The sequence below is a fragment of the Narcine bancroftii genome, chromosome 3 (assembly GCF_036971445.1).
Source record: "Narcine bancroftii isolate sNarBan1 chromosome 3, sNarBan1.hap1, whole genome shotgun sequence".
Classification (NCBI taxonomy): Eukaryota; Metazoa; Chordata; class Chondrichthyes; order Torpediniformes; family Narcinidae; genus Narcine; species Narcine bancroftii.
In genome coordinates this window covers 329,036,765-329,097,712 of record NC_091471.1, presented here as the reverse complement: position 1 = coordinate 329,097,712, position 60,948 = coordinate 329,036,765, and the positions used below count along the sequence as shown (strand labels likewise).

Below are 60,948 nucleotides of genomic sequence, written 5' to 3'. Positions count from 1 at the left end.
GAAGCTCCCTCCACACCATCCCATCACACACTCCCAGGGTCAAACACAGTGTTAAGCTCCCTCCTCACCATCCCATCACACACATCCCGGGGTCAGACACAGTGTGAAGCTCCCTCCACACCGTCCCATCACACACTCCCGGGGTCAGACACAGTGTGAAGCTCCCTCCACACCGTCCCATCACACACTCCCAGGGTCAAACACAGAGTGAAGCTCCCTCCTCACCGTCCCATCACACACACCCTGGGGTCAGACACAGTGTGAAGCTCTCTTCACACCGTCCAATCACACACTCCCGGGGTCAGACACAGTGTGAAGCTCCCTCCGCAGCGTCCCATCACAAACTCCCAGGGTCAGACACAGAGTGAAGTTCCATCCGAACCGTCCCATCACACACTCCTGGGGATGGACTCAGAGTGAAGCTCCCTCTGCACCATCGCATCCCATCCCATCACACACACCCAGTTCAGGAAACTATGTTGATTTAGTGTAGTTCACTAGTGAAATAAACATCTCCTCACTTGTCAGGAAGACAGAACAGTGACTGCACTTCCTGAGAAGCGGCAAGGCTACCGGCACCATCAAGTCATCCTTCTGAAGAAGCTCTATTGAGAGCATCCTGGCCGGCTGCATTACAGTGTGGAACAGTCGCTGCAGAGAAATGGATTGGATGTCAATCCACAGGAACATAAAAGCGGTAGAGATCACTAGAGTCTCCCTCCTGTGATCTACTGGGACCGTTGTCCGAAGAGGGAGCACAAAAGCGTTGAGGACCCCTTTCACCCCCACACACAGTGTCTTTCAGCTGCACCCGTCGGGGAAGAGATACAGGAGGATCAGAGCCAGAACCATCAGGCTGAGGAACAGCTTCTTCCCATGGGCTGAACAACCAAAGGAACTGCTCACATTGAACCTCCAAGACTCTCATATTCATAGACCATAAAACACTACACCATAGTACAGGCCCTTCGACTCTCGATGTTTTGCCGACCCATATATTCCTTTAAAAATTACTAAACTCTCCCTACCACGTAACCCTCTATTTTTCTTATCCATGGACCTGTCTGAGTGTCTCTTAAATGCTTCTAATGTTCCAGCCTCCACCAGGCCCCCACAACTCTCTGTGTTAAAAGAAAACACCCCTAAACTTCCCTCCCTTCACTTAGTACAGACGTCCTCTGGTGTTTGCTGATACCGTCCTGGGAAACAGGAGCTGGCCATCCACCCTGTCTATGCCTCTCAGAATCTTGTCGAGCTCTATTAAGTCTCCTCTTGTCATTCTTCACTCCAGAGAGAAAAGTCCCAGCTCTGCTAACTTTGTCAAACCAACATCCTGGTGAATCTCCTCTGCCCCCTCTTCACAGTTTCCTCATCCTTCCTGAAATTAGGTGATCAGAACTGAACACAGCCCTCCAAGTAGGATCTCACCAGACATTTGTAGAGTTGCAACATGACCTCTCAACTCCTGAACTCAATCCCCCTACTAATGAAGCCCAGCGTCCCATAGGCCTTCTTAACTATCCTATCACCCTGTGCAGATGTATGGATTTGGAACCCAAGGTCCCTCTGATCATCCACACATTAAGTAACCGACCATTAACCCTGTACTCAGACTTCTGGTTAGTCCTTCCAAAATGCATCACCTCACACTGATCCAGATTGAACTCCATCTCCCACTTCTCTGGTCGACTCTGCATCCTGTCTAGATCCTCTTGTAACCTTCAACAACCTTCACCTCCATCCACAACTCCTCTAACCTTCGTATCATCTACAATCTAACTGACCCGTCCTTCTGCCTCTTCATTCAGGTCATTTATAAAAATCAGAGAGCAGGGGGTCCCAGAACAGATCCCTGCGGAACTCCCACGTCACCAACCTCCAGGCAGAATACTTCCCTTCCACTACTACTCCCTGCTTTCTTCCTACAAGCCAATTTTTTTATCCACTCAGCCAAGGATCCACAGAACGTCTCTCCCATGGAGGGACCTTGTCAAATTCCTTGTTGAAGTCCATGTAAACAACATCTACTGCCCGATCCTCATCAATTCCTTTTGTAACTTCCTCAGAAAAACTCAAATAGGCTCGTGAGTAATGACCTTCCCTCATCAAAGCCAAACTGACTCTCCTTGAGTAGACTGGACTTCTCCAAATGCTCATAGATCCTGTCCTTAAGAATCCTCTCCATTAGTTTACACACCACTGACATCAGACTCACTGGTCTATAATTCCCAGGATTCTCCCTATTACCTTTTTTTTAAATAAGGGAACTACATTTACCATTCTCCAATTCTCCGACACCTTCCCTGTGGCCAAAGAGGATTCAAAGATCATCCAACTATAGTTTACTTGTATTGATGAATACTGGTCCTGCGCATGTATTGTTTGTCTATATGCTATGTCTGGGTGTGTGTCTGCCTGTTATGCGCCGAGGACCAGAGAACACTGTTTTATCAGGTTGTACTCGTATAATCAAAGAGCAATAAATTTGATTTGAATGTTGAGGCTGTGAACTTATTTTGGGAACATGGATAGGTGAGTGCCCACAGCTTTCCCTGCACTGTGGAGAGGGGTACGGCACTTTAACATTGTAAAGCCAAGAGCTGGCTGTAGAATTTAAGTTCTTGGGAGTCACTATCTCGGAGGATCTTTCCTGCACCCAACACACTAACGGCATTGTGAAGAAAGCCCATCAGCGCCTCTACTTCCTCAGGGATTTACAGAGGTTCAGTACATCAGAAACCCTGGCAAATTTCTTCAGAGGTGCGGTGGAAAGTGTGCTGACCAGTGGCATCACGGTCCAGTACGGGGGCACCAATACCTTTTGAGTGCGAAGCCGTGCAAAAGGTAGTGGACACAGCCCAGGACATCAAGGGCAAAACCCTCCCCTGTTGAGAACATCTATGGAGAACGCTGCCGTCGGGGAGCAGCAGCGATCATCAAGGATCCCCACCACCCAGCACACGCTCTGTTCTCACTGCTGCTGTCAGGAAAGAGGTCTAGGGGCCACAAGACTCGCACCACCGGGTTTAGGAACAGCTGCTACCCCTCCACAGTCAGACTCCTCAACGACAAACTCATTTAATGACGTACACTTTACTGATTTTAACTCTCTCTGTATCATAGTTTGTTCACATTTCTATATCTGTTTACACGTGTACGTTGTGTACAATTTTTTTGCACTGCCAATTAGTGATAATTCTGCCGCGGCTGCAGGGAAACTAATCTCGGGGCTGTATGTGATGTTGTCCATGTACTCTGACAATAAATTTGATCAGAAGGAAGAACTTTGTGGGGCAAGTGGTGGATGTCGGAGACAGGGCTGGGGTTCGATGCTATCACTTGCCCAGAGTTGTTTGTGGCTCAATGGAGCCACCGTCAGCAGACATTGAAATTGCAGCCCAGTGAGACAGGGCAATCTGCCCACAGAGCAAGGGGTGGGGACAAGAAGGGAGGGAAAGGAGCAAGGGGGGGTGAGATGGGGTCGAGGGGAAGGGGAGGGAGATTGAGGGGGAAAGGAGAGAGAGTGAAGGGCGAGGGGGGGAATGAGGAAAACCAAGGGATGGTGGAGAGAGGAATTGAATGGTCAGACAGTGCTCAAGACCAGCGTGGATGGAGGGATGAGGGAAATGAGTAGGGATGTGGGGGATTGGTCCGAACAAATGCAGGGTCTGGGGGGAGAATGAGGGACACAGGCATCGAGGAGGTGGCGGTTTAGTGATGGGGCCCCCCCCCACTGGAGATCTACCCCATCTGCCTCGCTCTCTCTCAACCTCCCCCTTGACTCTCCCCCTCACATCTTGCTCTCCCTTGATCCCACCGAAAAAGGCAAGGGCTGCAGGAGGACTTCGCTACCTGAAGTTGCTCTGGACTCCCACCGTGGAGAAACAACCTTTCTATATCTACTCTGTCCACACCTTTCAACATTCAAAATGTTTCAATGAGATTCCACCCCCCCTCCACCAGTCTTTTAAATTCCAACGAGTGCAGGCCAAGAGCCATCCAATGCTCCCCGTAGGATAACCCTTTCCTTCCTGGAATGAACTTCCTCTGAACCCTCTCCAATTTATCCACATTAACGAGGAGTCCAAAACCACTCACAATACTCCATATGAGGTCTCACCAGGGCCTTATACAGCCTCAACGTCACATCCCTGCTCTTGAAATGAATGCACTTGCCTTCTTACCCCCGACTCCACCTGCAAGTTGACCTTCAGGCCGTCCTGCACAAGGGCTTCCAGATTCCTTGGTGTTTGGGGGTTTTCAATTTTCTCCCCAACTAGAAAACAGTCTGCCTACGTGACCGTACAACTTTCCAATGTTGTATCTCAGTTGCCACTTCTCTGCCCGTGGTCCTGATATATTCAAGCCCATCTGCAGCCTCTGTGTTTTCTAGACATGACCGCCTCCTCCACCCTTCGTATCGTCTGCAAACTTGGCCACGGAGCCATTCATTCCACAATTCAAGTCAAAAAGAATATAAAAAGGGGCCCAACACTGACCCACCACCAGCCATCTCAAATTAGACTCAATTTTTCTGCCAATCAGCCAAAGCTCTACCTGCTGCCTCCTGGGGAAATTCAGGACAGGCCATAAACCGTGTCAGAGGTTTGGATCTGGACTTGAGGTTGCCGACGGATCAAACAGGAGTCTGTGCAGTTGTGGGAGCGCTGGAGGTGAATCCACAGACTCTGAAGATACAGACTCTTCTGCTCCTCGGCTCTGTCGGATCTCTCAGCAGGCCACCCCATTTCAGTTCCCTGCCCCTTCCCTTGCTGACATGTCTGCCCGTGGTCTCGCAGGCTGCCAGACTGAGACCACCCGCAAATCAGAGGAACACCTCATCTTCCATCTGGGCCCCCTCCATTAATGTCGACCTCTCCAGTTTCCATTACACCACCCCATCTTCGGCCCCCTGGCTCCTTTCCCCCAGCTCTCTCTCTCGGAGCCAAAATCAATTCTCAACTCATCACGTGACCTATTGTCTGTTGGTCTGAACTCTCTCCTCCCATTCTCCCCTCGGTCCTTCCGCCTGCTTTTTGCTTTTGGAAGGCCTCAGGCCTGAAACATCGGTGATCTATCTCTACCTCCTACGGACGCTGCGAGACCAGCTGAGGCCCCCCAGCGGTTTATGGTGTGATTCCTCTCTCTCTCACCATAAGGGGCGCCTGTAAGGCATACAGAGGACAATTTTGTGTAACAACGAAGTCAAGTTTATTGTCATCGATTGTACAAGTACAACCTAACAAAATAGCATTCTCCGGTCCTCAGTGCAAAACACCCAGAGATAACACACACATACTGACAAATACAGATGCAGGGCAGGTATTAATATTAATATTGTTTCATTAGTATGAATTAAAATTAGACACTAAAGGCAACTTTACCAAAACATCCAAACTCCTATATTCAATACTTTGATTCATAAAACACAGTCCAGGCCCTTCGACCCTCGCTATTGTGCTAACCCATATAAAAGTACTAAACCCTCCCTACCACGTAACCCTCTATAATTTCTTCCATCCACGTGTCTTTCCGAGAATCTCTTAAACACCCCCTAATGTTCCAGCCTCCACCACCACCCCTGGCGAGGCATTCCAGACCCCCACAACTCTCTGTGTTAAAAAAAAACCTACCCCTAAACTTCCCTCCCTTCACTTTGTTCAGCCCTTCACTTTGTACAGAAGTCCTCTGGTGTCTGGGAAACAGGCGCTGGCTGTCCACCCTGTCTCTGCCTCTCAGAATCTCGTCGACCTCTGTCAAATCTCCTCTCATCCTTCTACACTCCAAAGAGAAAAGTCCAAGCTCTGCCAACCTTGCCACCTGAGACTCTTTTCCCAATCCAGGCAATGTCCTGGTGAATCTCCTCTGCACCCTCTCCGTAGCTTCTTCATCCTTCCTGTAATGAGTTGACCAGAACTGGACAGACTAATTCCTGATAAAAAGTCCTTATCTGTTTAATCTCTCCCGGTAACTTAACTCCTGAAGACCTGGCAACATCCTAGTAAATCTTCTCTGCACTCTTTCAATCTTATTGATATCCTTACTGTGACCAATACTGCACACAATATTCCAAATTTGGCCTTACCAATGTCTTAAACAACTTCAACATACATCCCCAACTCCTGTACTCAATATAAAGGCTAAGATGACAAATGCTCTCTTTACAATTCTGTCCACCTGTGACGCCTCCTTCAGTTTGTTCACATTTCTTTATCTGTTTACGCATGTATGTTAAGTAGTCTTTCTTTGCACGGCCAAAAAGTGGTAATTCTGCCACGCCCGCAGGAGAAAGAATCTCAAGGTTGTATGTGATGTCGTGTATGTACTCTGAATGCCCCTAATGCACACTGCAGACCCCGCCTTCAGCTCCTGGACCCCAATCCCAGCTCACGGAGCACAGATCGTGCTTCCTGAACCACTCCCTAAAGACAATCCTCTACCTCCCTATATTGGGCCCCATTATAACCAGGAGGAAACCACTGCTGGTCCTCTCAGCCCCACCTCCTTGGCCGAGGGGCGGATCTGCCACTATTCACCCCACTGCTGTCTCCAGTTTCCCTCTGAGACCCCCAGCACCTCACTTCTTTCCCCAATGCCCCTCTCCCGCCTCTACTGCTCCACATCAACTCCCCAGTGCCTCTCTTCTCCCCCCCCAACGGCCCACTTCCGCTTGTAGTGCCCCGCTTCCGCCCCCAGTTCCGCCCCAATGCTCCCTGACGTCACCTGTCTCGCTTTCACTACGAGCGTTCCCCAGCATAGTTTAAAGAAGAATAAGTTCCTAACTCCACCTCCTAACGGATTCCCGATGTCCGGCTGGTAGGCCCGCTATCCATCCTGTCCCACCGCCGGCCGACCGGAAGTAGACTCGCTGCCACGCTTTCCCGACCGGAAGTGGACCATCTCCTTCACGCATTCGACCCACACCAGGTCAGCGGCCGTGTTATTTTAAGAACGGAGTCCGGGAGTGGTTGGGGAAGGGCAAGGGATGGGGAAGTTTGAAAAAAAAATCAAAGCAGAGCGAGTGCGTCGTGGTGGGGGCGGGACCGGAAGTGGGCCCGGGGCTTTAAAAGCTGCGGCACGGCGCACGCGCGCTCTCTTTGGCTGCACGGTGCGAGGTGGGTGAGGAGCTCGAGGCCGGGCGGGGAGGTTGGTGGGTGCGTGCGAGGCCCAGGGCACCCGGCGGCTCGCGGGGCGGCGTCTCTACGGATACAGCAGGGATGGCGCGAGATTGGTTCCCTCTGTGGCAACGGCGCATGGTAGTAGCCTGGACATCCGGCGGCTCGCGCGGGGTGGGGGGATTAAAAGGGAGCGCGCGGGACTGGTTCCCACCCCCTCGCGCAGTTGCTGGGAGAGGAAATCACGAGGCACGGGGTAGTATCCATGGCGACCGAGACACCAGGAGGGAGGGGTATCCGCCCCGACGGGTCGGGGTTTCCTACGTCACTAACGTCCCTCTTCTCCCCGCAGCGCGAGGCAACGATGGGACGCCGACCCGCGCGCTGGTGAGTGGGGGAGGGGTCAGGAGGCGAGGGGCGGGCGGACGGGGGCCACCCTGAGATGGGGAGGGTGCGGGTCAGATAGGTAACACCCCAGGGTGAGGTGAGCCCTGGTTGAGAAGAATGGGGGGGGGGGGGGGCTTGCATAAGGGCTTTCCCCCACGTGGGGGAACGTGAGAGGCCAGGGCCTGTCTGGTTGGGAGATGATCTCTGGGTGAGAGTGCACCATTCCGCCACCTTCATGACAATCTGACCTCTGAACTGTTATGTTGTCCTTATTGTGGAGAGTCTAGTGGGGGAAGGGAAGGGTCTGGTGAATGTATAATGTTCTAGATTCCAGGTTTGGCAAATGGTGCAGAGAATGCGGAGAGGGATATAGATAGGTTCAGTGAGTGGGCAAGGATCCAGCAGATGGAGAACAACGTTGGTAAATGTGAGGTGATCTATTTTGGAAGGAAGAATGGAAGATCGGATTAGTTTTTAAACGGCAAACAATTACAGCCTGCTGCAGTGCGGAAGGATGTGTGATGAATCACAAAAAGCAAATGGAACGTTGGCCTTCATTGCCAGAGGGATTGAATTTAGCAGCAGGGAGGTCCTGCTGCAACTGTACAAGGTCCTGGTGAGGCTGCATCTGGAGAACTGGGTGCAGTGCTGGTCTCCTGACTTGAGAAAAGTTTGCGCTGGCTTTGGAGGTGGTGCAGAGGAGCTTCACCAGGTTGATTCCAGAGATGAGGGGGTTGGCCTACGAGGAGAGATTGAGGTATCTGGGACTGGACTTGCTGGAATTTAGATGAATGAGAGGCGATCTGATAGGAACGTATAAAATGATGAAAGGCGTGGATCGGATAGAGGTGGGCAAGTTATTCCCATTGGTGGGGGAACCTGAACGACGGGACATTGCCTTAAGAGTCAGGGGAGTAGATTTAGGACAGTGGTGCTTTACCCAGAGGGTGAGGAATCTGGAATTCGCTGCCCATTGAAGCAGTAGACGGGACCTCAGTAAATATATTAAAGATGAGGTTGGGTAGAATTTTACATTGTATGGGAATTAAGGGATATGGTCGGTGGAGATGATCATCAGATCAGCCATTGAATTCCAGAGCAGGCTCGACGGGTGGGAGGTCACCTCTGAGTGAGGGGGAGGAGAGAAAGGGGCCTCTCCCATGCGTCAGCAATGGGTTGGATGGGCTGTGTGATTTCAGGAGATGGTCAGGTGCTGACACCTTTGATTTCAGTTACAGATACTGCAAGAACAAACCGTACCCTAAGTCTCGTTTCTGCCGGGGTGTTCCCGGTACGTGTTCCTTAGTCCGGGATATGGACGGGGGTTGATTGGATCAGAGAGGTGGGGTCCACTCGTGCAATGTGTCCTTGAGGGGAGGGGGCTGAGGCAGCTCATGGAATTCTACATCACAGAAACAGTGCTCAAAACAGAACACTAGTCTCTCGTAAATGGCCACAAATGCCCTCTCACCTCCATTTGGGTCCCCCATATAGTGAATCAATCCTTAAGTTGTGTGTCTGCGGGAGTCATTCGGTGTTCCCGTTATGGCCTCTACATCGAAGAGACTGGGCACAGACTGGGGAGATCGCTTCGCTGAGCAGCATCAGTGACAGGAATCTCCCAGTGGCCGACCCCTTCAATTCCGTGCCCCATTCCCAGTGAGACAGCCCGTAAATTGGAGGAGCAACACAATTTTCTGTCAGGGCGCACTTTGACGTCTCCAGTTCCTGCTAGCCCACTCCCCGTTCTCCCTCACTTCCTTGTCCCCTCTGTTTCCTGACCTCCAGCTCTCCACACTCTCCCCTCTCTATTCACAGAGCTGTCCCCTGTTTGCTGTTGTGCCCTCCCTCACTTCCTTATCCACCGATTACCTCCTGCCTGGGGGTCTGTGCTCTCCCTGTCCCTATCCTCCATTTTGTTCGGGCACCTGCTGACAATTTGCTTATCCTTTGCTGTTTGACCAGCTGAGTTTCTCCAGTATTGTGTTAAACCACTTAATACTTATCCATGCACCTGTCTGAATGCTTTTTAAACTGGACATTTGTCCCTATCTCTACCACTTCCCATGGCAAATTATTCAACACACCACTAGCCTGGTCCCTCTGACCTGTTCATGTACCTGTCCCAAAGTGTCAAAACTGAGCCCACATTCACCGCTTCAGCTCGTTCCACACCCTCACTGCTCTCTGCGTGAAGAAGTTCCCTCCAAACCTTTCCCATTTCACCCTTGACCCATATCCTGGTTTCGATCTCACCGACCCTCAGTGAACAAACCCAACCTACATTTACTCTTCTACTCATAATTTTAAACACCTCGATCAAATCTCCCTTCATGCTTCTACACTCCAGGGAATAAAGTCCGCACCTGTTTAACCTTTCCCTGTAACTCAGTTTCTGAAGCCTAGTAAATCTTCCCTGTACCAATTCTCTAAATTTGGCCTCACCAATGTCTTATTCAACTTTATCATAATGTTCCAACTCCTGGACTCAATACTTTGATTTACGAAAGCCAATGTGCCAAAAGCTGTCAACCCTATAATGTTGATATAACCATATACAGCACAGAACAGGCCAGTTTGGCCCTACTAGTCCATCCCAGAACAAATCCCCACCCTCCTAGTCCCACTGACCAGCACCTGGTCCATACCCCTCCAATCCACTCCCCTCCATGTAATTATCCCGTCTTTCCTTAAATGTAAATAACGTCCTTGCTTCAACAACCTCTGCCGGAAGCTTATTTCACATCCCAAAAGAAATTTCCCCACATGTTCCCCTTATAATTTTCCCCCTGCAATCTCAAACCATGGCTCTGGTTTGAATATACCCCACTCTTAATTGAAAAAGCCTATCCGCGTTGAGACTCTCTGTCCCTTTTAAAATCTTGAACACCTCCATCAAATCCCCCCTCAATCTTCTACGCTCCAGAGAAAAAAGCCCCAGGCTGCTCAACCTTTCTCTAACTCAAACCCTGACATCCTGTCAACATTCTCGTGAACCTTCTCTGCACTCTCTCTATTTTGTTTATATCCTTCCTATAATTCGGTGACCAAAACTGCACACAATATTCCAAACTTGGCCTCACCAGCGCTTTGTACAATTTCATCATAACATCCCAACTCTTGAATTCAATACTCCAATTTATGAAGGCCAACATTCTAAATGCTTTCTTCACCACTCTATCTACCTGGGTATCAACTTTGAGGGTACTATTTACCATAACTCTTAAATCCCTTTGTTGCTCTGCACTCCTCAATTGTCTACCATTCAATGTATATGACCTATTTAGATTTGCCTTTCCAAAATGCAAGACTTCACACTTATCCGTATTAAATTCCATCAGCCATTTCTCAGCCCACTCCTCTAGCTTTCATATATCTCTTTTTAAGCTACGGTAATCTTCCTCACTATCCACGATACCACCAATTTTTGTATCATCTGCAAACTTACTTATCCAATTTACCACCCCATCTTTCAGATCGTTAATATATATAACAAACAATAGTGGACCCAGGACTGATCTCTGAGGAACTCCACGAGTCACCGGCCTCCAATGTGACAAAACAATTTTCTACCAGTACTCTCTGACACCTCCCATCCAACCATTGATTAATCCATTTCACTACCTCCTTATTTATACCTAATGCCTCCACCTTTTTTCCTAACCTGTGGAGAACTTTGTCAAAAGCTTTACTAAAGTCTAAATAGACAACATCCACAGCCTTCCCTTCATCAATCTTTTTTGTAACACCCTCGAAAAACTCTATGGTTTGATAAGCATGATCTACCCTGACAAAACCATGCTGACTACTTCCTATCAATCCCTGTTCTTCCAAATATTTGTAAATGTCATCCCTCAGAACACTTTCCATCAACTTACACACCACAGACGTCAGACTCACAGGTCTATAATTTCCTGGTTTACATTTGGTCCCTTTCTTAAACAGCGGAACAACATGAGGCACCCTCCAATCCTCTGGCACTAACAGCCTCTTAAACATCGCTCTTGTACCTCATTCCACCGTGACCCCTGCTAGTCCATTCACTGCTACTCTCGGGAAGGAGGTAACCTTTCCCTGTAGTTCATTTCCTGAAGTTCCTTGTAAATCTGCAGCACAATACTCCAGATTTGGCCTCACCAGTGTTTTGTACAAATTCATTCCGATAGTGAACCAGCACTGGTCCCTGTGGCACACCACTGGTCGCAGGCCTCCCATCTAAACATCAACCCCCCCCCCCCCCGTCTTTTTATTTTAACCTTCAAGACACTTCCAACTGGCCAAATCCTGAATTCAAGCATTTTCACTCGGAATGCTACAGGTCAGAAACTGGCCCTTCTCGTCTGTGCCAAGGTACTATTCTCACACGTCACATTGACCTTCCCCCAGTCCATGTCCTTCCTTACCCGTCTGTTGTGTTGGGGAGAGTATCCGGTTTGATGGGTTCATGTAACTTCTATGAACACATGGGAAACCGAGGGGAATGTTAAATGGAAAACAATTACGAATTCACCTTGAACATCAGTCAGACTCCACCAATGGTAAACCTATTCTTGACTCCACTCACCCAGGACTTGACCATGCGCTCAGTTCCATGATCATCAGGTGCAGCTCTATGAAAAGTATCGCAGTGCTGGCGGCTCATTGTAATGCACCTTGCAGCGATGTCCACGTTGACAACCTGGTGTGAAGCGGTGCCTGGGTCTAGGACCACGATGCAGAGAGAAAGTGTTGTGCATTCTTGTTAGATACAGGGCTAACCTGTGTGTCTAGCCAATAATGACCCGTGGTGATTCAAATTAGGATAGCCAAGGGCAAGGTGTGCACTAATGGGTGTGCAGAGTCCAACCTTGATTGACAGGTTATGTGACCTCCGAATAAGTTTCAGACAGGGAGAACACGTGACTCTGCAATCCACATCTTACAGAGAGGCCACATTTTCACCCGCAATACCGTCCCATCCATGTACCTGTCCAAATTCCTCATGTCAGAATTGTGCCCGCATTCACCATTGTGGATGTTTTAAGATGAGCCGAGTATTTCGAGCATTTTTCTCTGTGTGCTTTCACAACAATCGCAGTCTCTGGAGACTTCCATGTTTCACTCCTGCAAGGTTTTTTTCATCTCTTTCCTTTGCTCAGATCCCAAGATCAGAATCTTTGACCTGGGCCGCAAGAAGGCGAAGGTCGACGAGTTCCCACTATGTGGCCACATGGTGTCTGACGAGTATGAGCAGCTGTCCTCTGAAGGTGGGTGTTCGTTGGGTGTGTTATTCCCCCCAACCTGTCTCGGTGTCCTGGGAAGAAATGGGGGTCATTCAAGCAACAGGCTGGTGCCCATAAGCAGGACAAGGAGGCACAACTTAAGGATTGAAGAGCTTCAGCTTAGAACAGAGATGTGGAGGAATTTTTTCAGTCAGAGGGCAGTGAATTTGTTGCCACAGGCAGTTGTGGAGGCCGGATCATTAGGTGTACTTAAGGGAGAGGTTCTTGATCAGCCAGGGCATCAAAGGTTATGAGGAGAAGGCTGGGCAGTGGGACTGACTGGGAGAATGGATCAGCTCATGGTTGAACGGCAGGGCAGATACGTTGGGCTGAATGGACTTGGACAAGCCAATGTTGGGTCTGGTTAATGGAAGGTTAAACCAAGGTAGGACATAAATGGTAAATGGTTGGGCACTGACTGGAAGATGAGGGATCTGGGTATACAGATACATAATTCTCTGAAAGTGGCGTCACAGGTGGGCGGGGTCATAAAGAGAGCTTTTGGCACATTGACCTTCATCGTCCTGTGTCGAGAGATGCTGGGCAATTTGGGTTCGTGCTTCACGAAGTTTAGAAGAGCAGAGGGCATTGAGGAGTGGTAGAACAGGGATCTTGGCCAACTGGAAAAATAGGTGGGAAAATGGCTGATGTAATTTAATGCAGACAAGAGTGAGATGTGGCACTTTGGAAGGACAAACCAAGAAAGAACGTACATGGTAAACGGTCGGGCACGGAAGAGAACACAGGGATCTGGGAATACAGATACATGATTCCCTGAAAGTGGCAAAAATCACAGGTGGACAGAGTCATAAAGAGAACTTTTGGCACATAGGCCTTCATAAATCAAAGTATTGAGTCCAGGAGTTGGGATGTGATGATATGAAGTTGTACAATACCTTGTTGGGGCCAAATTTGGAGAATTGTATGCAGTTTTGGTCACTGAACTACTGGAAATCTATCAGTAAGATGGAAAGAGGGCAGAGAAGATTTACTAGGATGTTGCCTGGACTTTAGGAACCGAGTTAAAGGTTAACTAGGTTAGGACTTTATTCCCTGGAGTGTAGAAGAATGAGGAGAGATTTAATAAAGGTGTTTAAAATTATGAGGGGGGATGAGATTAAATGTAGGTCGGCTTTTTCCACCAAGGGTCAATGAGGACATGGGTCAAGGGTGTAATGGGAAAGGTTTAGGGGGAACTTCTTCACACAGAGAGTGGAGGGAGTGTGGAATGAGTTGAGATGGTGAATATGGGCTCGATTTGAACATTTAAGAAGAATTTGGACAGGTCCATGGATAGGAGGGGTACGGACACGTGCAGGTCAGTGAGACTAGGAAGAAGAAATAGTTTGGCAGACTCAAAGGGCCTGTTTCCATGTCATAGTGTTCTATGGTTCTGCTCCAAGAGCCTCTGGGTAGGGGAGATGTCTCCTAGCACAGATTGGCGGAGACCCTGCAGGGGAACATGTGGCAAAGATCATCCTGTGGCTTGAACCTGATTGCCTCCTGCTCCCCCAGCATGGCTGCTCACTATTTCTCCCCCATCTCCCCCCCCCCCCCCCCAGCTCTGGAGGCTGCCCGCATCTGCGCCAACAAGTATATGGTGAAGACTTGCGGCAAGGATGGCTTTCACATCCGCATGCGGCTACATCCCTTCCACGTGATCCGCATCAACAAGATGTTGTCCTGTGCTGGGGCTGACAGGTGAGGCCCCCTTCCATCCATCTTGCCCTGTACTGGACATCCCCTCCCCTCCTGGATACACCTCCCATCCCAGACACTTTCCATCCCCTCCATCCTGCCCTGTCCCAGACACGCCCTCCCCTCCTGGACACACCTGTCCCGGACACTCTCCTCCATCCCGCCCTGACCTGGACACCCCCTTCCCTCCTGGACACTCTCCCCTCCATCACTGCCCTGTCCTGGACAACCCCTCCCCTCCCCTCCTGGACACTCTTCCTGTACCAGACTCTTCCCTCCATCCCTACTCTGTCTCTGACACACATCTCGCCCCCTCCTGTTCACGCCACTTGTCCTTTATTCCTGTCCCTTCCTTTGCCCTCCTGTACCCTTCCCCTCACTCCTTCCCCGAATTGTCCACTCTCTTCTGTCTTCCCCTTCCCCCGCAGTCAATTAAGCCGACCGGTGTCCGTGTAGTCGGGCGACGGTGTGCAATGGCTGCGGACATTAACGTTCTCTGGTGTGTTCGCGCCCAGCTGTCCCATGCTGGGTGTCCTAAGGGACCTCTGAGACACGTCGGCAGGGGTTGGGGGGGATATGCACGTAGTGGTGGGGCTCAGATGGGGGTGCATGCCTTGTGTTGGCTGGAACCAACAGTCTGCTGATTGTCTCCTCTTCACCACTCCCACTCTTCCCATCTCTCCCTCCTTTCCCCCCTCCAGACTCCAGACCGGGATGCGGGGTGCCTTTGGCAAACCACAGGGAACTGTGGCCCGGGTGAACATTGGCCAGGTCATTATGTCTGTGCGCACTAAGATGCAGAACAAGGAGCATGTGATTGAGGCTCTCCGCCGGGCCAAGTTCAAGTTCCCAGGCAGGCAGAAGGTGAGCGGAGCCCTGTGCCGGGGGACACGGGGGTGAGATTGCTGTATCCTTAACCCTAATGTGACCCTTTCTAACCCTCACCTCCCATTTTTGCTCCCCAGATTCACATCTCCAAGAAGTGGGGCTTCACCAAGTTCAATGCAGAAGATTTTGACAACATGGTGGCGGAGAAGAGGCTGGTTCCAGACGGCAGTGGGGTCAAATACATCCCCAACAGAGGACCTCTCAGCGTGTGGCGGGCACTGCACACCGTGTGAGACTGCCCAATAAACTCTGCCTGAATTCCTACTCCTCGACGTGTCTGACTTCCGGGGGCGAGGGGCTTTGATGCAAGGCCACACAACGCGTCTGGTCATGGTGAAAAACTGAGTCTTCTGAGTGGGGGCTTCACTCTGTCTGAAGCTGGGAATGTGTGATGGGACGCACGGTGCGAAGGGAGTGTCACTCTGACCTCAAGTGTGTGACGGGATGGTGTGGAGAGTATTAATCTGTGTGACGGGACGCACGGTGTGAAGGGATGGTGTGGAGAGAGCGTTAATCTGTGTGACCCCTGGGAGTGTGTGATGGGAGCTTCCCTGTGTCTGACAGGATGGTGTGGAGGGAGCTTCGCTCTGTGTCTAAACCCCAGGAATGTGTGACAGGCTAGAGCAGGCTGCCTGCTTCAATTTCACTCAGTTGCATGTTTAGAACCCTCCAGACTGATTCACATTCGAGCACTTTCACTTTTATTGATTCACAAACACAAAAATAAATCAACCTGCAAAACCAGTAAAAGGATGTAATCCTCACAATGCACTGCACAAGGCTGAGCTTGGTCGAACACTCACCCACCCGCAGGAGCTCCCCGACCCAATGAAGGACTTCCCTAAACACTCCAATTTTGTGTTTAAAAAATATATACATATCCATTAAATAACACCAGAGCGAAGGTCATGGTGCGGGGAAGTGGGTGGTGCGTATCACTTCCACTCCTACAGACATCTGGAATGTGAATGGTCCTCAGCAAGCAATCTGCATCAACCCTCGCTTCACTCGGTCTGAGGGACGGAGATGGAAGGGCCCTTGGGGTCATCGAAGCGATCCATGGTCTTCAGCCCAGTCACCATGTGTAGACCATAGGTGAGGATGAGGACCATGAGGAGGCTTGTGATGAGCCCCATCCAGATGGCAGGCGTGAAGAATCCAGCGCAGTCGCTGGCATATGAGAAATTCATGCCCTGAACGCTGAAGCCCTGGATCTGCAAGGGGAGATGGGAGAATGTCAGGTTGCAGCAGGTTATAGGCAGTTTATATCCCATCCCTGGGAGTGGGTTAGAGCCAGAGTCTCAGACTTGGAGCGAGAAGGTGGGGATTTGCCCTGCCTGTTCCTTACCTGGAAGTCCTGGAAGTGCAGCAACCAGTCCTGGGAGGAGGGGGAGGAGGGTTGGAGCACAGTGCCAGACCGAGGCAGGCTGGAGACAGAGTTGCAGCGGTAGGAGTAGGCGACCGGCGCGTACACCTCACTGACGTTGAACGTGACCTGGTCTGTGTCCACACTGATGTCAACCTGGTCCAGTGTGAACCAGGGCTTCCCTGACACTTTGTACGACTGATTGCTCATTTTAAACCTGTGGATGGAGGAGGGTGGGGGGTGCAAAGTCAGCACAATGCAGGGGGAAAATGTGGAAGGTTTAATGAGCAAATCCGTTCTCCCACACCCCGTAACCCTTGATTGCACCTGGCTCATAAAGAATCTGCCTTCAATGACCCAACCTCCACATCTGCCCATGGGCACAGATTCTACCCCCCTCTGGTTGAGAAAATTCCTCCGTGTCTCTGTTCTAACACCCTGAAGTTGTCCCAGACACTCCCATCGCGGGGGTGCCTTTCAAAATGTTTTAACAAGGCCCACCCTTCCTCCCCACCCACAACCATTCTCCGAAGTTCCCAGGTGCAGGCTAAGAGCCATCAAACAGTTCCCTGTTCGTTACTTGCTGGCGGGGGAAGGACGTTTTCCGTGACCCACTCACGTGATCTTCACCAATCCCAGTCCTTCCACGCTGCCATAATCCAGAACGAGGCTGCAGAGAACGGGGAGTGGGGGGGGGGGCAGAAACAGAATTAGACATCCTTCCTTCCCCTCCCTCCATCCCCTTCCCTCCATACCCGTACCCCATCCCGCCTCCAGCCACCACCCCCTTCCCTCACCCACCCTTCCCCAGCACTTACTTGGCGGAGTGGCTGTCACAGGTTGACCTCTCAGCGGAAACGGTGGCGCCCTCACCAAATGTGCGGTTGGTTAGCTCAGCATGGACCTTGCCCCGGCCCACCAGCACCCGGGCGGCCCACAGGAGAATGCAGGGTGAGCCACTCACGTTGAACGCCAGCGGGGGGTGCACCATCCTCCCCTCATCCTTTGCCGCCAGTAATTGGCGGCCCGCTCTGGCCAGGGGCCCCGCCATCTCCCTGACCACCTGCGGGCAAGAGGGAGAGGACAGTCACACAGGCCCCTCGGCCTAAAATGGGCCCAATTTATATTGTGGCCTTCCTGTATAAACTTCGGTTAAAGTCAATCTCGTCTAAACATCAAACCACCACCACCCCCCCCCCCCCCCCCCATTTTGTTACACGTGGTAACAAATTCCACAGATACTCCCCACTCCGGCCGATGAAATTCCTCCACGTCTCTGTTCGAAGCGGACGCCCTGCAGTCCCAGTCTCTCCTACCGCAGGGGTAACCACCTTTCTACGTCTATCTGTGCCTTTCGAAATGTTTCAATGAGGGACCCCTCCCCCCCCACACTCTCCAAAATTCTAACAAGTTCAGGCCAAGAGCCGTCAAACGTTGCCAGAACCCTTTCATTCCCGGAGTGAACCTCATCTGAACCCTCTCCAACGTCAATGAAGAGTCCAAAACTGCTCACGATGCTCCACGTGAGGTCAGAGTGTAAAGGCGGATATTCTCTGCCCTACCGTCGGGAAACTTGCCTGTATGAATGCGGTCTGACCGGCTCCAAGGTGCCGAGTTGAATCCCTCTCGGGTTATCCACTGCCCAGCTTGAGTACTGCCGCTGCCCCTCTCTGTCACCCACTCACCCCTCTCCCTCCATGACTCCTTCAGGGCAGGGGAGGCTGATGGGCTGTCACGACAGGGGCGGCCTGTGATAGCTATGGCCTCCGGCAACTCACTAGGCCGCTTGTCGGCACCAGAGGCTCAATACATGGCAGAGCGGCTCCAGCTTCGTGGGGGATTATGAGTAATTAAGTCAGCCATTGCTCGGCAAGTATGTCTGGTGTCATGACACCAGTAGCCAGCTGCCTCTAGGCTGAAAGGGGACATCAGAACAGGCTTTTTTTTGGGTCTGCAGCAGATGCCAACTATGAAAAGGCTCCTCCACCTTCCTTTGCATCACATGCAAACCACAAATCTGTTCATTCCGTCACCCAAATCACTGGTAAACGACAAAAAGAACCTCCACAGTGCAGACCCCTGTGGAACGCCACTAACAACTGGCAGCCAACGGTCCCCAAGGTCTCCTCCAATTTCCACCGCCACCCTCCTGGCTCTCCAGCCTGATCTGCGGATTCCGGAACTGTGCCTGGAAATGTCTGCGGAGGTGGGAAAATCAAAGTCCTTTCAGTGTTCAAAACAAGATTAGGACAGCACAGTTCAGGCCCTTCGGCCCTTGACATTGTGCCCATCCATATATTCCTACTAGACCCTCCTTACCCCATAACCCTCTATTTTTCTTCCATTGATGGGCCTGTCAAAGTTTCTTAAACACCCCTATCACCACCATCCCCAGGCAAGGCATTCAAGGCTTCCACAACTCTTTAAAAACTTACCCCTGACATCTCCCCTAAACTTCCTTCCCTTCACTTTGTACAGATGTCTTCTGGTGTCTGGGAAAACGCACTGACCGTCCACCCTATTACAACTCTCAAAATCTTCCCGACCTCTATTAAGTCTCCTCTTATCCAAAGAGAAAAGGTTCCACCTACTAACTTTGCCTCATGAGAATTGTTTCCCAAACATCCTGGTCAATCTCCTCTGCCCCCTCTCCGTAGCTTCCCCATCCTTCCTGTAGTGGGCTCACCAGAGATTTGTAGAGCTGCCACACAACCTCTTGACTCCTGAACTCAATCCCCCAACTAATGAAGCCCAGCGTCCCAAAGACCTTAACTATCGTATGCGTTGCGACCTTGAGAGATGGACCACAAGGTCTCTGTTTATCCACACTGTTAAGTATCTGACCATTAACTCTGTACTCAGCCTTCTGGTTTGACTTACTGGTGAGATTTCCCCTAGTCGTTCTCCTAAATTCCAACAGGTACAGTCCAAGAGCTATCAAACGCGAGAACCCTTTCATTCCTGAGAGCACATCCTTTCGGTGGCCGGTCCCTGCCATCTAACGTTCCGGACACCGGGACCCTGCTGCGCCACTTACCCGAGACGGACGAGAGGCTGTGAGGATGGCGGTGAATGGTACCCCATCTCCCCTCAGCACAGCCAGCACCTTCCCAAGGACGTCATCTGCAGGGGACAGCAGAGAACAATGTTACTTGCTGCTGGACGGGGGGAAGGGGGGGGGCGGGGAACACCCCTCTTCAGGCAGAACAATTGTTCCACTGCCAATAGCATCAACACACAAGGGGTGGGAATGGGGAAAGGTAGTGAGCATCACTAGGGTAGGGGCTAGCAAATGGTAGATGGAGCAAATGGCCTTTAACAGTGGACAACATTGATTTATTTCCGCAGATCATGGAAATTACCGTAAAGTTTTCTGATCATGTATCAGTTTTGAAGATGTAACCAATTTTGTAATTTCCTGTCATATTTGAAGTCTATTGGCCACAAAGCAAGCTGCTTTGGTCAGTCCAAACACACCCTGGACATGCACTCAGTGCAGGTTTGAAGATCTGCTAGTAATGCCAGAGAAAATAGCCTGGCCAATTTTCTTGGCCACCACAGAGCCCCGAATGACATCCAGCTGATTGGCAACGTGCTTCAAGGCGACAGAACCGTAAAGTCGACACGTCGTTGACAATTTGTTTTTTGTGCTCGCATACAGGCTCCTTCCTGGTTGATCATGACGCGGTCCGTGACAGACGCAATGAACAGTTTCACTGGGACATGGCCACTGTGGAAAAGTGGCATTGGACAGCAACTAGAATCAGTCAATGCCGGCCGACTTGTCGGACACTGACCCAAGAGGCATCAGATGCCGAGTCCAAACTAAAACTAGTGGCAAAACATTTTTAGATCAGCTGCATTATGCTAAATTCAATAAAAGTTAGTTCAATGTTTCTCCAACTTCTGACGTCATAAGACTTTTCAGCACAGAAACAGGCCCATTTGGCTCTTCTAGTCTGAGCCGAACCATTTTTTTTTTGCCTAGTCTCATTGACCTGTACCCAGTTCATACCCCTCCCATCCACCTACCTGTCCAAATTTCTCTTAAATGTTAAAAATGACCCTGCATTCACCCCCTCCACTCTCTGTGTGAAGAAGTTCCTCCTAAACCTTTCCCCTTTTACCCTTGTGACAGAATATAGATATGTTTTTGAGAGATAAATTGGGGCAGGTATTAGTGTAGGTCACATACAAACATTTTAAAACAGATCTTATTTAAAATACTGGAGCTCTGCTAATGCTAGACATGTCAGGGCCTCAGAGTTTTTCCAAAAGCCTTGGAGAATGCCCAAGAGACTTCACTAATGGATTGTTGTTTACAAAAAGGGAACAGATGAAAGAACTTGTTGGAGCCACATTCTGTCTGCAGGGGGACATGCTGTTCTAAGAGGGTCATGTGGTTTTGCAAGCAGAGAGAGTCAAACAGGCTTTCTCTGTGAGAGTGAATGAGTGAGTGAGTGACAGACACACACAAAGAGATCACCTCTATAGTGTTAGTCAGCAAAAGCATCTGGGACTGGAACAGGACAAGCTGGCAAGCTTGTGGAAATCCCATTTGGAAGATGGGTTGTGAGTTCAACCTGGTCAAAGCCCTTGTGGTTCATGCAAGAGGAGAGAACTGGCTGTCTAATGTTTCACTTGGAATACGAGAAACAAAAACGAACTCTGCGGTGACCTGAAATAAGTTATCATCTGGAGAACTCTGAGGGGGCAATTTCGTCAGCAAGACACTGAAGTGGCTGATTATAAAGGAATCATTTGTGGGTGTCCAGCGAACAACAAATCTCTCTCTGAAAACTGACAAGAACCTTCCTGAGTGGTAACCATTTACCTTTCAAGTACCAAAGCCAGGTGAACTTTATAAATGTTAAATTCTGTGCACAGTATAAGAATTGCCTGCAACCAGTGAACTTGGAGGAGACTGTGAATCAAAGAACTTTTCTGAACTTACACACACATTACATACACATGCGCTTAGAATTCAAAAAGAGTTGTTAGTTGTCAATAGTAAAGTGTGATTTTGTTTTCATGTTTAAAGATAATTAAAAGTAACTTTTGTTTAAGTAACCATTTGTCTTGGTGAATATCTATTGCTGCTGGGTTTTGGGGTCCTCTGGGCTCGTAACACCCTTAACCCATGTCTTCTGTTTTGTATCTCACCGACCCTCAGTGGAAAAAGCCAACCTACATTAACTCTGTCTATCCCTCTCATAATTTTAAACACCTCAATCAAATCTCCGCTCATTCTTCTACGCGCCAGGAAATAAAGTCCGAACCTGTTTAACCTTTCCCTATAACTCAGTTCCTGAAGACTGGGCAACATCCAAGTAAATCTTCTCTACACTTTTTCTATCTTATTGATTTCTTACCTGCAGTTGTGACCAAAACTGCACACAATTGTCTAAATTTGGCCTCAACAATGTCTTGTACCACTTTACCATCACATCCCAACTCCTGGACTCGATAATTTAATTTATGAAGGCCAATGTGCCAAAAGCTCCCTTTACGACCCTGTCCACCTGTGACACAGGGAATAGCTGCAAAGCTCTCTCAGGGAGGGAGGCCTCTCTCTGTGCCCACATAGATGGGCTGAATGGCCGACTCCTGCTCATGATAACACTGACATGAGGGGCATCAGAAGCTGAGTACAAATGAAAATTAGTGGCAAGACATTTTAGCGTCGTTATGCAATTAATAGAGCCAAATTCAACAGAAGTTAATGTTTCTTCAACGTCCTATGTAATGCAGCAAATCTCAAATTATCTTCGTGTTCAACTTGAAGTTGTCTATTGTAAACCCCAATTTTTTTTTTAAACCAGAAAGCAAACATTTTGAAAACATTTGTTCTCAGTGTAAGGCAACGTAACGTACCATTGGCAGACAAAGCTTCCTTTGGAGGCATCAAAATGGAGCTAGATCAGAAATAAAAGTGACACTGTGAGCGGCAAATTTAACCGGATTCAGAAACGACTCGTCACCCCCAGGGTAGACCCCAACCAGCACCCCACCAGTGATGAGCTCGGCCACAGGCTCACCTGGACGTGTACGGCAGGCGGACCGCCAGCAGCGATGGGACCGTGGCATTCAGCCGCAGGTCACGGATGGTCAGCGGGTCGACGTAGAGTGGGGTGGACCCCACACTGGCCTGCAAGGAGGCAAGAAGGGAGCCAGTGGCATGCCAGTCCACTGAGGGCAGCACTAGCGAGGAGGGAGAGGACTCGAGGGCAGCCTGGAACACACAGCACAATGAGTCGAATATGGCAACAGACCCATCCCTACCAGTACTCTACCCCAGTGTTACATAGTGACAGACCCATTACCTGCAGGTTGCGGAATGCATTCTCCTGCATGTTGCTGTACACGCCACCGTAAACCGTGAAATCATCAACGCTGAGCTGGAGTAAGAGAGAGAGAGAAAAACGGGGTGAGAGACGTGGCCGCCAAAAGGCTCAGGGGTCCCTGCCGGCGCCCAGGTGAAGGAAGCTGGGCTGTGGCTGGACACGAGCACCTTCTGCAGCACTGGTTGAGGTTCTAGGGACCCCTTCCCCACAGAGGAGCACAGAATGGATCTCTAATGACACAGAAGACAGGACAAGGAGTCAGGCCACTCCATGCAGCCCAGAGCAAGGGACGACAAGTAGTTGGGGGGCACAGGATGGGAGATGAGAACATAGACATAGAACACTAATGTCCAGCACAGACCATTTGGCCCACAGCGTTGTGCCGTCTGAATAACCTACTCTCTGATGTCTTGAAGTGCCAGGTTGAGACAAGTTGGGACAAGTTTATTGTCCTCAGATTGTACAAGTACAACCTGACGAAACAGTGTTCTCCAGTCCTCGGTGCAAAACACACAGACAAACAATACAGATGCAGGACAAGTATTTCATCGATACAAATAAATATTATTTTGTGAATATGAGAGTCTCAGAGGGTCATTGTTCCTTTAGTTGCTCAGCCTGGTGGTCTCAACAAAGGAGATGGTCGTAGACATCAGGAGCACCAGGAATGACCACCCTCCACTACACGTCAACCACACCGTAGAGGAGAGCCCCAAGTTCCTTGGAGTTTACTTAACGAGTGACCTATCGTGGACACTCAACATCTCCTTACTGATCAGGAAAGCGCAACAGCGACTGCAGTTCCTGAGAAGACTGAAGCGGCCAAGGCTACCGGCCAATGTCATGTCAACCTTCTGCAGGAGCTCTACCGAGCGTGTCCTGCCCGGCAGGATCACAATGTGTTACAGTTGCTGCAGAGGAGTGGATCAGAGGTCCATCCACAGAGTGGCAGAGAGGATCACTGGAATCTCCCTCACATTGACATGATCTACCAGGGTCACTGCCTGAAAAGGGTGCACAAAATCGTCAAGGACCCCCTTCCACCAGCTGCTCCTGTTGGGGAAGAGATCCAAGAGGATCAGAGCCAGCACCACCAGGCTGAGGAACAGCATCTTTCCACGGGATGAACGACCAAAGGAGCGGCTCACACCGACCCTCCAAGACTTTCATATTCATGAAACAATATTTATTTGTATAGGTGAAATACTTGTCATGCGTCTGTACTGTGTGCCTGTCTGTGTGTTATGTCTGGGTGTGTGTCTGCGTGTTTTGCACCAAGGACCGGAGAATGCTATTTCATCAGTTTGGACATACAATTGGATGACAAAATTGACTGATCCCTCCTCTCAGGGAGAGGGTGAACACACTAGGGACAGAAGAGGTGTTGAGGGGGACAGGAGAGAGTCCAACTGAATTGACAAAGGCGCACAGAGATAGTTACATAGGCTCGAAGGGTCTGATCCTGTTCTGCGTCTCCAAACTCAAGTTCTTCTGGTCTGTCCCTCAGATTAGAGCTAGCAATGGACTTGGGGGGGGGGTTAGCGGGTAGGTGAACCGAGGTACGGCTGCATTACCTTATCCTGAAGGAACAAGACAACAGTCTTAGGGCCTTTGACCAGTCCAGGGTCCAAATACGAGGCGAGCTGCGGCCCAGAGAGGATGCGTCCTTCGCTGGGAGGTGGCTGGGATTCCCACAGGGAGCTGTGTGGGGGAGGAAGAGAGACAGACAGAGAGGGAGGCATCAAATGGCTGGCTCCCCTGCACCCAGGCTCATGTGAGAAAAGTCATTCAGCGAGCAGTCAAGGTGGTCAACCCATACATTGATCAGTTATTTCCAGGGGGTGTAGGTTAATTGAGCAGCATGAACTCATGGGCCTGAAGGGCCGGTTTACCGTGCTGTGGGTCTGAAAAACTCATCAAGGCCAATCTATGCACTTTGGGCTTCAATAACTTAACCATAGGGAGAAAAGGCTTCCTCGTGGGTGTGTGATGCCATTAAACTTGGCCCAGAGGGAGGGTTTCACCGTGATGTGAGGCTGAGAAGAAATAGGAAAGACTAAGGCAGCTGAGGGGACGTCCACTAATGGCGGTGAAAGCAGAATCCAAAGAAAATTGAGAGGTTGGAATCAGGAACAAGACAGAGTTCATCAATCCTATGACCAGATGGATCAAAAGGGTGGGATGTGGGGACTGGAGGGGGTTACAGAGATAGGGAGGGGTGTAGGGGACCGCAGGGATTACAGGGGTGAGGGATGGGGTGGAGGGTCTGGGGAGGGGGAGGGGAGGTGGGGATGGGGTAGTGGGTCTGGGGAGGGGAGGTGGGGGATGGGACAGTGGTTTGGGAGGGGAGGGGCAATGGGTCTGGGGAGGGGGAGGGGACAGTGGATCTGGGGAGGGATGGGGTGTGGGTCTTGGGGGAGGAGGGGGTTGTGGTGCAGGTGGTAACCAGGGTGTGGGGTAGGTCAGCGACAGAGACCCGGACACCTCCGCCTCTCACCCCTCCGTGGACCAGGCCAAGACGGGGACCTGGTCCGTGCCCCTGCCGCCACCCATCGCCAAGCACACGATCAGCCCCAGCAGCCAAGCACCCGCCGCTGTCACCATCTTCTCGACTCTCTGACGCGCAGGCGCCGTCGTTGCTGTTACCGCTGACTACCTGCATTTTGCTGCCAATCACTGGCATTCGCTTCGGCTATTGGCTGAGTCTTCCAGTTGCGGCTTACGATTGGGCGCTTTCTCATGGCCATCATTTGCGTCCCTCCCATCTATCACGTGAGGCGAGACGAACGCTGCTGTAGTGATTGGGCAATTTCATCCGCATCTTCTCTCCTCGTGTCAATCATCGTCATCAGCGCGTGCCCCTCCAATGGATCAAATCTGGATCCCGCCCTCAGTGTACGTCATACCCTCTCCCGATCTTGGACTCACCTCTCTCCTATCAATCAGCAGAAAGTCACGCCTTCTTCTGCGAGGACCGACCGCCTGCTGTCAATCCACGCCAGTTCCCGCCCTCTCCAGTTGAATAGCACCAGTCATAACTGTCAATCAGCCCCTCCGCCACTCCCCATGCTGTCAATCCGCCCTGTCACGCACTCCCCGTCCATCAGGCGGCGTCCCGCCCACCGCCTCCTCTCTGCTCCAATGAAGGCCCGGCTCTGGTTAGGCTCCTGAGTTCGAGTCCCACCTCCGGACACCAGCTCATCCACCCTGTACCTCCAACCCGACCAGTTTCTGGCCTCCTTATTACCATCTTGCACAAAAAAGATGGACCAAGCAGCCCCTGCCATGTGCATTAGTGTGCAAAATTGTTACCGCCACCAATTTACAAACCGAAAGAATTATTGGGGCTAGAAAGGAGGGCATTTGGCCCCTCCTGTCCTTCCCCTCCCCTGCCTGACCAATTGTTTCCCAGAACCCCAAGTCAGGCCTGTTTTTAATTTCTTTTTTAAAATATTAAATTTAAATAATATTTACACCATGATTGCAGACGATTCTGGCTAAACCACTTAAGTTCAATCTGGATCAGTGAGGTGATGCCTTTTGGAAGGACAAACCAGAAGGGTTAATGGTCGGTTACTTAACCATGTGGATGAACAGAGGGACCTTGGGGTCCAAAACCATTCATCCCTCAAGGTCACTGTGCAGGTTAATGGGATAGTTATGAAGGCCTATGGGACGCTGGGTTTCATTAGTTGGGGGATTGAGCTCAGGAGTCGAGAAGTCATGTTGCAACTCTACAAATCTCTGGTGAGACCCCAATTGGAGGATTGTGTTCAGTTCTGGTCACCTCATTAAAGGAAGGATGTGGACACTGTGGAGAGGGGGCAGAAGAGATTGACCAGGATGTTGCCTGGATTGGGAAACAAGTCTCATGAGGCAAGGTTAGCAGAGGTTTGGAGTGAGAGGAGACTTGGTAGAGGTTGACAAGATTCTGAGAGGCATAGACAGGGTGGACGGCCAGCGCCTGTTTCCCAGACACCAGACGACGTCTATACAAAGTGAAGGGAGGAGAAGTTTAGGGGTAAGATTTTTTAATAGAGGGTTGTGGGTGGTGGAGGCTGGAACACTTAAGAGACACTGAGACAGGCCCGTGGAGGGAAGAAAAATAGAGGGTTATGGGGTAGGAAGGGTTTAGTTTTTTTTTGGTCTTCTGGCGATCCATCCCGAAATTGATGATGGTTCCTTCCAGTCAGTTTGTGGGGATTGATATGTGTGCCATACAGGCCGATCCTTGGCAGGTGAGGCCAGGAGGGGCAGCAGGGGCAGAAACTCAGTGGTGACACTTACCCATCGCCTCTTTGAGTTCTTTCTCAGCAGCGACCGCTCCTTTGCTGATGGCGTCCATCCATTGGTCGGTATGTATGGGACAGCACCACATCAAGGGCCGAAGGGCCTGTACTGAGCTGTTGTGTTCTGTTTAAAAACCCCGTGCTGTCCAATTATCGTCACATCATACCGGATCGCTGGAGACTGGCTGAAAGGGGGTACTGGGTATCGGGACTGGGACGCGAGAGGGCGCTGAAGGTTTCCTGATCTGTGTCGGAGGGGGTTGTGTCTGGAGCTCGGGCTGCCGATGGTTTGGACTGGAGCGCTGGAGGCATATTCACAGACACTCAGTGACTCTGAAGGGAATTCTCTTTTGCTTCTCTTTCTCCAACTGTAAGAGGTGCTGCAGGCAATTTCTGCCAGTGGCAAACCTTTACCCCTTACAACAGACAAAAACAAATTCCGTGTAATATTACACTGACTTTATTACATGACAATAAAGGAATCTTGAGGCTCGACGCAGACCAGGAGATTGCTTCGTCAAGCACCTTGGTTCTGCCCGCCATGATAGCGCGGATCTCCCAGTGGCTGCCCCATTTCAATTCCTGGCCGAATTGTCTGTCCATGATCTCATACCCTCCCAGACTGCAAATTGGAGGAATGCCTCTGCCTTCCATCGGGCACCCTCCGACCGGACGACATTAACATCGACCTCTCCGGTTCCTGCTGCCCCACTCCCTGTTCTCCCTCCCTTCCCCATCCTCCAGCTCTCCACCCCCCCTTCCCTCTCCATTCAGAGCCATCCCGTTTGCTGGTGTGCCCTCTCTCCCTTATCCTCCTATGATCTCCCGCCTGTGCGAGGTTTCTCTCCCTGCCCCTCCAACCCCAACTAATTTAGTTCAGGCTCCTGCCAACATCTTGTCATACCTTGACAGAGGGCTCCTGCCCGAAACGTTGGTTCCGTATCTTAATCTTTGCTGTTTGACCTGCTGAGTTTCTCCAGCATCATGTAAAAGCATCTCATTGTGGACGACCTAACAGACATGTCGGGTGGGATCGCACCTCTGCAGGGGTCGAGGAACAGAGCCGTGGCCGCAGGAAGAGTTTCTACAGCATGGCAGACATGGGGAGGGGTGACGAAGAGGGTGACCTTGCTGGTCCTCACCAACATGAGGGTGTGATCTCAGCGAGGAGTGGTGTGACGTGGCTGAAGTGTGGGTGGGGTGTGCGCAGGGAGGGCGGCTCGGAAGGAAACAAAGGCCGGAGCGGATTTGGACTTCCGAGGAGCTTGCCATGCCAGGATCCATTTCGCACAGCTCTGCCCTGCCAGGTTCACATCCTCCCCAGGTGATACCGCCGGTGCGTTGCTTCAGCCAGAGCCTTCAGCTTCCACAGCTCATCCTGGATGAAGTCTGTCACTGCCTTGCGCATCTCCATCTGGACCGGGGTGGGGGGGAATGTGGAGAAAGAACAGAGAAGCCAGTGAGCCAGTGAATCCCTTTAGCCCACACCCCCACCCCTCGCAACCGTTCTGTCCCCAGAGAAGAGGGAAGGAACGAGGAAGAGGGCCGGGGGATGGGGGGGAGGTCAGAAATGGGGTGGAGAGGAGAGGCTGGGAGAAAGGGGGAGGAGAGGGTTTTATGTGGGGCCAGGGGGAAAACGTGAGAAACAGGAGTCGGTCATCGGACCTTCGAGCCTGCTCTGCCATTCAATTAAATCATGGCTGATCTGATGACAGGCTCATCTCCACTGACCTGCCTTTTCCCCATATCCCTTAATTCCCCTACAATGTAAAAATTGATCCAACCTTGTCTTAAATCTACTGACTGAGGTCACCTCCACTGCTTCAATGGGCAACGAATTCCAGATTCCCCACCATCTAAAAAACATCTCTGTCCTAAATCTACTCCCCTGGATCTTGAGGCAATGTCCCCTCGTTCTGGTCTCCCCCAACAATGGGAACAACTTACCCATCTCTATTTTAATTTCATAATTTAATACATTTCTGTAAGAACTCCCCTTCATCTAAACTCCAGCGAGTCCAGTCCCAGATGCCTCAATCTCTCCTCGTAGGCTAACCCCCTCATCCCTGGAATCAACCCTGGAATCAAGCCAGAACATCCTTCCTCAAGTCACACCAGAACTGGAGGAGTCACGTGATGGAGTAGTGGCCGGACAGTGAACTCCAGCCCTCTCCAGAAAAGTCGGGAAAAACAAGAGAAAACACAAAGGCACAGAAATAAAAGTTAAAGAAAAGTGAGTATAAAGGTGGAAAGAAGATGGCGACAAAAAAAGAAAAATCAAAATCAACGGTAAGAAGAGAGGAAGAGAAGACAACGGAGGAAGAAGGAGAAGGCCTTACCTGTCCGAAGAGGCCCGCTGTGGAGAGAGAAGCCCGCTTCCTCAGGTCGGTAGAAAGTGGACTACAAAAATGGCTCGCTGAGCCGAGTAAAAGTACGCAACCGCGCATGAAAAAAAACACACCGACGGGAGGGGGGACCAGCTGGAGAGTCGATCTCCACAGCCGGCAACGACAGCTGCAGAACACCTGCAGCAAGAAGAGACCACAGAAGACAATGGAAACAAGAAAGAAGAGAAGAAAAGGGCAACAAAGAAACAACAGATGGCCAACCCAGAGGAAGAAGAAGAGGAAGAGTACAGTGAAATAGAAGAAGAAGGGAAAGGCAAGATAAAGGATATACTTTCTCTTGTTAGAGGATACATGGAGTCATTTAAAGAATGGCAAACACAGGAATTTAATGATTTAAGAAGAAGAATAAACAACACAGAAGAGAAAATGAATAAAATAGATATAACCTTAACAGAAATGGGAAAGAAAATGGACAAGATGGAAGAGCGGGCAGTAGCAGCAGAAATGGAGGTAGAAGACTTAAAAAAGAAATTGGAGGAATCTAATAAAAAAGCTATAGAGACACAAGAACTGTTAGCTCAAAAAATAGATATAATGGAAAATTATAACAGAAGAAATAACATAAAGATAGTGGGCCTTAAGGAAGATGAAGAAGGCAAGAATATGAGGGAGTTTATAAAAGATTGGATCCCTAAGACCCTAGGATGTCCAGAACTACAGCAAGAAATGGAAATAGAAAGGGCACATAGAGCATTGGCCTTTAAACCACAACCACAACAAAAACCAAGATCTATTTTAGTAAAATTCCTAAGATATACTACAACAGAAAAGGTACTGGAGAAGACAATGGAAAAAGTAAGAGAGGGCAACAAACCACTGGAGTATAAAGGGCAAAAAATCTTCATTTATCCAGATATAAGTTTTGAACTCCTAAAGAAGAGAAAAGAGTTCAATACAGCAAAGGTGATTTTATGGAAGAAAGGGTATAAATTTATACTAAAGCATCCAGCGGTATTGAAAATATTTATTCCAGGACAACAAAACAGACTATTCTCGGATCCAGAAGAAGCACGAAAATTTGCAGAACAATTACAAAGATAGACTGAGGGATGAAGACGGGTAATGAGAGTAAAAATGATCACGATTGATATGTATGTGGGTAAAGAGGTATAAGAGTGAATAGATACAATGTGCATACATGAATGTATCTGTACTTAGAGGAAAATATAGATAGTATAGACAAGAATTAATAAGGGAAGGTAATGGAATAGATAGAATAAGGAGGGAATTAAAAGAGTGACCTTTGTTACATATGAAAAGCGAAATCTTTTCTGGGGGGGACTGGGTGGGAGGGAATAGCGGTCACTGCAAAATCAGTTGACGCTTGCGAGTGAATTCGCAAACCCAAATGGAGAGGGGAGATGTGGTTGTCCGACAAGGGATAAAGGACAACTCAGGAGGGGAAGGGGAGATTGGGGATAAAGAAGATATAAATAGGAGAATAAGGAAAATGTTTGATGTTGTAGGAATGTTGTCTTATAAAGAGTTTAAAATAAGAAAACAGAAATGGAAAAGGAGGAAAGGTAATGATGGAAAAACGGAAAGAGAAGATAAACAAACTATAAAATGGCTACGCTGAACTATATGAATTAAAATATTAATGGAATACATAACCAAATTAAAAGGAAGAAACTACTAAATTTACTGAAAAAGGAAAAAATTGATATAGCATTTATCCAAGAAACACACTTAACTGAATTGGAGCACAAGAAATTAAAGAGAGATTGGGTAGGACATGTAACAGCAGCATCGTATAATTCAAAAGCATGAGGAGTGGCTATATTAATTAGCAAAAATGTGCCATTTAAAATAGAAGAGGAAATAATAGATCCAGCAGGGAGATATGTTATGGTAAAATGTCAGATATATTCCAAGTTTTGGAATCTACTTAATGTATATTCACCTAACGAAGAAGATCAAAAGTTTATGCAAGATATCTTTTTGAAGGTAGCTAATACGCAAGGGAACATACTAATAGGAGGGGATTTCAACCTGAATTTGGATTCAAAGGACAACTCAGGAGGGGAAGGGGAGATTGGGGATAAAGAAGATAGAAATAGGAGAATAAGGAAAATGTTTGATGTTGTAGGAATGTTGTCTGGTATAGAGTTGAAAATAAGAAAACAGAAATGGAAAAGGAGGAAAGGTAATGATGGAAAAACGGAAAGAGAAGATAAACAAACTATAAAATGGCTACGCTGAACTATATGACTTTAAATATTAATGGAATACATAACCAAGTTAAAAGGAAGAAACTACTAAATTTACTGAAAAAGGAAAAAATTGATATAGCATTTGTCCAAGAAACACACTTAACTGAATTGGAGCACAAGAAATTAAAGAGAGATTGGGTAGGACATGTAACAGCAGCATCGTATAATTCAAAAGCATGAGGAGTGGCTATATTAATTAGCAAAAATGTGCCATTTAAAATAGAAGAGGAAATAATAGATCCAGCAGGGAGATATGTTATGATAAAATGTCAGATATATTCGGAGCTTTGGAATCTACTTAATATATATTCACCTAACGAAGAAGATCAAAAGTTTATGCAAGATATCTTTTTGAAGGTAGCTAATACGCAAGGGAACATACTAATAGGAGGGGATTTCAATCTGAATTTGGATCCAAATATGGATAAAACGGGGAAAAAAATTAACAGAAAGAACAAAGTAACCAAATTTATAATTAAATCAATGCAAGAAATGAAACTTTTGGATATATGGAGGAAACAAAACCCAAAAGAAAAGGAATACTCATACTACTCGGCTAGACATAAAACATACTCAAGAATAGACCTATTTTTGTTATCAGCTAGTATGCAGGATAGAGTAAGAAAAACAGAATATAAAGCTAGAATACTATCGGACCATTCACCCTTAATATTGACAGTAAAGCTAGAGGACATCCCTCTAAGAATGTATAGATGGAGATTAAACCCCATGCTACTTAAAAGACAGGATTTTAGAGAATTTATTGAAAAACAATTAAAAATGTATTTTGAAGTAAATACGGAATCAGTGGAAGATAAGTTTATACTATGGGATGCAATGAAAGCATTCATTAGAGGGCAAATAATAAGTTATGTAACCAAGATGAAGAAGGACTATAATCAGGAAACAGAGCAGTTGGAAAGGGAAATAGTAAATATAGAAAAAAAATTAGCAATGAAGGAAGATACAACTAAAAGAAGAGAATTGGCGGATAAAAAAATAAAATATGAAACATTACAAAACATATAAGGTAGAGAAGAATATAATGAAGACAAAACAGAAATATTATGAACTAGGTGAAAAAACGCACAAAATCCTAGCATGGCAGCTTAAGACAGAACAAGCTAAGAAAATGGTATTGGCATCAAGGAAAAAAGACAAACAAATTACATATAATCCAAAAGAAATTAAGGAAAACTTTAGAGAATTCTATGAACAATTATACCGAACTGAAAACGAAGGGAAAGAAGGGAAAATAGATGAATTTTTGACTAAAATTGAACTACCAAAACTACAAATAGAGGAACAAAATAAATTAACAGAACCATTTTGAACAGTAGAAATACAAGAGATAATAAAAAAACTACCAAATAATAAGACACCAGGGGAGGATGGATTTCCAATAGAATTCTACAAAACATTTAAAGACTTATTAATTCCGCCCCTCCTGGATGTAATCAACCAGATTGATGAAACACAAAGCTTACCAGATTCATGTAAAACAGCAATAATTACAGTAATACTAAAACAAGGGAAAGATCCACTCTCACCAGCGTCATATAGACCAATATCTTTGCTAAACACAGATTATAAGATAATATCTAAACTATTAGCAAACAGATTAGCAGAACAGGTACCGAAAATAGTAAATTTAGACCAAACTGGATTTATCAAAAAAAGACGCACAACAGACAATATTTGTAAATTTATTAACTTAATTCATGCAGTACAAGGAAATAAAGCACCTGCAGTAGCAGTTGCTTTAGACGCAGAGAAGGCCTTCGACAGAGTAGAATGGAATTATTTGTTCAAAGTATTGCAAAAATTCGGTTTGCCGGAGAAGTATATTAATTGGATTAAAGCATTATATAAGGGACCGTTAGCGAAAGTGACAGTAAATGGACATGTATCAAAGCAATTTAACTTAAGCAGGTCAACACGGCAGGGATGCCCACTATCACCTTTATTGTTTGCGCTAGCTATAGAACCACTAGCAGAATTGATAAGAATAGATAATAATATAAAAGGAATAAAAATAAAAGACAAGGAATATAAAATCAGTCTATATACTATCAATAAAAGAACTATATAAGAAATTGAAGGAATATGGAGAAGTGTCGGGTTACAAGATAAACGTAAATAAAAGTGAAGCAATGCCTATGAATAATGCGGATTTCTCAAAATTTAAGAAGGAATCTCCATTCAGATGGCAAATGCAGGCAATAAGATACCTAGGTGTACAAATGAACAAAAATCTAGGCCAATTATATAAACTCAATTATAATCCACTAATGAAAAAAATTACAGGACGATTTAGAGCATTGGAAAGATCTACCACTAACACTAATAGGAAGGATAAACTGTATTAAAATGAACATTTTTCCAAGGATATTGTACTTATTTCAGGCATTGCCAATACAACTGACAGAAAAATTCTTCAAAGAGTTAAAGAAAATAATAGGGAAATTTTTATGGAGAGGGGGGAAACCGAGGATAGCACTAGATAAATTAACAGAATGGTATAAACAAGGAGGCTTACAATTGCCAAACTTTAAAAATTATTATAGAGCCGCACAATTAAGATACCTATCAGACTTTTATCAAACAAGGGAAAAACCAGACTGGACGAGATTAGAATTAGATAAAATAGGGGAAAAGATACCTGAACACATATTATATAAATGGGATGAAAAATTGGTACAACATAGAACTTCTCCAGTATTACATCATCTCCTCAATATTTGGAAGAAGATTCATGTAGAAAGAAATAAAACAAATTACCAACTACCAAAACTAATATTGACGCAAAATAAGCTACTCCCTTTTACAATAGATAACCTTTCCTTTAGAGAATGGGAAAAAAAAGGGATTAAAAGAATAGAAAATTGTTTTTCAGGAAGTAGATTCTTATCCTTTGAACAAATGAGAGATAAGTACAATATAACTGGAGATACAGCCTGGCATATTACCAACTGAGATCCTACTTGAAGGATAAATTAGGAAGCAATTTGAGTTTGCCAGAGGGAAGTAACCTTGAATATGTGATTACAGATACAATGTTAATCAAAAGATTTATAACAAATATGTATATTAAACTGCAAGAAAGGAGAATGAGGAAACAAATGGTAAAACTAAACAAAAATGGGAACAAGATTTAAATATAAAGATAAAAAAGGAAACATGGGAGAACTTATGTTCTGGAACGATGAGAAATACAATAAATACGAGGCTACGTATGATACAATATAATTGGTTATACAGACTATACATTACACCTCAAAAGTTAAATAAATGGGACCCAACAGTATCTGATAGATGTTTTCGATGTAAAAAAGAAATGGGAACAACAATTCATGCAATCTGGACATGTGAGAGAGTAGAAAAATTTTGGGAAGATCTCAGTCAGATATTAAATAAAATAACAGAAAACAATATACCAAAGAATCCAGAGATCTTTCTCCTAAGTAACATAAAAAACAAAGAATTTGGAATTGATTTGGAGGATGCACAAAAAAGATTTATTAAGATAGCCCTAGCCGTAGCAAAAAAATGTATTATGTCAACCTGGAAATTGGAAGATAATTTGAAAATACAACAATGGTATATAGAAATGAATAAATGTATTCCATTAGAAAAAATAACATATAGTTTAAGAAATAATATTGAAATATTCGAACAAATATGGGAGCCTTACATTAAATACAATAGCAAAAACCTACCGGGGACAAACATTACCTAAGTTGATGGAAGGAGAAGGAAAGAAACGAATGGACTCAGTAGAATTTCTGGTGTATTTTTGTTGAATGACAACATTGTCTGACGGGTTTAATGCAACCTAGATTGTAAACCTAAAATGGATGAGAGGGAGGGGGGTGGGGGGGTGGCTTGGGAGGAGGGAGGGGGGGGGGAGAAAAAGTCACTGTATATGTGTGAAAAAGAAAAAGTGTATATCATGGCTAATGTGATTTATGGTGTGAAAAATAAAAAATTTAAAAAAAATAAAATAAAAAAAGTCACACCAGAACTGCATGTAGTTCTCCAGACCAGAACAGTGTACAATTGCAGCAGAACATCCTGGCTCATAAACTCAATCCCTCTGGCATTGAAGGCCAACATTACATTTGCCTTCAAGCCCACAAACCAACCTTTTGTGTTTCATCCCATATCCTTCTGCATGGCAGCAGGCTGCAATCACTTGCCTTTTAAATAATAATCTGATCTTCCATTTTTCCTTCCAAAGTGGATCACCTCACATTTACCCACGTTGTGCTCCACCTGTCGGACCCTTGCCCATTCACTGAACTTATCTATATCCCTCTCTAAATCCTCTGCACCATTTGCTTTTCCATTCAATGTAGTGTCATCAGCACTATATTAGGGTTGATTGATGGAAGATAGGTGGGGGGGGGAAGGAAAAAGTGGGCAAGCTAGGGACGAGGAGGACAGGGGAGAGGGGAAGGGGAGTGGAGATGATCTATTCTCCATCCAGTCACTGTTGAGGATCCTCCTGCCACTCACCGGGGGCCGGTTCTCAGCTCTCAGCCTCTGTACCAGCTGCTCGAGGGTGAACGGCTTCCCAACATAAACGGTGATTCTCTGGAGGGAGGAGGGGTGAGAGAGGGTCAGAGAGAGTGAGAGAGAGAGAAAGGGCCCCTCTTGGTAAACACAAGAGTCGTTGGCATCTTCAAAGAGGTGGAAACCTCATGGTATGGTGTAAGAGTAACGACTTGAGTCTCAACGTGGACAGGACGAAGGAAATAACTGTGGACGTCAGGACCACCAGGAACATCCACCCTCCACTCCACGTCAACCACTCTGTAGTGAAGAGCCCCAAGTTACTTAACTAGTGACCTATCGTGGACATTCAACATCCTCTCACTTGTCAGGAAAGCGCAACAGCAACTACACTTCCTGAAAAGACTGAAGCGGCCAAGGCCACCGTCACGTCAACCTTCTACAGGAGCTCTATCGAGAGAGTCCTGACCAGCTGCATCATGATGCGGTATGATCACTGCAGAGAAATGGATTGGAGGTCCATCCACACCGGGATTATTGTCTGAAGAGGCACGTCAGAATTGTTGAGGACCCCTTCCACCCCTGCATCCAGCATTTTTCAGCTGAGGACCCCTTCGATCCCCGCACGCATCATTTTTCAGCTGAGGACCCCTTACATCCCAGCACGTGGCATCTTTCAGCTGCTCCCATCGGGGAAGAGATCTAGGAGGATCAGACCCAGCACCACCAGGCTGAGGAACAGTTTCTTCCCACGGCCTAAAGGACCAATGGAACTGCTCAGACTGAACCTCCGAGACTCTCAGTCACAAAACAATATTTATTTGTAACGAAATACTTGTCCTGCATATGTATTGTGCATCTGTCTGTGTGTTACATCTGGGTGTGTGCTTGCGTGTTTTGCATCAAGGTTGTTCCTGGTCCTCCTGATGTCATGATCACCTCCTTCGTCATGTCCCTGCTGAGATGCAGCTTGTTACTCTTGCACCGCACCACGAGGTTTTCCACCTCTTTTCTGTAGTGTGACTCTTCACTGTTGCTGACGAGACCAAATAGTGAGGGGGGGGAAACTGAGGGGTAACTTTCTCCACACAGAAGGCAGTGGAACGACCTGCTGGGGTGGGGGGGTCGAGGTGTGGACAATGCCGACGTCCGTGAGTCTTTTTGACACTTCCGTGGATGGGCTTGGAGAAGCCTAGGGTGAAGGCAGGCAAACTAGACAACGGGAGTTTGGGCCAACACTCTCCCACCAGTTCCTGCATTCGAAGCACTTTGTTGGGAGTTCACCGCTGCAGTGCACACTCCCGAAGAGTAGAATCCAAGAACAGAGATGTGATCTTGAGGCTTTCTAAGGTCCTGGTGAGACCTCACGTGGAGTATTGAGAGCAGTTTTGGGCTCCTCGTTGATGCGCTGATGTTGGAGAGGGTTCAGAGGAGTGAATACGGGGAGCATTTGATGGCTCTTGAAATTTAGGAGAATGGGGAGGGGTCCTTACTGAAACATTTCGAACGATAAAAGGCATGGACAGAGTAGATGTAGAAAGTTAAGGCATGATGCTGGAGAAACTCAGCAGGTCAAACAGCGTCCTGTATCGAGCAAGGATATAGAACCCTTCATCAAAATGCGAGCAAAATGTTGGCAGGCACCCGAACAAAATGGGGGGGGGGGAGGGCAGGGGAATGAGCGCAGTCCCACAGGCAGCAGATCATAGCCCTATCCTGTAAATTGGAAGGACACCTACTATTCTGTTCGGGCACCCTCCAATCGGACAGCATTAATGTCGACGTCTCTGGTTCTTCCTGGCCTGCTCCCTGTTCTGCCTCCCTTCCCTGTCCTCCAGCTCTCCACCCCCCTTCCCTCTGCATTCACAGAGCCCTCCCTTGACCCCCTGCCTGTGGGACCGCGCTCCTCCCCCTGCCCCCCCCCCCCACCATTTTGTTCAAGTGCCTGTTGACATTTTGCTCGTCGGCTCAAGCCCGGAACATTGGTTCTGTACCTTTGCTGTATAAAGGACGCTGCTTGACTTGCTGAGTTTCTCCAGCGTCGTTTTTACTTCAACCGCAGACTCTCGTGCTCTACTGCTAGTACTGTTTCCCATGGTGGGAGAGTCTAGGACAAGAGGGCACAACAGGATTGATGGGAACAGAGATCCAGGGGAATTTCTTCAGCCAGAGGGCAAAAATCTGTGGAATTTGTTGCCACAGGCAGTTGTGAAGGCCGGGCGTATGTAAGGCAGAGATTCTTGATTAACCAGGGCACCAAAGGTTATGGAGAGATGGCTGGGCAGTGGGGCTGAGCGGGAGATTGGTGGGGCAGATCTGCTCCTCTGCCTTATGGACTGGGCTTTTGAGGGCAAGGCAAGTCACCCCCCACCCCCCCAACTCCCCAGCCTTTCCTGGATAGTCCCCAGCAGTCTGCACGACCATTTGGAGGGGGACAGGCATCCTGGAGGGTGGGGGGAAGGGTAGAAACTGGAGATGGAGCGACTCACCTTCCCAAGGCGGGGGTAGTACGGAGGCTTGTTCGGAAGGACATCGCACAGACCTGAAAGGGTCAGAGGGAGGGATTAATTTAATTTTTTTTCAAAGTTTTAGACATACAGCGTGGTAACCGGACATTTTGGCCCACAAGTCTGTTCCACCCAATTTACCCCCAATTAAACTACAAACCCCTGGTTCGTTTCAAAGGGTGGGAGGAAACCCGATGTAGACACAGGGAGAACGTACAAAATTCTTACAGAACTGGATTAGAGTCCTGTTCGCTGGTGCTGTAAAGGCGTTGTACTGACCGTTATGCCAACTGTGCCACCCCCACTTAAAGGACACTGGCTTACATCATCCCAGTTAGCACAGAAAAAAAAATTACAGGCCATTTGGCTCCTCTAGTCTGTGCTGACCATCATCTCCCAAGTCCTACTGACCTGCTCCCTTTCCATATCCCTCCAGGCCTCTCCCATCCACGTCTCTGTCCAATTTATTCTTAAAAGACACGGTTGAGCCCCATTCACCACACTCATTCCACACTCCCACCGCTATCTGAGTGAAGAACCTCCCCCCCAAGTTCCTCCTAAACCTTTCCCCTTCAGTTTAAAACTACAACCTCTCGAATTGATCTCTCCCGATCTAAGTGGGAAAAGCTGACACGTATCCACTCTGTCTACACCTCTCAAAATCTTGTAAACCTCGATAAAATCTCCCCTCATTCTTCTACACTCCAGGGAATAAAGTCCAAACCTGTTGAACCTTTCACTGTAACTCAGTTCCTGAAGTCCAGGCAACATCCTAGTACATCCTCACTGCCCTCTTTCTATCTTATTGTTATCCTTCCTGTAGTTCGGCGCCCAGAACTGTACACAATGATCCATATTTGGCCCCTCCAATGTCTTAAACAACTTCAACATAATGTCACTTTCAGGGAACAATGTATCTGTGTTCCTAGATCTCTCTGCTCTTCTGCATTCCTCAGTGCCCGACCATTTACTGGGTATATTTGCCCTCATGACAGCAGGCTGCAGAGAGGCCACAGTTCATTAGTCAGGGGATTGAGTTCAAGAGTTCAGAGGTCACGTTGCAACTCTACAAATCTCTGGTGAGACCCCACTTGGAGCATCGTGTTCAATTTTGGTCACCTCATTACAAGAAGGATGTGGAAGCTCTGGAGAGGGGGCAGAGGAGATTCACCAGGATGTGGCCTGGAATGGGAAATTTAGGAGAATGGGGAGGGGTCCTTACTGAAACATTTCGAACTTTGATCAAGATACATACATTTTCTGTTGTAGGAATGTTGTCTGGTAAAGAGTTGAAAATAAGAAAACAGAAATGGAAAAGGAGGAAAGGTAATGATGGAAAAACGGAAAGAGAAGATAAACAAAATATAAAATGGCTACGCTGAACTATATGACTCTAAATATTAATGGAATACATAACCAAATTAAAAGGAAGAAACTACTAAATTTACTGAAAAAGGAAAAAATAGATATAGCATTTGTCCAAGAAACACACTTAACTGAATTGGAGCACAAGAAATTAAAGAGAGATTGGGTAGGACATGTAACAGCAGCATCGTATAATTCAAAAGCAAGAGGAGTGGCTATATTAATTAGCAAAAATGTGCCATTTAAAATAGAAGAGGAAATAATAGATCCAGCAGGGAGATATGTTATGATAAAATGTCAGATATATTCAGAGCTTTGGAATCTACTTAATATATATTCACCTAACGAAGAAGATCAAAAGTTTATGCAAGATATCTTTTTGAAGGTAGCTAATACGCAAGGGAACATACTAATAGGAGGGGATTTCAATCTGAATTTGGATCCAAATATGGATAAAACGGGGAAAAAAATTAACAGGAAGAACAAAGTAACCAAATTTATAATTAAATCAATGCAAGAAATGAAACTTGTGGACATATGGAGGAAACAAAACCCAAAAGAAAAGGAATACTCATACTACTCGACTAGACATAAAACATACTCAAGGATAGACCTATTCCTGTTATCAGCCCACATTCAAGGGAGAGTTAGGAAAACGGAATATAAAGCTAGACTATTATCGGACCACTCACCCCTGTTATTGGCAATAGAGCTAGAGGACATCCCTCCAAGAATGTATAGATGGAGATTAAACCCCATGCTACTTAAAAGACAGGATTTTAGAGAATTTATTGAAAAACAATTAAAAATGTACTTTGAAGTAAATACGGAATCAGTGGAAGATAAGTTTATACTATGGGACGCAATGAAAGCATTCATTAGAGGGCAAATAATAAGTTATGCAACCAAGATGAAGAAGGACTATAATCAGGAAACAGAGCAGTTGGAAAGGGAAATAATAAACATAGAAAAAAAATTAGCAATAAAGGAAGATACAACCAAAAGAAGAGAATTGGCGGATAAAAAAATAAAATATGAAACATTACAAACATATAAGGTGGAGAAGAATATAATGAAGACAAAACAGAAATATTATGAACTAGGGGAAAAAACACACAAAATCCTAGCATGGCAGCTTAAGACAGAGCAAACTAAGAAAATGGTATTGGCAACAAGGAAAAAAGACAAACAAATTACATATAATCCAAAAGAAATTAAGGAAAACTTCAGAGAATTCTATGAACAATTATACCGAACCGAAAACGAAGGGAAAGAAGGGAAAATAGATGAATTTTTGACTAAAATTGAACTACCAAAACTACAAATAGAGGAACAAAATAAATTAACAGAACCATTTGGAACAGTAGAAATACAAGAGATAATAAAAAATTTACCAAATAATAAGACACCAGGAGAGGATGGACTCCCAATAGAATTCTACAAAACATTTAAAGACCTAATAATACCGCCCCTCCTGGATGTAATCAACCAGATTGATGAGACACAAAACTTACCAGATTCATGTAAAACAGCAATAATTACAGTGATACTAAAACAAGGGAAAGATCCACTCTCACCAGCGTCATATAGACCAATATCTCTGCTAAACACAGATTATAAGATAATAGCTAAACTATTAGCGAACAGATTAGCAGAACAGGTACCGAAAATGGTAAATTTAGACCAAACTGGATTTATCAAAAAAAGACGCACAACAGACAATATTTGTAAATTTATTAACTTAATTCATGCAGTAGAAGGAAATAAAGCACCGGCAGTAGCAGTTGCTTTAGACGCAGAGAAGGCCTTCGACAGAGTAGAATGGAATTACTTGTTCAAAGTATTGCAAAAATTCAGTTTACCGGAGAAGTATATTAATTGGATTAAAGCATTATATAAGGGACCGTTAGCGAAAGTGACAGTAAATGGACATGTATCAAAGCAATTTAACTTAAGCAGGTCAACGCGGCAGGGATGCCCACTATCAACATTATTGTTTGCGCTAGCTATAGAACCACTAGCAGAATCGATAAGAAGAGATAATAATATAAAAGGAATAAAAATAAAAGACAGGGAATATAAAATCAGTCTGTTTGCGGATGATGTGATAGTGTACTTAACAGAACCAGAACTATCAATAAAAGAACTATATAAGAAATTGAAGGAATATGGAGAAGTGTCGGGATACAAGACAAACGTAAATAAAAGTGAAGCAATGCCTATGAATAACGCGGATTTCTCAAAATTTAAGGAGGAATCCCCATTCAGATGGCAAACGCAGGCAATAAGATACCTAGGTGTGCAAATAAACAAAAATCTAGGCCAATTATATAAACTCAATTACAATCCACTAATGAAAAAATTACAGGACGATTTAGAGCATTGGAAAGAGCTACCACTAACACTGATAGGAAGGATAAACTGTATTAAAATGAACATTTTTCCAAGGATACTATACTTATTTCAGGCATTGCCAATACAACTGACAGAAAAATTCTTCAAAGAGTTAAAGAAAATAATAAGGAGATTTTTATGGAGAGGGGGGAAACCGAGGATAGCACTAGATAAATTAACAGAATGGTATAAACAAGGAGGCTTACAATTGCCAAACTTCAAAAATTATTATAGAGCCGCACAATTAAGGTACCTAGCAGATTTTTATCAAACAAGGGAAAAACCAGACTGGACGAGACTAGAATTAGATAAAATAGGGGAAAAGATACCTGAACACATATTATATAAATGGGACGAAAAATTGGTACAACATAGAACTTCTCCAGTATTACACCATCTCCTCAATATATGGAAGAAGATTCATGTAGAAAGAAATAAAATAAATTACCAAATACCAAAACTAATATTGACGCAAAATAAGCTACTCCCTTTTACAATAGACAACCTTGCCTTTAGAAAATGGGAAAAAAAAGGGATTAAAAGAATAGAAAATTGTTTTTCAGGAAGTAGATTCTTATCCTTTGAACAAATGAGAGATAAGTACAATATAACTGGAGATACAGCGCTGGCATATTACCAACTGAGATCCTACTTGAAAGATAAATTAGGAAGCAACTTGAGTTTACCAGAGGGAAGTAACCTTGAATATGTGATTACAGATACAATGCTAATCAAAAGATTTATAAAAAATATGTATATTAAACTGCAAGAAAAGGAAAAAGAGGAAACAAATGGTAAAACTAAACAAAAATGGGAACAAGATTTAAATATAAAGATAAAAAAGGAAACATGGGAGAAGTTATGCTCTGGAACGATGAGAAATACAATAAATACGAGGCTACGTATGATACAATATAATTGGTTACACAGACTATACATTACACCGCAAAAGTTAAATAAATGGGACCCAACAGTATCTGATAGATGTTTTCGATGTAAAAAAGAAAGGGGAACAACAATTCATGCAATCTGGACATGTGAGAGAGTAGAAAAATTTTGGGATGATCTCAATCAGATATTAAATAAAATAACAGAAAACAATATACCAAAGAATCCAGAGATCTTTCTCCTAAGTAACATAAAAAATAAAGAATTTGGAATTGACTTGGAAGATGCACAAAAAAGATTTGTCATGATAGCCCTAGCCGTAGCAAAAAAATGTATTATGTCAACCTGGAAATTGGAAGATAATTTGAAAAATACAACAATGGTATATAGAAATGAATAAATGTATTCCATTAGAAAAAATAACATATAGTTTAAGAAATAATATTGAAATATTCGAACAAGTATGGGAGCCTTACATTAAATACAATAGCGAAAACCTACCGGGAACAAACATTACCTAAGTTGATGGAGGGAGAAGAAAAGAAAAGAATGGACTCAGTAGAATTTCTGGTGTATTTTTGTTGAATGACAACATTGTCTAACTGAATTAATGCAACCTAGATTGTATACCTAAAATGGATGAGAGGGGGGGGGGGGTGGGGGGGTGGCTTGGGAGGAGGGAGGGGGGAGGGAGAAAAAGTCACTGTAAATGTGTGGAAAAGAAAAAGTGTATATCATGGCTATTGTGATTTATGGTGTGAAAAATAAAAAATTTAAAAAAAAAGATACATACATTTTCCTTTTCAATATATAGTGTCGTTTTCTCCCCCTCTCCCTCTTCCCATCCCACCCTCCCTACCTCCCCTCCCATTCATTTAAAGTTCAGAATCTAAGATACATTAAACCTGTCAAACAATGTTGTCACCCAATAAAAATAAACAAGAAATTCCACTGAGTCAATTCTTTTCATTCTCTTCTCCTTCTGTCATTTTAGGTGATAGATGTCCCCAGTAGGTTTTCTCTATTATGTTTCATGTATGGCTCCCATATTTGTTCAAATATTGTAATATAATTTCTTAAATTATATATATATTTTTCTAATGGAATACATTTATTCATTTCTATATACCATTGTTGTACTCTCAAATTATCTTCTAATTTCCAGGCTGACATAATACATTTTTTTGCTACAGCTAGGGCTATCATAACAAATCTTTTTTGTGCACCATCCAAATCAAGTCCAAATTCTTTGTTTTTTATGTTACTTAGGAGGAAGATCTCTGGGTTTTTTGGTATATTGCTTTTTGTGATTTTATTTAATATCTGGTTTAGATCTTCCCAAAATTTTTTCACTTTCTCACATGTCCAGATTGCATGAATTGTTGTTCCCATTTCCTTTTTACAGCGAAAACATCTGTCAGATACTGTTGGGTCCCATTTATTTAACTTTTGAGGTGTAATATATAGCCTGTGTATCCAGTTATATTGTATCATACGTAACCTCGTATTTATTGTATTTCTCATAGTTCCTGAGCATAACTTCTCCCATGTTTCCTTCTTTATCTTAATGTTTAGATCTTGTTCCCATTTTTGTTTACTTTTACCATTTGTTTCCTCATTCTCCTTTTCTTGCAGTTTAATATACATGTTTGTTATAAATTTTTTGATTATCATTGTGTCTGTAATCACATATTCAAAATTACTTCCCTCTGGTAACTTCAGACTGCTTCCCAATTTATCCTTCAAGTAGGATTTCAGTTGGTAGTATGCCAACACTGTATAGTGAGTTATATTATATTTATCCTTCATTTGTTCAAAGGATAATAATTTACTTCCCGAAAAGCAATTTTCTATTCTTTTGATCCCTTTTTTCTCCCATTCTCTAAAGGAAATCTATTGTAAAAGGGATTAGCTGATTTTGCGTCAGTATAAGTTTTGGTAGTTGGTAATTTGTTTTATTCCTTTCTACATGAATCTTCTTCCATATATTGAGCAGATGATGTAATACTGGAGAATTCCTACATTATACCAATTTTTCATCCCATTTATATAATAATTGTTCGGGTATCTTCTCCCCTATTTTATCTAGTTCTAATCTAGTCCAATCTGGCTTTTCCCTTGTTTGATAAAAATCTGATAGGTATCTTAATTGTCCAGCTCTATAATAATTTTTAAAGTTTGGCATTTGTAAGCCTCCTTGTTTATACCATTCTGTTAATTTATCCTCAGTTTCCCCCCTTTCCATAAAAATTTCCTTATTATTTTCTTTAACTCCTTGAAGAATTTCTCTGTCAAGTGTATTGGCAATGCCTGAAATAGGTATTGTATCCTTGGGAAAATGTTCATTTTAATACAGTTTATCCTTCCTATTAGTGTTAGTGGTAAGTCTTTCCAATGCTCTAAGTCGTCCTTTAATTTTTTTCATTAGTGGATAATAATTGAGTTTATATAGATGGCTGAGGTTTTTATTTATTTGTATACCTAGGTATCGCATTGCTTGCATTTGCCATCTGAATGGTGATTCTTTCTTAAATTTTGAGAAATCCGCATTATTCATTGGCATTGCTTCACTTTTATTTGCCTTAATCATGTATCCCGACACTTCTCCATATTCCTTCAATTTCTTATGTAATTCTTTTATTGATATTTCTGGTTCTGTTAAGTATACTATAACATCATCTGCAAATAAACTGATTTTATATTCTTTGTCTTTTATTTTTATCCCTCTTATTTTATTTTCTGTTCTTATCAGTTCTGCTAGTGGTTCTATGGCTAACGCGAACAATAAGGGCGATAGTGGGTATCCCGCCTTGTTGATCTGCTTAAGTTAAATTGTTTTGATATATATCCATTTACTGTCACTTTCGCCAATGGCCCCTTATATAAAGCTTTAATCCAATTAATATATTTCTCTGGTAAGCTGAATTTTTGTAGTACTTTGAATAAATGATTCCATTCTACTCTGTCAAAGGCCTTCTCTGCGTCTAAAGCAACCGCTACTATTGGAGCTTTATTTCCTTCGACTGCATGAATTATCAATATTCCTCCTTCCCCCGGTTTACACTTACCTACGTGCCAGAGTGGGAGAATGATGGGATTCAGGGAACATTCAGAGATGAGCCTCCCGATTCCTGCAGGAAAGATAGGACAATCCCAAGTTAGGTTCTGCACTGAGCTGGCCACTGAAGCATCCCAGGGCCAAGGAGCACAGTCCCGTTTGCAATACCTTGGGCCAGAGAGGGGCCGAATGGGCTCTTGTGTACCAGCCCTAAGAGGGGTTAAATGGCTTCCTGGCCCTATGTAGCCGTCTGTAGAGGGGCTGTATGGCCTCCTGTCTGTCTTCTAGCCTTTAGATGGGCCAAATGGCCTCCTATCCCTGTGTACTAAGCTGGAGAGGAACAAAAGGGGACAGTTGCTTCCATCACTGTAAACAAGCATGTGGAGGGATTGAGAGCCTCCTGTCTCTGTATGCCAGCATGTAGATGGGCTGAAGGACCTCCTATTCCTGTTTACTAGTCTGGAAATGGGCTGATTGGCCTCCTGTCCATGTACCATGACTGAGAGGGGCCGAGCGACTTCTCATCCCTGTGCAAGTCTGTAGAAGGGCTGAAGGGCCTCCTATCCCTGTGCACCAGTCTGTAGAAGGGCCAAAGGGATACCTATCCTTGTGCAGCAAAATGTAGAGGGGCTGATTGGGTTCCCCTTATTGTATATCAGCATGTGGAGGGGCTGAAGGGTCCCCTGTCCCTATGCACCAGTCTGTAGAAGGACTGAAGGGTCTCATCCCTGTACCAGCATGTAGAAGAGCCAAATGGCCTCCTATCGCTGTGCACCAGTGTGTAGGGGACTGAATGGCCTTCTATCCCTGTGTAGCAGCATGTAGAGGGGCAGAAGGACTTTCTATCCCTGTGTACCAGCACGTAGAGGGAATGAAGGCCCTCCCGTCCTTGCACTAGGCTCCTGGACTCCTCCCACACCCCCTCTGATTCTTCGATGACACACTCACCCCACTTTAGCCGCATGAACTCCTGGGTCATATTCACCTTCCCTGCAACGAGGGAGAGATAAGAGAAATAAGAGTCACGCAGACTAACCTGCCCCTGGACTGGGTGGGAGAAATATCTCCTCCCCTCTCCCCCACCAGCCTGATGGGGGGGTGGGGGGGAGGGTCAGGGACAGCGGCCCGGGCCTCACCTTCCGGAAAGAAGTGAACCCAGTCTCCCTGATTGAGTTTATCCAGCAGGAAGTCCATGCCTTTCTGATACACCCCGTCACCTGCAGAGATGGCACAGTGAGGAACAGATGAGTATGTCAGCACCTTCCAATTAATTAATTCCCCCCTCCCTCAGTTACCCTTCTCCCCCCCCCCCCCAGGGTCACTGACGTTAATCGCCCCTCCCTCAGTGTGCCCTCTCCTCCAGCGCCCAGGATCACTGACGTTAATCCCCTCTCCCTCAGTGATTTCCCTCTCACCCCCGAGGTCATTGACATTAATCCCCCCTCCCCCAGTCACCCCTCTTCCCTCCAGGGTCACTGATATTAATCCCCCCCCCCCTCAGTGACCCCTCTCCCCCCAGTTCATTAACAATCCCCCCTCCCTCAATGATCCCTCCCCCCCTTAGAGTCACTGACATTAATCCCCCCTCCCTCAGTCACCCCTCTCCCCTCCAGGGTCACTGACATTAATCCCCCTCTCCCTCAGTCACCCCTCTCCTTCCAAGATCACTGACATTAATCACCCCTCACTCAGTCACCCTTCTCCCCCAGCACCCTGTGTCTCTGATGTTAACCCCCCCCCAACTCACCCTCCCCCAGTGACCCCTCTGCCCACCAGCGCACTGACCGTTGACACAGTACCCCCCACCCCGTTCACGTTTAGCCAGCTCCTTCGCACTTACCACGGCACACGGGAACACACTTCCCTAAGCTGAAGAACCGAGAGTGCAACTCTTTGGTAAAACATATGTCGGCAGCAGCGGGAGTCCTGAAATGGGAAACAGAACACACAGGGTGACAGTGATGTAACAAGACTGTGTGTCTCCTCTTGCCCCCTCCTCAAAGACAGACAAATATCCATCATGCATCTGTGGTCACTCTGAAGAAGAGAACTTAACAGGTGTCAGCAATCAATTCCAAGTGAACAAAACGTGGATGAGAGGTTTCCAGATCCCGTGGATTGGGGTTTCATTATCAGGAAGGTCTAACAACAGTGCAGAGGGAGCTTCACTCTGTATCTGTCCCCGAGAGTGTGTGATGGAGCTGAGGGAGCTTTACTCTGTGACTGCCCCGGGGACCGTGTGTTGGAATGCTGTGGAGGGAGTTTCACTGTGTCTGGACCCAGGAGTATGCGATGGGTCAGTGTGGAGGGAGCTTCATTCAGTGTCTGAACCCAGGTATGTGCGATGAGACAGTGTGGGGGATATTGAAATGTAGTTTGAACACTCACCATCTCATCCGCCTGACTCTCCAAAGGTGCTTTAGTTCCAGGACACCTGCAGGGAGACAGAAGCGGTTTTAAGAAGACAGCCAGAATGAAGACGGAGGTTGTGGCTCCATCCCTGATCCTCTGTCAGACACTCTATGCAGAGAGCACCACCTCCAGACAGAAGCTGCTCATAAGGGCCAGTGAACAGTCTTGGTGACGAGGTCACAGATAAATGAAGTAGGAGTTTAGAAGCAAGGTCAACAAGAAAGGACAACCAGTGTCACGTCCCTTACCCCATATGTGGGGGTCATCCATGCAGGACTGATGGTTGGCGACGGTGATGAGGGGCTTTCCCTCTGGCCGTTGCTCGATTGCCTCGTACAGGGTCTCTTTGTTATGGACCAAGAGCCTGTTCATGTATTCTATGGAGAAAGCAGAGCAGAGGGAGATAAGCCTGGTACCATCTCCAGTGACAGAACTGTCCCCACCGGTACTGTACCCCAGTGTTACACAGTGACAGACACGTCTCCACTAGTACTGAACCCCGAAGTTACACAGCAACAGACCCATCCCCACCAGTACTGTACCCCAGTGTTATATAATGACAGACCTATCCCCACTGGTACTGTACCCTGGTGTTACACAGTGACAGACCCAGCCCCACCAGTAGTGAACCCCTATGTTTACACAGCGACAAACCTGTCCCCACCAGTACTGCACCCTGGTGTTACACATTGACAGACCCGTCCCACCAGTACCGACCCCACCAATACTGTACCCCGATGTTACACAGTGACAGAGCCATCGCCACCAGTACTAAATCCCAGTATTATACAATGACAGACCCATCCCCACCAGTGAAAGACCTGTCCCTACCAGGACTTTACAGTGACAGACGCGTCCCCACCAGAACTGTACCCCGATGTTACACAGTGACAGCCCTGTCCCTACCAGAATTCTTTCCTTTACAAAGCCACATTGACTATCCTTGAGTAGACTGTATCTCTCCAAATTCTCATAGATCATGTCCTTAAGAATTCTCTCCAACTGTTTACACACCACTGACGTAAGACTCACAGGTCTCTAATTCCCAGGATTCTCCCTATTACCTTTTTTTAAACAAGGGGACTACATTTGCTGCTCTTCAATCCTCCGGCACCTCCCCTGCAACCAACAAGGATTCAAAGATCATCGCTGCTGCCCCAGCTACCTCTTCTCTCGCTTTCCACGTTGACACAGGTAAACCACAACTTACCGTCATGGAAAGAGGATTCTGATCATCGTATCTTTGCAATATCACAAGATAAAGGAACAGAAGCTGGCCACTAGGCCCATCGAGTCGGTTCCATGACTCTACACTAAGTTGAATGATGCTCGCACCTAATTCCAATTTCCAGCCTCTTCCCCATATCCCTTGATATCCCGACCAACTAGATGCTTATCGATTTCCTCCCGACGATCTGGCCTCCACCGCTGTATGTGACAGTGAGTTCCCACAGATCCACGCCCCTCTGACTGAAAAAGTTCTTTCTCATCTCTGTTTTCAATGGATAATTCTAAATTTTAAGACTGTGGCCCCTTGATTCACCCACCAAAGGAAACACCTTATCTATGTCCACGCTGTCAAAACCTTTCAAAATTCCAAATGTCTCTATGAGCCATTCTTCTATACTCCAGTGAATACAATCCAAGAGCTGCCAAACGCTCCTAAGACGTTGGCCCTCGCATTCCAGGAATTGTCCTAGTAAACCTCTCCCACGTCCTTTCTAAGATAAGGGGTCCAAAAACTGCAACGGCTACTCCAAGTGAGGTCTCCCCAGTGCCCTGTCCAGCCTCATCAACACCTCCTTACTCTGACACAATTCCCCTCGAAACGACGGCCAATGGGGCATTCGCTTTCTTCACTACCAATCTCACCTGGTCATTAACTCTCAGGTTTTCCTGCACCAGGACTCCCTTTGCCCTTCCGAGTTTGGAATTTTCCCCCCATCCAAATAGCCTGTTGGTTTCCACTGCCAACGTGTACATTTCTCAACCTTGTATCTCATCTGCCAGTTTTGCCCAGTTCTCCTCCTGCAATTCTCTTCAGTTTCTTCAACACTTCCTGCTCCGCCACCCATCTTGGTGTCATCTGCAGGGCTAGCCACAAAACCATCCATTCCACAATCCAAACAGTTAATACAAATTGTGGGCAGACGCAGCCCCAAGGCCGACCCCTGTGTAGCTCCGCTCGTAAGTTGGAGGCCATATGTACCTCGCTAACACCGTCCACAACTCTTATCCTTGTCTCCACTGTCTCCTCTCACCCACAATTCCTTCACCCCCTCCCCGCTTCACAGCGTCCGTGTTCCACCCCCGCCACCCACCCACTAGGGTTCTGGGGGGGGACGGGTCGCCCGTCCACTGGGGTTTGGAGGGGGGGGGGTTGCTCGCCCACTGGGGTTTCGGGGGGGTGGTCGCCCGCCAACTGGGGTTCTGGGGGGGGTGGTCGCCCGCCCACTGGGGTTCCAGGGGGATCGCCCGTCCACTGGGGATCCGGGGGGGTCGCCCGCCCACTGGGGTTCCTGGGGAGGAGCGCCCGCCCACTGGGGTTCCGGGGATTCGCCCGCCCACTGGGGTTCCTGGGGAGGAGCGCCCGCCCACTGGGGTTCCGGGGATTCGCCTGCCCACTGGGGTTCCGGGGGGGGGGGGGTCGCCCGCCCACTAGGGTTCCGGGTCGCCCGCTCACTGGGGTTCGAGGGGGGGTGTTTCTCGCCCACTGGGGTTTCGGGGGGTGGTCGCCCGCCCACTGGAGTTCCGGGGGGGTGGTCGCCCGCCCACTGGGGATCTGGGGGGGGTCGCCCGCCCACTGGGGATCGGGAGGGGGGGTCGCCCGCCCACTGGGGTTCCTGGGGGTGGTCGCCCGCCCACTGGGGTTCCGGAGGGGGGATCGCCTGCCCACTGGGTTTCCGGAGTGGGGGGGTCGCCCGCCCACTGGGGTTCCGGAGGTGGGATCGCCTGCCCACTGGGGTTCCGGAGTGGGGGGGTCGCCCGCCCACTGGGGTTCCAAAGGGCCAAAGGGGGGGGTCACCCGCCCACTAGGGTTCCGGGTCGCCCGCTCACTGGGGTTCGGGGGGGTTGGTCGCCCGGCCACTGTGGATCCGAAGGGGGGGGGTCGCCCGCCCACTGGGGTTCCGGGGGGGGGTCGCCCGCCCATTGAAGTTCCGGGGGATCGCCCGCCCCCATCATACTCACGGGTCCACACCTGGCTGTAGATCCCGACCAGCCCCGTAACCAGGGCGCTGCCGACCCTCCAGCCCGGCCCCCAGTGGGCGGGGAAGGGCCACGCCACATCCAGCGGCATGGTGCAGCGCCGGGAGGGATCAGCGCCCCGCGGCCGGGGTGGTGGGGGCAGAGGTCAAAGATTGCGCGCCACCGTGGGCCCTGGTGGAGTGACCGGGCGACCTGCCAAAGCCTACGAACCTGCGGCTCCTAGTGCAGGGATAATACCCAGGAGGGGCTTCCCTGACGCCCCAGCCCAGCTCTCTGCCAAATCTACCCCTTAAAACATCTCAATGTGCATAATCCAGGAATAAAACCAAACCCCCCCCCTCTCCTGACGCAGAATAAGGTGGTCAGTTCCAGCAGGGGAAGACCCCACCCCCCCCAACAATGGCGGTTCCACACCACCAAAACCCAAGGCTTCACTTTCCTCCCTGCAGCCGCTGGGCCGCAATCACCAAGGCGACAGGGAAAGGTGGGATCGGGCCCGCAGCACGCATGCGCGGCACGGAACCCTGGGAAATGTAGGCGTAATTCAGTGATAGAGTGAGAAGGGGAAAACAAAACCTATTTTTAAGTCTATCACGGTGGAAAAGTGACTGCAATTGAAATGGGATGAAGCTTTTAGATTTAATATAGAATTAGAGTAAAGTTTAACTGCTGGGGGTCAGAGGGTGCCTAAGGGGGTTCTTGGAATTGTAGTTGTATTGGTTTGCCTTACCATTGACTCCACTTACAAATAAACACATCTTTATCATTAACACCTTTCGTTGGTCTCGATCCCTTCCTCACCAAGTGGGGCCTGAGTTCTGGGACCTGAGTTCTGGGACCAGCCAGCGCGGCCTGAATTCTGGGACCGGCCAGCACGGCCTGAATTCTGGGTCAGGCTAGCACGGCCTGAGTTCTGGGATGGGCCAGCATGGCGCGAATTCTGGGACTGGCCAGCGTGGCCTAAATTTTGGGGATTCCCACTTCTGACTCATTCTTGAAGGCCTCAGATCTAGAAACGTCGGCGAGATATCGCTGTCTCCCATGGACGCTGAAAAGACCGGCTACATTCCTCCAGCATTATGTCCGGTTTATTTCGTTGTCTGGAGCTCTTGGCCATTGATAACTGTACATTAAAACTCCACATAAAATTATGAGAAACGGAAGTACCTTCACAGAATTTGCTCGAGACAAAAATGGAGAACAAAGAACTTTTATTATACTATTACAACAATGCAAAGTTGGGTGCTTCCCCTTACCCTGGGAATACACACAGATACTGGGGCTGACCCAACTTTTATACATTTCATTTCAGTATAGAGATACCTTCCCCCTAACATTCTTCTGCCTCCAGGATTGGTTTAGCATTAGGTAATTCTGCCCACGTGGATTCTAACTTCTTATCAGTTTATGTGCCTTCCTGCAAACTTGTTAGCCAGGAAATATCATGTCTTTGTTCTTTACTCATTAATCAATCCCCAAGACTTGCTAAAGCTATTTACTTGCTATCCTGTTTTGAAGATCCTTATTTTATTATACTTTTATAACCCTTCCTCCCATTCCAGCATCCCTTCACCCTGATTTAACCCATAATACTTCATTTCTAATGAGCACTTGCTTGACTACTCACATTCCAGTATCCCTTCACCTTAAGTTAACCCATAATACTTCATTTCTAATGAGCACTTGCTTGACTCCTCACATTCCAGTATCCCTTATAATCCACCCTTTTTCTTTAGCTACACTTAGTAAATCCCTATTCGGTAGTGTTCTGTTAAGCTTGGTCCCTTTCCCAGCGAGTGAGTAAACGAACTGCGGCCTCAGCTTCATCAGACGGAGTTTGGGAAGCATACATCATTTGGGTTGTAGTGACCTGCCGAAGGGCCCGTTAAATTAAACACTCCACACAAGTCTTTAGGCAGGGGAGCACCATAATGGCCAGAATAGCGAGTCCAGCTGCTATAAGGGCTATGGGTACCAGACTCCAGTTACCAATAAAATGTCTAGTTCATCCCACACCGGACTAAGGTTGCCCCGTCTGAACCTGGGCATGGGAAGATTTTTGAACTCCTGAAAAAGTGTCTTTAAGCGCCTGACCGTTGTGAGCATTGTCCTTAACCAGTCTTTCACAAACGCTGCCTTCAGCAGCCAACGAGTAATCGAGAGCCAGGCGATTTTGTTGAACTGTGGCTCGTATCTGTCGTTTTTCTTCAGCCCCTAAATTCAGGGCCATTGTTATCTGTTCGGTGATGATCTCCAAGGCTGCCTGGAGTCTGATTAAACGATTTAAATGCCAAGCAGCTTTAGTATTCTGGAGCAGCTTACTTCGTTTACAGCTGGAACTCCCCTTACAGTGGTGGTTTTTTTTTAACATTCCGAATGTCTGTGTGACCCAAAGGATGCTTTACAGGAGACCAAGTTGGGGAGGGGTGTTTCTTGTCACTTAACCTGTGAGTTGCAGCTTGTCTGCGAACATTAGCATAAGTATCACTGAGCCTGTGAGTTGCAGCCTGTCTGTGAACATTAGCATATGTATTAACTCTACCTCTGCCACAGGTACAATCCTGACTACCATTCTGTCTGTCTTTGTCCCACCATCTCCTTTGTGCTATCCCTTTAAAACTCCTCTCTTTAATACCTGTAGAGGCCAAAATACAAATCGAATCTACTCCTCTAGAGCTGTTCTGTTCCCCTGGTCCATGTTGGGATCCTATATTAACCCATACCCCACTATGACTATACTTTATATCTATGCCCTGTCTACATTCTAAAGGTAAATAATTGTCACCTCTGCTGCCCCTATTCCAGGAGGACTTAATACATCGTGAGTAATTTAGGGATGTCCCAAAAATGGGGAACCAACAAGTAAACAATACAGTAAATGGTAAAAACAACATTACAGCACTTTTTCCCGCCGTAGTGTAACTTTCAGATCAGAAGGATGAAGGACAGCACGCCCGGTGGAGGGTGGATTATCAATGTCTTTAGTCTGTGGATCAGCAGCTTGTTCAATTCGTTGTATTTGAGTCCACCCCTTTTCTTTCGTTCGCACTGCAGTGTCTGTAATCAAAAGTACACAATAGGGGCCATCCCAGACAGGTTTTCTTGCCATGCTTTTACATATACCCAATCACCAGGTTTAATAATATGAATAGGATACTCCAGGGGTGGGCAGTAACAGCTGCATGTCTATTTTCTCCGAGAGGGCAGCCTGTTTGGCAGCTGCATCTGCCTGTCTGTTCCCCTGTGCTTCAGGACTGTCACCACTTTGATGGCTCCGTACAGGAACTACAGCTATTTCCTCAGGTAATGTAAGAGCATCTAGAGATTGGACAATTAAGTTTTCATGGATCAACTTTTGTCCTTTTCCAGTTATCATTCCCCGCTCTTTCCAGATCTCCCCAAAGGTGTGCACTACACCAAAAGCATACTCTGAGTCTGTGTAGATCGTGCCCACCTTGTTCTCTAGACCCTGGAGAGCCCTACAGAGGGCATACAATTCACAAGATTGTGCTGACCAATGACCGGGAAGGTGACCGGCTTCAATCACTACTCCTTCTTTCCCATCCACTACACTATACCCGCTATAGCGAGTGCCATCAATGCAATGAGAAGATCCATCAAAAAACCACCTTTCACCCTCCTGTAAAGGCTCATCACTTAAATCCTCTCTAATTTTGGTCTGTAAATCTATTACCTCTAAACATACATGCTCTAACTCATTTATGGTATTGTCAGAATTTGGAGAAACCAAGAAAGCTGCTGGATTGTGTTCTTTATTCGTAATCAGGGTCAAATCATCCCTATCCATTAGGATCGCTTCATATTTTAAAATTCTAGAGTCTGTGAGTCACCTTCCAGCACGTTGTAAGAGAATGTTGCGGACTGTGTGAGGGGTATGAACTATCATCGGGGCACCAAACATAATCTGTCGTCCTTCCTCATCTAAAATAGCAGTGGCTGCGATGGCTTGCACACACTCTGGCCAACCACGACAAACAGGGTCTAAAACTTTTGACAGGAAAGCAACTGGCTGTCTACAGCCTGCCCTCTCTTGTGTTAGTACTCCGGTGGCTACACCTCCTTTCGCATTGGTATGTAGGTCAAATGGCTTATTTAAGTTGGGTAAAGCCAACACTGGGGCACTAATAAGGCACTGTTTCACCAAGTTAAAATCTTTAATCTCTTCCTCTGTCCAGACAACAGCTTCACCCCCTAGAATCGTGAGTTTATCATAGAGAAATCTGACCAGGCTAGAATAATTTTCAATCCAGATTCTACAGTATCCCACTAAACCAAGGAATTTCCTAAGTTCTTGGGCATTCTTGGGAGGGGGATCTGTAGAATACCACATATCCTCTCTGGACTTATTTTCCTAGTTCCCTGACTTACCAGATGACCTAAGTATTTAACTTCTGATTAAACAAATTGTAATTTGGATTCGCCCACCCTGAGACCCTTATTCTCCAGAAAATTCAAAAGTTCAACAGTATACTGTTTAGCTAATTGATACGTTTTTCCCGTAATTAACAAATCATCAACATATTGTATCAACTGACAATTCTCTCTCCGAGGAGCCTCATCTAGTATTTGTTCTAAGACCTGACCGAATAAATTTGGTGATTCTGTAAAGCCCTGGGGAAGGACCGTCCACCGATATTGATTCTTGCGTCCAGTAAAAGGATTTTCCCATTCAAAGGCAAACATGTCTCTGCTCTCTGTTGCTAACGGACAGGTCCAGAAAGCATCTATGAGGTCAATCACACTAAACTATGTAGATCGATTTTACCCATTATTGTATAGGGATTAGGTACAACCGGGTGACGGGTGAGAATAATTTTGTTCAGCTCCTTCAAGTCCTGCACTAATCAATAGGTACCGTCTGGTTTTTGGACAGGTAAAATTGGGGTATTAAAAGGTGACATACAAGGTTTGAGTATCCCATCTTTCACCAACTGGTCAATTACTGGCTGCAGCCCCTTTCGGCCAGCCATAGAAATTGGATACTGTTTTCATCTAATTACTTGTTCAGAATCTTTTAAAGTAACTTGCAGGGGAGGAATATCTAACACTTCTCTATTGCCTCTTTCTGCCCATACTCTAGGATTTATTAGTTTTCGATCTTCCTCGCTTAATACATACAATTGAACCCTGATACTTGATTCCTGTGGTCTGGTGCCGATATCCAATTGGTCCTGTAAATCTCATCCTAACAAACAAACTCCAGCTTGGGGAACTAGTAAAATATCCTCTGTTATTATCTTTTCTCCCATTTGTATTCTTACATCCCTTAATACAGGGACCGTAAAATCTCTTCCTCCTACTCCCGAAATCATCACTGTCCCCTCTATCTTAACACCCTCGGGTGGTTGTAAAATACTAGACCGGCTGCCCCAGAATCTACTAGAAAAGTCATCTTGTCACTGTGGGGTCCTATGCTTAAATTTACCAATGGTTCTCCGTGCAGCCCCACGGTGTGTATTGACTGAGAACCGTGACCCCCCCCCCATTCATAATCTGCTTCCATCTGTCTGACTCTGACTTTACCCTACCCTTAATTTAGTCTATGTGTCGTCTGAGTCCAGCGTGTTCGTTAAATGAAGTGATAGGAGAATCAGTTTATTACACAGCATAAGAATAAAGCTTAACAGAGCTCTGGTTCAGTCATTAGTTCATAGGTCACCTGCACAGTGATTTATTCCCCAAGACTGACCTCTACTGTCCAGTCTCTACAGTTTATATAGCTCAACCTTATCATACAGAACAAAAGTTGGCTTCCTTTGCTAGATTTCTTGTATAAGATTTATCACGTAATTTCCTGCTCTGCAGTTATCTGGGGTGTAGAGCCACAAACGAGCCTGCAGCTGACGTGGACATTTACCCCCTCCATAAATCTTCGTCCGCGAAGCCAAGCCAAAGAAAGAAAGAAGAAGAGCTCCCATACCTTTTTTAATCCTCAAGGTCAGAATATCCTGTTGTTTTGATCAGAAATCAATTCATACCCCAGATATTTCTAATTATTTCTTTGTTCTCTTCTTCTGTCCTACTAAACACCTCCTTCTGTCTTAGCTTCTTACTGATTCCATTCTCTTTGTTTCTGACAGTCTCTGTCAGGATTCTTTTTGTTTGTGCTAATCAACACCTCCTTTTGCCTTAACCTTCCTACTAAATTGTTTCATACATATTCTCTCTTTTGTATTTTGGGAGCAGGCAATTCTAAACCTACTGTATCAGCCAACTTTGCTACATACTGTGGCTGCCCTTTACTTACATTACTCTTTCCCTTCACCATGAGGTAAATATTAAATTGTTACATAGTACTGGATTCATGTATACAAACTGAATAGTGCATAAGCCCACCTCACTGACAAAAGGCAAAGGAGGAAAAACCCAACACCCAACCCCAACCAACCAATTTTCCCTTGCAACCGCTGCAATCGTGTCTGCCTGTCCCGCATCGGACTGGTCAGCCACAAACGAGCCTGCAGCTGACGTGGACTTTTTACCCCCTCCATAAATCTTCGTCCGCGAAGCCAAGCCAAAGAAAAAGATATATTCTACATATTTTCTATGATTAATTAACCCCTATATTCCAACACATCAGTGCGTAAGGTCGCGTCTCACTGGCTTGCATTGGGCATTCTCTCTTAAAATTACGCACCTCCGGACTAGTCAGGGGCTCATTTACAAAACCGAGACCCCCTCCCATGGGAACTTTCTGGAAAGGTCTCATCCAGTTAGTTTCTGGCTTATTATGTCTAGGTTCCTGCTCTCTGGGAAATGAATCAAAGGGTTCTGCCCTTTCTTCCCAGAGGGTCTCACACTGCTCTGAATTAAAGTCGCCTCTCTCTCTTGTCAATAGAGGTGGTAATCTAGTACTTTGTGAATGGATCATCATACCACTCCTACTTTCTTCTCCTTTCTTTAGCTGTGGGGGAGGAGGGGAAGGTGCAGAAGGGTAGAGCATGGGGGGGGGGAAAGATAGGAGCCGGCATAGGAGGAGCATAAGGTGGAGGAAGGGAATGTAACACATCCCATCCTTGTGTTTCAGGGACAAAAGGTTCCTTATCTTTCTTGTCCTTGCATTCCTTTTCATTCAAAACCAGTTGATCAAACGATCCCCTGAGCCAGCAGGCTGCATATTCCCTGCTCTCAAGATTATCTCTTTGGTGTTGACAGAGCCAAATTTTCAATGCTTGACACATCCAGTCATCCTCCGATCGATAGGAGCTTTGGCCAATATACTGAACTCCCTTTAATCGGACTTTTAACCCATTCCAAACTGGAATACCTGACCATGGTCTGTTTGTCCTTCCCACGGGTTCTCCCCGCACCCCAATCAGATAGCATTAATCCTAACGGACTTTGCTTAGTTATCTGATTGTCCCGTCCTTCCTTTGGACTATTTCCCTTGCTACTCACACCTCCCATACTAACAGGTAAGTAAAATTCCTCTTACCAGGATCCAGTAGCTATTCCTAGCGCGCTTCCTTAACGTCCTCCCGATGTTTGTTCTCAATGCCTCTTCTCGGATATCACTTGCTTCGTCCACTGACAAGTCACCCGCCGTCCGTGAGTCCAGCTGAATCAGACGGGGTGCACCTACCCTCGTCGTCGGGCACTCTGTCAGTGGAGGGAGTGGGATCCCGGACAAGCCCCCATTTGTGAGAAACAGAAGTTCCTTCACAGAATTTGCTCGAGACAAAAATTGAGAACAAAGAACTTTATTACACTATTACAACAATGCAAAGTTGGGTGCTTCCCCTTACCCTGGGAATACACACAGATACTGAGGCTGACCCAACTTTTATACATTTCATTTCAGTACAGAGATACCTTCCCCCTAACATTCTTCTGCCTCCTGGATTGGTTTAGCATTAGGTAATTCTGCCCACGTGGATTCTAACTTCTTATCAGTTTATGTGCCTTCCTGCAAACTTGTTAGCCAGGAAATATCATGTCTTTGTTCTTTACTCATTAATCAATCCCCAAGACTTGCTAAAGCTATTTACTTGCTATCCTGTTTTGAAGATCCTTATTTTATTATACTTTTATAACCCTTCCTCCCATTCCAGCATCCCTTCACCCTGATTTAACCCATAATACTTCATTTCTAATGAGCACTTGCTTGACTCCTCACATTCCAGTATCCCTTACAGTAAGAAGAAAGAGCGCAGAAAAGACTTACTAGGACGTTGCCCGGACTTCAGGAAAAGGTTAAAGAGGTTCGGACTTTATTCCCTGGAGCGTAGACAAATGAGGGAGATTTGATCGAGGTGCTTAAAATTATGAGGGGGATAGACAAGAGTAAATGTAGATCAGCTTTTTCCACTGAAAGTCAGTGAGATATGAACCAGGGAACATGGGTTAAGGGGGAAACGTTTAGGGGGAACCTCTTCACACAGAGAGCAGTGGGAATGTGGAACGAGCTGAGCTGGTGAAGGCAGTCTCAATTTTAAGAAGAATTTGGACAGGCCCGTGGATGGGAGGGGTACAGACTGCGTGCAGGTCAGTGGGACTGGGCAGAATAATAGTTCAGCACAGACTAGAAGAGCCGAAGGGGTCTGTTTCGATGCTGTAGTTGTATCTGTTCTGTGCTGTTGTGTCTCATGGGTCTGACCCGGTGCCTCTATCTT

General features: G+C 46.6%; 3 protein-coding genes, 1 long non-coding RNA gene and 1 other non-coding gene across 8 annotated transcripts; 2 read left to right on the top strand and 3 right to left on the bottom strand.

Moving 5' to 3' along the window:
- Nucleotides 1-479: 479 nt before the first annotated feature.
- On the bottom strand, nucleotides 480-7,356 carry LOC138759182 (uncharacterized). The gene is made up of 2 exons (XR_011354648.1): nucleotides 6,789-7,356; nucleotides 480-651 (listed from the first exon to the last, which is right to left on the bottom strand). It is a non-coding gene; the product is annotated as an uncharacterized lncRNA (long non-coding RNA).
- On the top strand, nucleotides 6,903-15,613 carry rpl10 (ribosomal protein L10). Its single transcript, XM_069929224.1, has 7 exons — nucleotides 6,903-6,927; nucleotides 7,468-7,502; nucleotides 8,735-8,793; nucleotides 12,641-12,748; nucleotides 14,326-14,464; nucleotides 15,163-15,325; nucleotides 15,427-15,613. The coding sequence occupies exons 2-7, from the start codon at nucleotides 7,480-7,482 to the stop codon at nucleotides 15,580-15,582; spliced, it is 648 nt and encodes a 215-aa protein (XP_069785325.1). The 5' UTR covers nucleotides 6,903-6,927; nucleotides 7,468-7,479; the 3' UTR covers nucleotides 15,583-15,613.
- Nucleotides 14,884-15,017, top strand: LOC138759728 (small nucleolar RNA SNORA70). Its single transcript, XR_011355055.1, has one exon. It is a non-coding gene; the product is annotated as a small nucleolar RNA SNORA70 (small nucleolar RNA).
- A 414-nt stretch (nucleotides 15,614-16,027) lies between the features above and the next one.
- Nucleotides 16,028-25,697, bottom strand: atp6ap1a (ATPase H+ transporting accessory protein 1a). Its single transcript, XM_069929223.1, has 10 exons — nucleotides 25,557-25,697; nucleotides 24,634-24,760; nucleotides 23,039-23,113; nucleotides 22,754-22,947; nucleotides 22,590-22,630; nucleotides 19,753-19,838; nucleotides 17,534-17,778; nucleotides 17,335-17,385; nucleotides 16,698-16,932; nucleotides 16,028-16,563 (listed from the first exon to the last, which is right to left on the bottom strand). The coding sequence occupies exons 1-10, from the start codon at nucleotides 25,661-25,663 to the stop codon at nucleotides 16,354-16,356; spliced, it is 1,371 nt and encodes a 456-aa protein (XP_069785324.1). The 5' UTR covers nucleotides 25,664-25,697; the 3' UTR covers nucleotides 16,028-16,353.
- A 2,095-nt stretch (nucleotides 25,698-27,792) lies between these two features.
- Nucleotides 27,793-52,783, bottom strand: tafazzin (tafazzin, phospholipid-lysophospholipid transacylase). 4 transcript variants are annotated; one of them, XM_069929219.1, is made up of 10 exons: nucleotides 52,298-52,781; nucleotides 49,357-49,485; nucleotides 49,085-49,130; nucleotides 48,537-48,622; nucleotides 47,833-47,913; nucleotides 47,645-47,686; nucleotides 46,707-46,769; nucleotides 38,974-39,026; nucleotides 36,488-36,565; nucleotides 27,793-28,762 (listed from the first exon to the last, which is right to left on the bottom strand). In XM_069929219.1, the coding sequence occupies exons 1-10, from the start codon at nucleotides 52,404-52,406 to the stop codon at nucleotides 28,658-28,660; spliced, it is 792 nt and encodes a 263-aa protein (XP_069785320.1). In that variant the 5' UTR covers nucleotides 52,407-52,781; the 3' UTR covers nucleotides 27,793-28,657. The 4 variants fall into 4 exon arrangements, with proteins under 4 accessions (XP_069785320.1, XP_069785323.1, XP_069785322.1 ...); XM_069929222.1 differs by lacking the exon at nucleotides 52,298-52,781 and adding an exon at nucleotides 50,319-50,405; XM_069929221.1 differs by lacking the exon at nucleotides 36,488-36,565 and having other exon boundaries at nucleotides 52,298-52,783.
- Nucleotides 52,784-60,948: the final 8,165 nt, after the last annotated feature.

Excerpts from the sequence above, each read along its gene's own strand:
- rpl10 (XM_069929224.1), top strand. The coding sequence starts at position 7,480 with ATGGGACGCCGACCCGCGCGCTG. Across the intron at positions 7,503-8,734 it reads GGACGCCGACCCGCGCGCTG|TTACAGATACTGCAAGAACA; the intron begins GTGAGTGGGGGA and ends CTTTGATTTCAG. Across the intron at positions 14,465-15,162 it reads TCCTGTGCTGGGGCTGACAG|ACTCCAGACCGGGATGCGGG; the intron begins GTGAGGCCCCCT and ends TCCCCCCTCCAG.
- atp6ap1a (XM_069929223.1), bottom strand. The coding sequence starts at position 25,663 with ATGGTGACAGCGGCGGGTGCTTGGCTGCTGGGGCTGATCGTGTGCTTG. Across the intron at positions 22,631-22,753 it reads CGCCTGCCGTACACGTCCAG|CTCCATTTTGATGCCTCCAA; the intron begins GTGAGCCTGTGG and ends TTTCTGATCTAG. Across the intron at positions 19,839-22,589 it reads GGAAGCTTTGTCTGCCAATG|ATGACGTCCTTGGGAAGGTG; the intron begins GTACGTTACGTT and ends TGTCCCCTGCAG.
- tafazzin (XM_069929219.1), bottom strand. The coding sequence starts at position 52,406 with ATGCCGCTGGATGTGGCGTGGCCCTTCCCCGCCCACTGGGGGCCGGGC. Across the intron at positions 39,027-46,706 it reads TCTCCCACTCTGGCACGTAG|GTCTGTGCGATGTCCTTCCG; the intron begins GTAAGTGTAAAC and ends TGACCCTTTCAG. Across the intron at positions 36,566-38,973 it reads ACTACCCCCGCCTTGGGAAG|AGAATCACCGTTTATGTTGG; the intron begins GTGAGTCGCTCC and ends TCCTCCCTCCAG.